Consider the following 72,089-nt stretch of genomic DNA (forward strand, 5'->3'; position numbering starts at 1 on the left):
AAACAAGAAAACAACTGTGTTCCGTGCTGTAGCATTGGCTGTAGCCTCGACGAGGCCGATCCTTTTATTTCTTGACACAGCGACGTTCAACTAAAGACACCAAACACGCTCGCTGACCTTGGCTTGCGCGGCCGCTAGACGGGAGTTTCGTTAACGCGGCAGGAGAGACCTCTTCCGGAAGAACTTGCAAACATAGCGTGCACAAACTCCAGCAATCAGCGTCCTTCCAAAAGCAAGTTGTCTGCAACGGTGTATGTTCGTGTCTGAGAACAGTCGCGCCCTCGCGCTCCAAACCGGTCGACCTTCTACGCCAAGCGGCGCCGTCACTGCGTCGTAGAATCGCGTTATCTCTTCTTTCCTTCGTAAACAATCGCTGAATTGACACGCACGAGATGCCAAAGTGAATCAGAAGCGGCGTCCGCGATCGGATGCGTGAAGATGTTTGCGCCAGACAAGGAGTGCATTGCTAAAGAAACAGCAAGCGCGCCAAATAGCACGTTGCCCCCGGACCTGCGACGAATTGCGGAAGAGGAGCTCGGAGAGACAGACACAGCGAGGGAAAAAGCAGTGGCTCATCTGAGGGAACTTCTGGCGGGTACGTTCGGGTGCTCTAAACGTTGATTTAATCATTTTGTATGTCACGTGCATTTTAGAATGATGGAGCGACCGACCATATGAGAAAATGCTTCATGAACCATAACCGCAGAGACACCTACATCTACTAGTAATGTATCAAGAATCATAACCACGGAAACATCTCGCTGTCAATAGACATTCGCCCCTGATGCTGGTGTCCACGAGGACTTAGAATGTCCGTTAGTGAGCCAGGGCGAGACTGACCAGGCAAGGTAATTCTGGCCTCCTTAGCATTTACACTTGAAGTAAGAGCAACTCGAATCTTTTAGAGGCACGGAGAAGTGTTCCTTCTCATTCATGCACGCTTGTGGTCTTACTTAAAACTTAGAACCAGTAGGGTTTTTCCACGTTGGATGATTACGACGCAGGTACGAGACACACAACACCCATATTGCGAGCCTGAAAAACGAAATTTGGGGACACCGACCACTCATGTTTGAGTCAAAATAATCTCTTTAATTACTGTGTACGTTAACTTGAAAATCAGACAGAGGGCCCGATGATGCTTTGATATCAAGTTCAGCAAGCGCATTTTTAGCAGATCTCCATATGTGTAACGATTTTCGTCAGATAGTATCCTGTATCGCACGCAAATGCAATTCGCTTTTATAAAGCGGATTCGTTTCCTTATGCCCGCCATTTTTGCAATTGTATAGCTCTAAGGCCAGTTCTACTGGCGTCGGTGTGAAAAAAGGTGGGAATTCCATGTTAAAATGGGCTAAGAATAGTGCCCGAAGAAGCCGTTCCATGAGCTCGTTTAAGGCATGTTCCTCGTTTATTCTTCATCGTCAAGGGGTTTTTGCATCGTATTTTCACTTTGCATTCTCTTTTCGCCGGTTTACACCACAGATCGCGAGACATGCGACACCCCCCACACTCTAACTCCGCAAAAACAACCCTTAGCGAGGGTCAATAAACGAAGAACATGCCTTCAATTACCTAAAAAAAAGTTTTTTTTCGGGCTTCTATATCAGCCCATTTTAACACGGAATTCCCATCTTTTCTTCCCACCGACACCAGTGGAACTGTCCTTGGAGCTGCACTACTCCAAAAACACCGCCACAAATGTTAACGAGTGATCGCTTACGCCAGTCGGCGCATCACAGATGTCGTACAACGCTACTATTCATCGGAGCTAAAGTGCCTAGCTCACATCTGGGCTATTCAGCACTTTCGACCCTACATTATGGTCATCCTTTCACAGCCGTTACAGACAATTCAGAGTTACTTTGGCTGCAGTCAAAGCGAGTCCTTACGCCCAATCTTGCTCGTTCGGCTTTACTACTTTAAGGGTATCAGTTGGATATCTTTCATAGAGATGGGAAATATTACAAAAACGCCAATATTCTCTCACGCACTTCGATAACACCAGCTGAGGAACTAAACAACGAAAACGTTTAGTTTTACACCTGTGTTTAATCTTGCTAAGTCTAAAATTTCAGGCCAAAAAAGTTCAAGACATTATGTCGCGACTAAGATGTCCCACTTGTCATACAGCAAAACGACGACTACGCCGCGCCTGTTGTGTTTGTCATTGGCTTTTCTGTGACCGCGGAACGCAAGGTTACAACCTGCCGTGCTCCACACTCTTAGAAATAAGTAGTCCTCCATAAAGTCCTATAGTATTTTATAAAGGGATGAACGCTCTTACAACCTATGTCCCTTTAGAAAGGGAAAAAATTTCGTCCCGAAAGCAGGGTAGCAAAGTTCCTCTGTCGCCCGCATCCCTATATGGCGGCCCCGAATCGAGCAAATCGAGTTCAATAAGGCTTAAAGGGACCATGAAATTACCTTTTTACTTTTTCCAGATAACTTTTACATTAAACCTTCAATGTTCACATAATGCCGAACAGGCATCCGTTTTCGTTTCGGTTTATTAAGTTCTACACAAAAATTAATGAAATATCGACTTTTTCTTTCTTTCCAACTGACCGCAAAACAAGCTGCCATAATTTTGACGGTCGTGACGCACTCTGGCACAGGAACCGGAACTTCTCTCGGCAGTAGGACAGTAGGAGAATGGGAGCGTTAGCGGCGGCGATTCGGGGGTGTGCCGGTATGTTTTACTGCGCTGATAGCGCTGAAGTCACCGACGTATTTTCTGAATCGGCGCCTCTCATCGCCGCGATAGCCATGGATACATCGCAGCTGAGCGAAATTCAATTAGATATGTTGCGGGCGTGGGTGACGCGGGCCCATTGCGACGCTGGTGGAAACGGGGAAGTTTGTGTGCGCTTGGATGCTCCGTGCGGTGCTCCTCGGCACCACACTCATCCACGAGCACACACACTTGGGGGCCTGCGGAGCCGCTCCGAGCTCTTCCCGCGTTCCGCCTTCCGCCGCACCCGCTGTCGCTCCCAACTTTCGCGTTGCGTCCACCCGCCGGTCCAGTCTCGCAATACACTGACTTGACTCGGCTCGAAACCATACTTGGATAGTAATTCAATTACAGTAATTGAATTACTGTAATTTAATTACTTTTCTTGGTAATTTGTAGTTAATTACTTTAGGCTAAAAGGAATTGTAATTGTAATTTAATTACTTTGTAGTCAGTAATTGCAAAATTTAAGGTACAATTACATTTACTTCTGCAAAACCCCGCGGCGCCGATGGAACCTCCCGTGAAAGCGTCAGCGCTCGCACAAGCGGGATAGCTCTCGGTGAAACACTCGCACAAAGACACGCACTCACACACACGCACAAGATAAATAGCGTTGTATTGTTTGTTGTTTTCTTGCTTACACTGCGGGCTGAGAGGCAATCCTCTTTGGAGCCTACCTCAACGGCACCGTGTTGCGCCGTCTGCTGTGCGAGCAGAAAACCCTACCGTAAACATGCCAAAATATGAAGAGATAATAAAATTGAGCTTCAGCTTTCAGTTGAGCTTAAAAATTTTAATTACTTATGCATTTTTTTTTCTTATTTTTTTACGTCTTTTTTTATTGCTGTCGCATATTTGTATCTTTATATTATTTCCAAGTTTATGACTTGTTGGTTTTACTTCGGATATTATTTGCATAAGCATTTTGGAGACTGACCTCGCACCTGTGAATATTGTCACCAATGATTCGGGAGCCCCGATTCGGTTCTTATATATTTGTGAGCCATTGTAGTTTCAACTCAGTGTAAATAAATTACAATACCATGATGTTTGTATGTGAATGAGGTCATATTAGCGTGTGTGGATTTTAGTTCTATAATAACATTTGTAAAATATTCGTATATGACTAATTGTCGCATTTTTATTTGCCGGGCTAACAAAAGTCTGTCAACCAAATTTTTTCTTCGGCGATCGATCTGGCTCTTTGCAGCATATGAACTATTTTATTGTTATTTATTAAAAATATGAGAACGTAGTGCTTCATTGACCCAAACTGTCAAGCTCTATCATGAATTTCACAAAAAAAGCAAAGTACAATACGTGGCATTTACGCTGCGATGCTTAAGCCTCCTCAAACATTGGGGCAAGGAATGAACAAATACGTTGCATTCTATACAACTCGTTTAAAAATATATGGCCCAAGTCGGGTCGCGCTCAGAAACAAGTAATTGTAGAGTGATTGCATTAATTTTTAGATTTAATTTGTAATTGTAATTAATTACTTTTCACGTAGTAGTAATTGTAATTGTAGTTGAACTACTTTTGAAGCCAAGTAATTGTAATAGTAATTAAATTACATTTTCAAAGTAATTTACCCATGTGTGCTCGAAACCAACCAGAGGTCCTCACTTTACCATTTCCTTTCATTGTCAAAAGAACAACAACAAAAAGGAGAAACCGCCCGAGTTGGGGACGAAACATTCCGCATTACCCTCCTCGAGAGGGGACCGCGGGAATATACCGCGGTTTCTAAATAGCGGGGTCCGCGAAACAGTACAAGCCGATGGCCCCAGCTCTCCCGTTCAACCCGCGGGGCAAGGGGCGACCTACAACCAGATGAGCTCACTCGCGAAAACTCCACAATAGAGAAAAATAGTCAAATTCTGTGACAACGTGCACGGTTCATCGAGTGGCAAGCGGTGAAACTGCAACTGTTTCTTTTTAACCACCGGACTGCAGAAACTGTAATTCGGGCACTTCGGTACACTGCAGCCTTTCGGCATAGCCATCGAGCGATCGATCACAAACAACGTAAACACTACTCGAGTACCCAGAAAACGAAAGTCTGCTCTACGGAGAAAGCACGACCAGGAGCAAACCCGTTCAGCAGACGACGCTCGGGGATTGACTGCACAAGCGCAGTAGGGTCTTTCTCTTGCTTGGTTTACCATACGATGGATGGCGCTTGGCGCTGAGCATTGTCAAACTCGGCAATTTCTGTCACATCTCTAATTACGCTACAAAATGTGGATCTGAATATCATTTAACAGAACTTTTAGGAAACATTCGCCGGCTATTTATTGTTTATGATCGCGGTGCTGGTGAGATAGGCTCTAACCCAATACGCCTCGCAAGTGGGCTCATTTTTGTCTCCTGCGCATGAGAAAGGAAGTAGCGGTGACGTCAGAACGCCGAGCCCTGATTGGCTGATCGCGCGCCCCTATCTGAGCGTCGTCTGCTCCTTTGCAACGTCGTCTGCTCGCAACGTCGTCTGCGTCTGTCTCACCTTTCCTGCGACTTTCGGAGCGAACTCGACTTCGTCTTTAAGAGAGGGCAGACGAAATAACTCGAGCGGTACGTTGTTTTTGTTTAACAACTAGCAGACGCGCATCAAGGACTCACTGGCGAGGTGTCCGGGGGCGCGGAAGTTTGTTTGCTTAGAACCGAGAGTGAGCGTGTTAGTGTCCGCAAGTTCCCTCCCAAAAACTTTTTCTCTCCATTCATGTGCGGCGAGACTCCTCACTCTTTAACGGCGTCGGCGGGTTAGCGCAGTTAACGTCGCCTGCTTTGCGTCTGCTAGTCAAAGCGATCGCTGCTTTACCTTTCCTGCGTCTGTCGAAGATTCACCGCTTTTTTACCGGCGAGAGTCACCGTTGCCTCGGGAAACAAGGAGATAACAAGAGGAAGAGATTGACCTCTGAACCTAAAATTGAGGTCAGCGATCAAAGTATAAGACGGGAAGGGTTCACAAGGGTCGCTCGGGCATATTCCATTCAGCACGCCAGCCGGTCGTGGGCAGACGGTCGCCGAGTAGCGGAGTGCCTCCTAGGCCTAACTGCCGAGCTCGCTTGGTCGTTGTCGGTGGAATCGTGGCCGTTGGAGCTTTTCCCGGGTGTTTGTGGATCCAGCGTTCTTGTTCGTTGTGGTCTGTTTCAAGCGCTTTTTACTTTTTTCTTGCTGCTTGAAGTCGGGACGCGTGAGAAGCGCACGTAGAAAAATAAACGTCCCTTGGTCGTCGTGACCGCGACGCTGTCGGCCATGCTGATTTGATTGTAAGAAGTGCGTAAGACAGCTCCGGAGCTTTCGTAGGATTTCGTCGTAACCTGCGCAAAACTTACGAAACTTTCGTTTAGTGAATACGAATTTGTTCTCAAGTTTTGTCTTACGCATATTTTTGGCGTAAGATCGTTTTGTGAACCTGGCCTCTGGCCTCTGCACTTTCGAAAGTCGCAGGAAAGGTAAGACAGACGCAGACGACGTTGCGAGCAGACGACGTTGCAAAGGAGCAGACGACGCTCAGATAGGGGGTCGCGAACAGCCAAACAGGGCTCGGCGTTCTGACGTCACCGCTACCCCCTGCGCAAGAAGAAGACGAACTTGCCCTCCGCGTAGGACACGTGGATTTGGCTGACATGCTGCGGTTCCGCGGAAGCACCGCTGCCTTTTCTTTTTTTTTTCTCTTCTTTTTCTTTTTAAACCTTTTACGACGTGCGGTGGATGAAATTCGATTTCAAAATCGTTTCATGGTCCCTTTAACCAGGACGATACGTCTATTATACGGAGCGAGAGGAGCAGCAGATAAAAGCGTAACACGAGCTTTCTGCTAACTGTATTCCCCCCCCCCCCCCCCCCCCCGCAGGTAAAAAAAAAAACGCGTTTCGAAAGCAGTTACTCAGTCTTCACATCGTCAGCACTGCGATGTTAAAAGGAGACAACAAATACCGAATCACTTAGCGCACTTTAGGGGTATGTTCCAAATCTTACTGGAGTAACCTGTCTCTCTATACGTCAGCGGGTAATACCACGTGACATCGCGAGTAAACGATTCGCGACTCAATTTTGGAACGGCCGGGGTTATCACCAGGATACAACGCGGATTGGCTTCGACTTGGGCTACGGCAAAACGAAAGCATAGCAGGCTCGATTGTGGAAAATAGCAGACGATATGTTTTGATTGTGGAGGAAGCACTCGAAAAGACGATGATATTAACCGCTGCAAAGTTTTTCTTTGATAGTGACGACGCGGCGGAGGAGTGGGAGGTCCTTGAGAGTTTTAAAACGAAGAAGAGGTAAGGAAACACTTCATGACAAACTTTTAAGCGGCATCTAGCGCGTTGATCGAAAAAGTATGCATGGCGTGCTTCATTGGCAACCTTGCAACGCCGATTTGAAGCTTACATTAGTTATTAAAATAAAAGCGAAACTATTCACTCTGTTAAGAGTGAATTACGTATTCACTTACATCTTATTCAATAAGCTACGTGGGACGTAAAATAAAGAAATGCCACATAAAAGAACATTTGGCCGTCATGCATATTTTAGTAATTAATGAGCAGAACGCAAGGGTGAAAGTGAGCTGGCGTATATTTAACATTTTTTTGTTTAAGACGTTCTCCTTTTCTTCGTTGTCGTCCTCTGTCATTACCGCAGTTTCGGGTTTTTCACTAAAATGTTTAGTAAATTATGTTTTGCGTGTGGGCTTTATTTATTTCTTTAGCTTTAATATAATGTACTATGAACCTCCACACTGGCTACGCTTTACGTCTAAAGGAAGACTTTGGGGAGAATCCGTTCCTTGAGTGATGTTTTGTTTTTTCTATATACACATACACAACCAACTTGTTTGTTCCGAATGAATTGTTTTTTGTGTTACCAGGCTTGCATTCTATGAATCGCTGGCCACCGGGGAAAAAAAAAGATTACAAATTGCACGTGTGCTATGAGTAGCTGGTTGATTATTGTCTTAGATGCAAACCAACGATACCTTATGTATATATTGAAGCAGATTAGACACGTGAAACGAATGCACTTGCACTTTAAAAGAGATCCTACATAATATTTTTTTTTATACTTTCAGGCGCAAAGTGGCCAAGATTTTAAGGTATGCGGAAGCTATTGTCCCCCGACAGCCTCCCGAGGACTTCAGAAGTAATTTTTGGCTCCGAAGGACTTCTGTTGAGCGCCCAGTGACATTGCTCGCCCTTCAGCTGCAAGTTCCTCGCTGACGGCCGGCCATAGACGTTACCAAGCAGACTTTGATACTCGTGTGCATGGAGCCTTGATACTCAGTGCTTCAGGTGATTTGGTAGGAACGGGTTATTTCTCGATCTTGAACAAAATAATGGATATCCCCAACTCGTTGTTTGTCTATGCGGAGTGCAAGTTCGTATGCTTCTTGCACAGGGGCTGCAATGATGTCAGAACGCCGAGCTCTTCTTGGCTGATTGAAAAAATAGTGGGTTGACCTCAAGGCATCTAGCGTTGAGATCTACACACTATTCTTTCATATCAAAGCCAATCAGAGCTCGGCGTCGTTCTGACGTCACCGCAACTCCTACGCAAGAAGCAGACGACTTGCTGTCCGCATAGCTATGCGGAGAGCAAGTCGTCTGAACAGGATGTTCTTACTTAAAATTTCTGAAATGTCTGGTTGACTACAAAAATTTTTGAAATGTCTGGTTGACTACAAAAATTTCTGAAATGTCTAGCTGTTCGGCGCCAGTTTAAGGGTCTCATCACTTTAAATTTCAAATCACAAAATACTGTATATGAGAACGAGCTCAAGGTGGTTCATTGTTATATAACATTTAGATGCTGGCTGTTTTTATATTTTACAGGTCTGTGCGAGACCGCTTTGGACTCTCCAAGTCCACGGTGTGCACGGTAGTGCACCGAGTTGGTCTGGCTGTTTTGACCCACAGCCCGATCTTCGTGTCGTGGCCGGCGGAGAAAAAGGCACTGCATATTATATCTGGCTTCGAGGCGAAGGCAGGCTTCCCTGGTGTCCTGGTAGCAATCGACGGAAGTCACATCGTTTGCATGGGGCTTCAGGGCAAAGTTGCGCAGTCGTACATCAACCGACATGGGTTGCCATTGGTGCTCCTTCAAGCTACATATCTGCGACCACGAGGTGAGGTTCCTTCACTGCAGCGCAGGAGATCCCGGTTCCGTGCACGACGCACGCATGTACAGGCGGTCCGAGCTACCGACGATCATGACCGCGGACAAGTTCCCCTTCGTTAGCCACCTGCTCGGAGATGGCGCGTACCCGCTGCGGCAATGCCTCCTTGTCCTCTACAAGAACAACGGCCGACTGACGGAGCAACGCAGAAAGTATAACACAAAGCACCCAACAACGCGAGCGGCTATAGAGCGGGCTTTTGGGATTCTCAAGGGGCGATTCCGACGTTTTAAACACATTGAAGCCTGCCGCCCAGAACGCATCGTCACGACGATTGTGGCAGCCTGCGTCATGCACAACGCGTCCATGGAGTGGCGGGACATCTACGACGGTCGCCTACACACCGAGGACGGCGGACCCGCAGGTGACGGAACGGACAGTGACTCCAGCGAGTCCGGTGGGTCCTCCTCGGACGAAGACGACGCACCCACCGCGAGTCGCGACAAGGCCAGGGGCAAAGCAAAGAGAGACTTTATCATGCACAGCCTGTGAAGCCCCGGTATGTTTACATAGTTCATGTTTGTTCACAAGAATAGGAGACCAACCTTTCTTTATTCTTTACATATTTAAAAATTTACTGTTAATAAACAATTAAAAACTAGTTGGAACTTTCACATTTCTTTGTGATCCCGTGGTAACGCGAACATGTTAATCATTGTGCACTCACACAAAGGAAATAACGTTGTAGGTGAACTCATCTTTACAGCTCTTTGCTTGCGTCAGTTAAATTCAAGATTACAAAGTTCCAAACATCATGGTTCTTCTTCCGCACTGGCTTTCTCTGCTTTCTTGAGTTCTAGAAAACCTTTAAAAACAACTAAAATCCTCGGGGGCCTTGACTTTCCTTTCTTCTAAAGTCATTTTTTTGGACAGCAATTCTTGTGCCTCCGAGAGCTTGGACTTTCTCTTGCATCCTCGGCTGCACTCCGCCTTCGGCTCTTCTCCGGTTTCCCTGACGCTCAGACCAGCTGAGGTGCTTGCAACAACCAGGAGCACCACCTCCGGCCTTTGCCCGAAGATTTCATCCATTTCCTCGATGAATGGCCAATCCTTCCTGCGAGATTAATACAGTCCTGAAAGTTTTCATCAAAATCTTTCTGAAGAAATATACAAATGGAGACTTAACATGCGTACCTGTCGTTGCCGCTCTTGGCGTTCTGGTCCTTTACACCTTTATACGCATTTTTCAATTTTTTTCCATTTATTGTAACACTGGTCCTCAGTGACTGGGTAGGGTAGCACATTTCATTAAGGGTCTCTGTCACCCTGAAATAAATCCCCACAAATATTTTAGCGTATTTAGTTTCTTGTGACCGGATTGTCGAAATGAACGCTCCCCGAAATAGTAGTCAAAATTGATATTCTGCTTTTTTATATTAAAAGCACGCACCAAACCGGCGAGTTCCCTATGAGTGGCAAACATTTTGACTTTTGTAAACATCTCTCATCTTCGGACATACTCGTGTGAAACGTTACGCGCTGTAGGAGTCTAGTCCCAGGAAGCAAAAACATTTTCTGTCTCTCCAGTAAAAATATAAATAAAATAAAAATGCGTGCTACAAGAAAAAAAAAAGGAAATTGCTACTACGGAGTTGTGGCACGAGCATGCATTTCCTTTATTTCACAACGATAATACAAAATACCTGGAAATGTATCGTTTTACCCTTTCCAGAACGTCCTGGAGACAGGATCACTTTTTCTTCCATCTTGGCACAGCGTTCAACTAAGGCCAGGACGGCTGGTCGTGTTCATCCCACGTACACCTCCTTGCTTGGCGTCAATGTTTTTGGAGGTGGCTCCACCGGCTCCACTTGGTCAGATTTCTTTTGAACTGGATATTGAGATCAAAACTCATTTCAGTTAAAAATCAAACCTTTGTTTTTGTCAGTTAGCGCGATCGCTGTAATTCTACTCCAGTTGTCTTATACATATACGTTACCCGCATCATAATTTGCATCGATTACGATTTCTGGAAATTTAGAATCTTCCACACAGTGTAGCGGTACGCAGTGAAATATGAAACTTAATTATCTTAGTTTTGACGCTCAAAAACAAAAATATGTCACAAAGAGAACTTTAAAACTGTACGGCATTTTTAAGGGTGGGAGGGGGGTGGCATGTTGACTGATCATTCACATAAAAATGTTCAAAGCCTTCACTGCTTACAAGCGCTATTATGCATACTCTGGAAAAAAAACAAAAAACCTTCATTTCTATAGTAAAGTAGTAAGCTGGGCGAGTTGGTAAACGTTGAACATGGTTAGAAATCGCGCACAGAGAGACAAGGACAAACGAGGAAGGAACACAAAACACAGACGCGCCTGTCTGTGTTCCACTCCTCGTTTGTCCTTGTCTCTTTGGGCACTTTTTAACCATGTTTATCATCTATTTCATCATCATTTCATCATTATCATCTACTGTGTTCGAGCAGTTTCAGCCCTTGAACGTAATATAATAGGAATAGCTATACACCTTTCCCATATTTACAAGTCCTCAGCCCAATAACCATACACCTCCTCAGCTGGCTGTTTCGGAGGCGGACCCTCTCACTCAGCTTCAACATGGGCTATGTATAGATTTAATACAAAATTATATTTTCCAATTCAGCTCTTCGTCGGAGCTCTGTACCATTACGCAATAATTATTTAAATGTACCGAAATTCCGTACCTCTTAAAACTTCAAATACACCTCGGGAGAAAGGTGCGTTAATTCCGGTGCTCGATTCCACCCGGAGAAAACAGACAGTGCAACTTTCTCAGTCTAGAAAATAAGAATGTAGGTCCACGGCGTTGTCTGTTGCCGCGTGACAGCAGCTTAAGCGATATATTTTTTTCTTCACTAACCGAGTTATACATCACCGAGGAAACGTATACCTTGTCATCGACATTGAACCCTATCCCCGGTAGAGACGTTCTTAGAATCCTGGCATATTCAAAGCACGGCAGGAAACATCAACGGATCCATAAGTAAACGGGCTTTGTCACATTACCGATGGAAAAAGGAAAACACCACCCTAGAGGAAGAAGAAGATGATCCAGAGCACTGCTTCTAAGCTTAACGGCCATGCCTGCATGCAGACACCCCTGAAAAAGAGCCCGAGTAGGCCTCGAAACGTCGGGTCCCTGTATTTTACGGCTAGGTTGGTCGTCTCTTTTTTATAACTAAATAATCTGGTCAGTGTCGAACGCCTTCAATCATTAAAGCATGAACAGCGAGTTCACTCCAACGTTGAGAGCGAGGATGCAGAGGAGTCCGAGTGACGCTTACGTTAATTGCTACTGAGAAATATGTGTATACCTCTTCGCGCAAGATGTACGCTGTGAATGTGTCGCACAGCTAATTCATGAGTTACGAAAGACATGTCGTAATAACCGCACAAAAACGACGGAGTCGAGTTCTCAGCCATTCTTGCAATCTGTCACCGCACGCAACAACGCAAACGACCTTTGACGGCTGTTAGCGCAGAAAGCAGACGACGAGCAGATCACGTGACGTATTTACTCGATTTGATCCGACGTTGGCCCCCGATCGAGGAGGGTAGCGCGAGTAATTACTCCGGAGTAAACAACCCGCTTCTGACACGCGAGTTCTGACGTCATCGAGTAAGCTCGAATAAGTTTTGAAACGCCACTGTACGAAACCTTTACTCTGGAGTCGGATCAAGTAAATTTAGAAACACAGCCTACGTCTTACCTTTGCCATTCCTCGAGTCACAATTCCTTCGTCAACCGCACATCACGGAAAAGCGGTAAACTATTCGCGAAACCACAAGCCTCTCTCAAAATATATGTTTACGCCAACATTGCGCATCGGGACCTTTGGGAACGCTTATTATACACACAGGTAGATACATTACGCATAATACTATAGAGCAGTGCATGGGCCCGGGCCAGCCCGAAGACCCGAGCCCGGCCCGGCCCGGCCCGGCCCTCAGGCCAGGATCGGGCCGAGTAGCACGCATTTTATCGGGCCGTGACGGCCCGGGAAAACAAGACATTTTGCGGGCCGTGGCGGCCCGTGACGTGGCTGGGTAGTCGTGTGCCGCAAATTCTAAATTGTTGATAACAAAAAGTGTGCTTATTAATCGTTTAAGGTTCAATGAAAACATACAAGCGAAATGCAAAATCACTACGGCGCCGTTAAAAAAAAAGAAAAGAAGATTTTTGCATTTGGAGTTAGCTGCCCGCAGTGCTGACGCACGTTATTGTTATTTTCAGAGTGGCCTCGGTCGTGTGAGTGGCCACCGACGTCCAGTTTATGCTTCAAAACAGATCATTAACAGTTAGAGTTAGCTGCCCACAGTGCTGACGCACATTACTATTATTCTCAGAGTGGCCTTGATCTTGTGAATGGCGACCGACGTCCAGTTTATGCTTCGAAACAGGTCATTGGCCGTTACAGTTAGCTGCCCACAGTGCTAACACACGTTATTGTTATTTTCAGAGGGGCCTCGGTCATGTGAATGACCACAGGCGTCCCCTTTGGACTTCGAAACAGAGCACTGGTACTGCGATTTCGCCCTTTGGTGCGCTAACACACGGTTTTGTTATTCCCAGGGGCCTCAGTCGTGTGAATGGCCACAGACGTCCCATTTCTGCTTTAAAGCGGAGCACTAGCAGTGATCTATTGTGTTGTTTTTCTTAGACAAAAAAGAGCTTATTTGCAATCAAAATTCTATTTGTTGCGTAGCGAAGATGTCTAGACAGCAGGAATGGCTAATATGGCATCTGATGTCTCTGCCGTAGATGGGCTGCGAATTTTTGTTTTCGTGAAGTTGAAATCTATACTGGTGATTCATGGCACAGTGCAATGTATAGACTAGCTTATACATTATCGCAACAAAAATAAAACGTTTGTCTGGTGGCTGTATATCGAAATGCTATACGGCAACGAGCAGAGAAGCATGACAACGTGAGACACGGGAGGTCAGTGGTGGACAAGAAGAACAATTCGATTTTGAAGCATATGAGTGCCCTTAAAATGAAGGTTTTGTGTTCCGAGATGTTCCCCACTTTCTCCATAATGGTGGCGTTAAGCTTCGTCAAAGGGCTCAACACCAGACAGGTCACTCTCGGATGGGGTGTCCTCTCCATCCAGCTGGATGACGATGGACTGGATGTGGGCACTTGTGGCACTGCCTCGTCAGAACGTTGCTTCAATGTCAATAACGTGCCTGACAGCATTATTCCAGTTGTTAGCTGTGACCTTGCCAACATCTTCGTTGAGGAGTGCCCCCACGTCGACGATCTTGAACGTCGTGTTTCGGGCAGCAACGCCGTTCTTGATCTGGGCCCATATTAGTTCAATGGGGTTGAACTCGCAGTGATGCGGTGGGAGCCTGGCCGCAGTGCATCGGGCCGTCTCGGCAGCGGTGTCCACACGATACTTCAAGTGCTGTGGCTTCACCAAGGCCACAATGTCGAGCAGCTGTTTCTTCAGCATCTTGGTGTCCCATGAAATATTTTTAGACATCAGCCACTGTCGGATCTCGTCTTTGCGGGAAGTCGTCGTCGGCACTGCTTCCAACCGCCGTGAATGGTAAGAAGCGTTGTCTATGACGATAACGCTTCCTGTCGGCAGTTTGTCGAGGAAACCGTCGAACCACTTCTCGAAGCGGGCGCCATCCATTTCCTCGTGATAATCGCCCGTCTTTTGTCCACGGAACACGTCCAGGCAACCGTCGACGAAGCGTTCATCGCTGCCGATGTGTGTGACAGTAAGACGCTGGCCCTTCCCCGATGGCTGCTTGAGGCCAGTCGAGAGACCACGCGTGAAGGCATCGTGAGACGAGGTCACAGTCCTGTCTACCCACACCCTCGAGACAGTGTGCCCTGCCGTCACCCACGTCTCGTCCAAGTAGAAGATCTTCCAACCATCTTGTCGGTGACGTGCGATCTCATGCAGATACTTTTGCTGCCAGGCGATGATGTCCTCTCGTTCAATCAACCGCGAGTTTCGTTTCTTCTTGTCATGCTCGAATCCGATGTCGTGGAGAAGGCGACGCACAGTCCAAGCCTTTAACGAGGCAAGTTCAGTGCTCGTGCAGAATTCGGCCGTTATCTTCTTGAACGTGGGGACCTCGTTCTGTCGAAAGAAACGGTGGACGCACGATCTCAGCGTGCACAACGTGAAGTCGCCGTACCTGACTTTGCGCCGCCTCCTGCCTTCACTTGTTGGGCGCATCCGAGAAGGTGTCACAACTTGTCCATTGGTTTCTTTCGCCTGCTTCCTAATCTCGAGGATGGTGCGTACACCAACGCCAAGCAGTTTGCTGACTTTGATGCAGGACTCCTTCACGGTGAGGCCAGGCTGGCCGGGCTTGGCGGGCGGTTCGTGTCGCACCTGAACGTACGCGTTCATTATCAGCTGCCGTGCAACTCGGTTGAGGACATTGTCGCTCTTATGTTTCCTGTAGAGGCGCCTTGGCGTAGACGAAGAGGCTGCACCAGACTCTCTTCACGAAGAAGAATCGGTGGAATGGCATTCCACTGTCTCCACGTAGGGGATTCATAACGAAACAAAAAAAACGACTTCGGATTTGTGAAAACGCTAATCGCAGGGACTTTCAATACCCAAAACGCAGTTTTTTTTGTTTTTTTTTTAACAAACGCAGCAAATGCACGGAATGTACCTAATTTGTGTAGGAAGGTTATCAAGCTAAAACCAGCAACCATATATGCATTACTTATAAAAGTTAGAATTGTCGTTGTTTTGAGCCTTCCTTTTACTTCAACCTTCCGGAGCGAGTAATGTAGAAGCCTATAATACATAATTTGCCTCGGCTAGGCGGCGCAAGCTGCCGCCCGGTACAAGGTCTGTCTGTAGCCAATATCTATCCATTGAAGCAGAAGGGGCGTTTTCAGCGAACTATTTTCTCGAATGCTGAGGTGTCTCAAGCGGGCGCATCACGCTTATGGGGAGGAGCTTCTACTAACTTGTTAACTTGTAACCGACTATAGTAGGAAAAGGTGCAGACGATGCCCAGAGAAGCATGTTGTTACTCGTAAAGATTGGAAGCACATGGAAAAGTTCACAAGATGTCCATGAGGTCAAAATATAGCCCCAAACTCGTCGAAGTGTCGCATACTCGCGGCACGCGTCTTGACTTGAGGGCAGAGTTTCTTGACAGAAACTAGAAGGTTTCCAGGAAAATAAGCCGACTTTACCACACCAGCTGTACCCAATATTTATAGAACAGACACAGTTTGTAATAATGTAAAAGAAAGACTTCAACTGATGTGCGACCGTGTACTATAATTTTTAGTTTCACTTTTTCCCCGGTGGGTATGCTTTCTCCATGAGCAGTAAATAGAACTGGGTAGTGAGGAAGCACTTCAATATCCGAGGAAAGGAAGGACGTGTTAAGGGCACTCACGGCTGCTCCAGCGTCAAAGAGCGCGTCCACAATTCCCACGTTTTCAACCAGTATAGGATGGCGGGAGAGGGACGTTAACTAGACTGTAAGTGATACAAGGGGCCTTTGAAGAGTTACATCCGGCCCTATCCCCGGGACTGGGAGTGCTGTTTCCCGATGCGGTAGGAAAAGCTGAGCATTCGGACTCAAAATGGCCATGACGGCCAGATCGGTGCCACGACCCAGAGGTATTACTCCGTGAACGAACAGATGCAGGCTGGGAGCGCATGTGCTGGTGAATTGTCGATGGCTGTACTGTAACGCCGGGAGGTACTGCTGGTTGCATGCGGTTGGTAGCACCAAGCCGGTCGTGGGTAGCACATTCAGCAGCGCTCAACTCCATTGCGTGTCCAAAAGCGGCTCATATTATGTCTGGCCTTCTGAGCCCTACCAGCTTCTGGACTTTAAGGTTGCCTATGATATCCACAAACGCAACTGTGCCGACACAATTCAATGTATCGGACCTAGCGTCCGGGAAGAATATGTAAAGGCCTGTTCACACATACAGCGGAGCGCTAAGTTAGCGCTACGTGAGCGCTAACTTAGCCGAGATTCATCGGCACTCGTGGACACCGGAGCAGACTACTCAGTCTTGAGTGGGAGGCTCTCTCGCCGCCTGCGAAAAGTGACAACGCCGTGGGAAAGCCCTCAAATACGAACCGCCGGTGGGCACCTCATCACACCAGTCGGGCGATGCACTGCTCGCGTCGAGATCCACGGTGAGACGTGTCCTGTGAAGTTCGTCGTTGTGCAAGAGTGTTCCAGGGACGTTATCCTCGAAATGGACTTCCTATGCGAGTATGGCGCCGTCATCGACCTCGGAGCAAACCGGTTGACGCTACGAAAACCTCTTTCACCACCGGAGGAACCCACAGCGACGTCGTCTGCGGTCCGAGTCCTCGCAAGCCACGTGAACTTACCACCGCGGTCGAGTGTTTTCGTACCCGTCGGGATCACCGAAGCTTTCTGCGGCGACGTTCTGCTCGAAGGAAGCCTCCAGTTGCTTCTTGGAAGAGGATAGGCGTCGCAAGGGGAGTAGCTAAACTTCAGGATGGGCGGACTGTGGCCCTTGTGACGAACTTCCGAAACGAAACGCAGCACCTTACGAAAGGTGCAGCCATGGGCCACGTCGAGGAACTCCGAAACCCCGCCGAAATCGCCGCGATTACTGACGAATCCTCGCCGCCTCAGCAAGACAGTACGTCACCAGCGCAGCTCGACATTGACCCTAATCTTTCCGGCCCGAAACGACGACAGCTCAGTGACCTCCTCACCGAATACCGCGACTGCTTTGCCACGTCGTCAAAAGTGCGCCAAACAACCGTTGCGAAGCACCGCATCGTTACCGTGGACGACGCGCGGCCTGTGCATCGGTCACCGTACAGAGTCTCCACTAAAGAAAGGGAGGTGATCCAGGGGCAAGTTCAAGAGATGCTGAACGACGACATAATCCAACCTTCAAGCAGTCCCTGGGCCTCTCCAGTCGTACTGGTTAAGAAGAAGGACGGAACGCTTAGGTTCTGCGTGGACTACCGGCAGCTGAACGCGGTGACGAAGAAAGACGTCTATCCACTCCCCCGCATCGACGACACGTTAGACCGGCTGCGCCACTCCCGATACTTTTCATCGATGGACCTGAAGAGCGGCTACTGGCAGATCGAAGTCGACGAACGGGACCGAGAGAAGACAGCTTTCGTCACGCCGGATGGGCTGTACGAGTTCAAGGTGATGCCCTTCGGACTGTGCACGGCGCCAGCAACTTTTCAGCGTGTCATGGACACCGCACTGGCAGGACTGAAGTGGCAGGGCTGTCTCGTCTACCTCGACGACGTCGTAGTGTTTTCCAGCGACTTCGACGAGCACCTGCGACGACTACGAGCTGTTCTCCAAGCCATACGGACCGCCGGACTCACCCTGAAGCCGTCAAAGTGTCGGTTCACCTATGACGAGCTGAAGTTCCTAGGTCACGTGGTCAGTAGCGAAGGCGTTCGCCCCGACTCAGAGAAGACTCGCGCCGTCGCAGCATTTCCAGCGCCGGCAGACAAGAAGGCCGTGCGAAGGTTTCTTGGACTATGTGCCTACTATCGGCGCTTCGTTCGGGATTTCGCAAGGATTTCCGCACCGCTCACAGATCTCACAAAGGACGCCGAGAAGTTCGAATGGGCCGAGGAGCAGCAGCAGGCATTCGACGAGCTGAAGCGATGACTGCAGACTCCTCCTGTTCTAAGACATTTCGATCAAGATGCGTAAACTGAAATTCACACACGCGCAAGTAGCGCTGGACTTGGCGTGGTACTGGTTCAAGTGCAAGACGGCACCGAGCGAGTTATCGCTTACGCAATTCGGACACTGTCCAAGGCGGAGAAAAATTACTCCACGACTGAGAAAGAATGCCTCGCGGTCGTCTGGGCAATCACGAAGTTTCGTCCGTACTTGTACGGGAGCCCGTTCCGTGTAGTCACGAACCACCACTCGCTCTGTTGGCTTGCAAACCTTAAGGACCCGTCAGGACGCCTCGCTCGATCGAGTCTCCGGCTACAAGAGTTCAACATGACTGTGGTCTACAAGTCAGGCCGCAAGCATAGCGACGCCGGCTGCCTGTCCAGGGCCCCCGTCGAAACACCTTCCGGCAGCAGCGACGACGATGATGACGAGTGCTTCCTAGGTGCAGTGAACACCGACGACATGGCACGACGTCAAAGAGACGATCCTGAGTTTCGCGCGCTAATCGAGCACAACGAAGGACGAGGTGTGCTTTACAAGGAGAACTTCGGAGACAATAGCACACCATGGCTGCTGGTAATCCCTACCGACATCAGAGCGGAGATCTTTCAAGCCTGCCACGACGACCCGACGTCCGGACACCTTGGTTACAGCCGTACGCTGGCCCGAATTCGTGAAAGGTATTACTGTCCTAAGCTGCTGAAGACCGTTCACTTCTACACACGGTCGTGCCACGAGTGCCAGCGACGCAAGAAACCGCCGATAAAGTCGGCAGGTCTCCTGCAGCCGATTGCTCCCCCGACCGCACAGTTCAAGCAGGTCGGAAATGATCTACTTGGTCTTTTCCCACCATCGACGCATGGAAACGAATGGATTATCGTCGCCACAGATTATCTCACACGGTACGCCAAAACGAAAGCTTTTCCTGCAGGGACTGCTGTAGAAGTCGCGAAGTTTTTTATCGAGCCCATCGTCCTCCGGCACGGCGCTCCCGAAGTTCTGATCTCAGACTGGGGATCATCGTTCATGGCCCAGCTGACGCAAGAAATCCTTCGTCTCAGCCACACCAGCCATCGGCGCACAACGGCGTACCAGCCGCAGACCAACGGGCTGACGGAGAGACTCAACAAGACCATCGCCGACATGATTTCCATGTACGTCGACGTAGAGCACAAGACATGGGACGAGGTGTTGCCGTACGTCACATTTGCCTACAACACGGCCGTGCAAGAGAAAACCGGGGTAACAGCTTTCCAACTGGTTCATGGTCGCAAAGTAACGACAATGCTGGACGCGATGTTACCCCCCGAACCGGCTCTCGACGGAAGCGACGACGCCCAGGTGGTTGCCCAATGGGCAGAAGAAGTCCGCCAGCTCGCCAGACACCGCATTCAAGCCCAACAACGTGTCGACACTGGCCGCTACAACCTTCGTCGTCGGGACGTCCACTTCCATCCCGGAGACAGGGTGTGGGCGTGGACACCGATCCGCCGCCGTGGTCTCAGCGAGAAACTCCTAAAGTGCTACTTCGGACCCAACAAAATCACCCGACGCCTCGGCGATCTGAACTTCGAAGTTCTACCCGACGGAACGCGCCCATCTGCAAGACGCCAGCCACGACCCGAGGTGGTGCACGTCGTCCGGCTCAAGCCATATTACGAACGATAGAACTCTGGACTTTCGTCAAAGAGTGATCTGTTAAGTGTGACTCGCGGGTCTGCTGTCTTTTTGCTGTGGATCTGTGTTTTCGTTTTGTGCTGCATCGGGACGATGCACTTTTTTAAAGGGGGGATAATGCCGCGAGCGCAGCTGATTAAGAAGGCAGCGCGCTTGTGGTCTAACGGTTATCGCGCGTGGTTTCCACGCAGAAAGCCAAGGTTCGATTCCTGGCAGCGGAGGCGTATTTTTGTTGACTCTGTAAAGCAATGTTCTGGTAAATTCGAGAACCATGTTGGGCTTGTTCGAGGTCAGAATGTTATATACGCCGAACCTTCTACGCCGATTATTCCAGAAGTCCACACGTGTACATAAGGCGCTCCGCGTGGCGATCTATAGTCAAACTCGCCCCAGCGTTCGACTCTGCTGTTACGCCGACTTCGACGCCCGCGACGCTCTGTTTTATCTTTTGCACCCTTTTATTTTTGGCACGAGTTCGCCACATTAAGCATTTATTTCTTCCTGTTTATTTATTGTTTTTTGGTCACCACCCGTGACAATATAGAAGACGCCCGACAAAAAGAGTGGCAGATCCCTATCTGACAGACACAGAACACGGAGAATCACGCGCCTTCAGAGAATGGACCGACCGCGGAGAAAACAAGCCGTCATACGGTCAGCGGTGACCAGAGCCACAAACAAGTTGCAAGTTTTACTGAATTCCTCTGAGGCAACCGCGGGGGAGCTCACAGAAAGCTTGAATATCCTCGAACTGAAGGGAACAGCATTGAAGACAGTTGACAGTGAGATTGAAGACGGGATTCATATTGATCACTTTGAGGGAGAAATGGAAAGCGTAGAGACTTATCAAGTGTCGATCTGCCGTTTAAGAACAAGAGCCACGCTCAAGCTGGATGCCCTGCGCACGAGTAACATCGGATCGAAATATGTGGAACAGTTACAGGATCGGGACCAAGGCCATCTAAGGTCAAGAACGATAGCAATCAAACTTCAGAAATTAGAGATCCGAAAGTACGAAGGAGCCCTTCATAACTGAAACCCTTTCTCGGATTAATTTGAAGGGTCTCTAGACAACAATCCCTACGTTTCTTCAACTGATAAATTTTGATATTTGACGACCTATCTTTTCGGAAAGGCGGAAGACAGCCTACGGGGATTTTCTATTACTTAGAGCAACTATAACATTGCTGTGGATTTTTGGAAAAACAGGTTCGGCGAGACCCAGCTTCGGCCAGACCCAACTTACTTTTAAGTAAGTTTTTTATGTGGTCTGAAACAGATGGGCTCAAAGTAAAAACAACAAAAACCAAAGCAATTTTATTTAGGTCAACAAATAAACCTGTTTTTATAAATAATAGAATCAATCTTGATTCGTCCTCAATTGAACTTGTAAACCAGCATAAAACCTTGGGTGTAATTGTTTCAGAGCACATTACGTGGGATAACCATAGAAATTATATTCTTGTAAAACTTTCACGGGTGGTTGGTATCATGGCTCGCTGCTGTAATATTTAGCCACCCAACATTAAGCTAAATATTTATCGTGCATTATTTCAGTCCCGCTTAAACTATTGCCATCTTGTGTGGACCACTACGACCAAAACAAACCTTAATAACATATTATTGCTCCAAAAGAAAACTTTACATTATATTGGAGAAGTTTCTTATTATGACCACACAGAACCATTATTTTCCAGATTTTGCATACTTCATATAGGATCCATGTACTAGTACCGTTTGCTTTATACAGTCCGTTCTTCCCCAACTCTTGTAACATTTTTGTATGCAATTTCAGATCTTAGAGGCATGAATGTGTTGTTACCACGCGTCACACGGTTTTATGGGTCCTCCCTCGGACTCATACAAATTATTACTTTCAGTCTTTATAATATACCGCTTTTGTTAAACAAGTGTATCAATAACAACATAAATGTAAATCCAATAAGTAAGAGAGCCCTTCGTTTGTAATTTTCTAGCATTGTATAATTTTAATGTGTTATCCATTTATTGCTGCTGCCAATTCAAAGGAATCCTATACCTAGTCAAGCTGTTTTTTAACAGCTCTTTGTATGGGCTTTCCCATCAGAGTTTCTGGAAATGAAACTTGATTTGATTTTGATTCTATAATTGACAACCACATAACGCGACTCTTCAATTAAAAAGAAAAAAGTCATTACGTCGAGCGACGTCACTGCTCTGAGACGGCTGTATGATGATATCACGATAAATGTCCGCAGCTTGGAAGCACTTGGCGTAAATGCGGAAAAGTGGAGTGTGCTGCTACATGCTGCCGTGAAGAAGTGACTTCTTGAAGACCTTGTCCTCGGCTACTGCCAGCAAAGAGCCACCGACATCGCGGATAGCATAGGTAGTCTGCAACCTTTTTTTTAATTTTCTGAAGCTCGAGGTAGAGAGCCGAGAGCGCGTGCTGAAAATAAAGCATAATCAATCCAATTTATCGAAAGCCCAATAGGAGGACTCATAATACCAGGGCCGCTAAACTCGTCAAGCACAACTTTGTGCCCGAAGTTTGCGGAACGCGCTAATTGGACTCTCGCGACGCTGACGTCGCGCCGAGCGAGGTGTCAACCATTCGAACGCTCATTTCTTTGAGAGAGGCACAATGTAGCAAAGTTCATCGAGGCGCGCGTGCGGCGCGTGAGGGGCGCGAGAGCCCGCTGATTGAACGGCTTCGCCGATGACGTAGCGCCCATTTGTCCCTATATCCCTATGCCAAGCTAAAATCAATGCTTTGCAGATTGTCCCTAGGCCACCTGCTGACGCTCAAAATCCCTCCGAGGTTTGTGTAAAAAAGGAACCTCGTTTGTCGAAGTTGTCGCTGACGTCAAAGTGACGTTTCCGAACTTTGCGAGAGCTGTGGTTGGAGCTCGAGATATTCGCTTCGAATCGAGACGAAGTTAAACTTTGTCAACATGGCGGTGCCATACGCTGCGGCCGAGCATATCTTCCGCCACAGTCGGCGTCACTACCGAGACCACCGGGGACGCCTTTCAACTCCCCGACGACGACTTTCGGCGACAGTACCGGCTATCGAAAGCCGTTGTGCGTTGACTCTGCAACGAGCTTCGTTCGGCGCCCGCACTTCGAGGCGGCGGACAATCGCGTCTACCATGACCGTGGAACAACTTCTCTGCGCGCTCCGGTTCTTCGGAACCGGTAGCTTTCAAGGCATGGTGGCGACTGACGAACACCTGTCAGTCTCCCACATGACTGTGAGCCGGGCTGTCAGAGTTTCTGCAACTGCCATCGTTTTTTTTTTTTTTTTTTTTTTTTTTTTTTTAATATCCGAAGAGGCACTAATAAGCTGGTATACAATTCAGAATGCTGGGAAACAAACGAACCGGGGTAATGTTTGGGTAGGGTCGAGTCTCCCGGTAGCCGGCATAATTATTTCCCCGAAATTCTACTGGCAGTCGTTACTCATTGGCGGTCAAATCAGTTCATCGAACGACGTGTCATCGACAGATCGTTTCATCGGCACGCGATGTAATCCCATGAAAGAGATTTTCTTCTGGTATAGATACATGCTCATTAAACATTTTCACACCTTTATACCTGTACTTGGGGTGTCCCCATAACTAACACCCTAATAAGTGTAGCGATGGACCTTATAAAAGAAATGTAAACCTCACACCTTTAAAATGTGTGATTATTTTAAACACGTTTCTTAAAACGTGTAATAATGCACCATACCTTTTCATAAATATGTGAAACTGCAATACCCCTTCTCGTCAGGCACGTAACCAGGGCCCCGCCCGCCCCCCCCCCCCCCCCCCCCTGAAATCTTCCATTTTGCTGGAGCCTCCTCTCCCCCCTCCCCCTCATAGAGCACTTTGTCATAGGCGCCCCCCCCCCCCCCCCCCCCCCCCCTTAAACAAAATTCTGGCTACGTGCCTGCTTCTCGTCAAGGTGTAATTGCCACAGTACATTTCTTTTTTGGGGTGCACACAGTGGCCCGGGGCCCAATAATATGACTGAACAAATAAATTACACAAACGAGTCGCCGAAACAGCACGTTGCTTCTTGGCGAATGTCGAGGCAATTTCAGCCGAAAACCGTCTTCAATATTGGCCGGATGTACGGTTTTGCGCCTCGTCCCGACATCCGGCAGGTATGGGTGTACCGATGCAAATAAACGATTTATGTTTAATAGCAATGGCACCACTGATCTCTTAGTAGGCTGGATCACGGATAGAGGCCTGTATTGCTGGGGTCGAGCGGCACCACCGGCAGTCATCGCTTGACACGGTCTTATGTACGGTATAGAAGAAACGGGAAAACTCAATTTTATTACGTTAGTATGTCGTTCTCTACCATGAAACTTCTATCGTGTTTCCGAAAATAACAGTTAATATTGTGGGCAAGAATATTAAACGGGTTAGAATACCAATCTTGTTTAACTAAATGTTTTGTCGTTGAGGGTCGAGGTTGACTTTGTTGGCCGTTAACTGTGATGTGTTTAATGAGACAAGGGTTACCGAGAGTTATTGTAGAGTCATCCGTGACTTCGGAGTCACCAAAGCTCAGCAAACGATAAGTTAGAAGGCCGTTACTGGGGACATTCGCATCGTTTTAACCGCTTGTACATAGTACTTCATGGTGAAAGCTTTTTCTTTGAACTGCTGTGAGGGCTTCCGTGACAAACTGAAACTTGGAGCGTGCCGTTCAGTCGCTCAACATGCCAATTATTTAGCAGCCGAAGCAAGCGACGTCGGTAAAGTCAAGGGTGCTCCGGCCGATTTTTTTTGATCGATGTTCAAACGCTTGACGAATGTCTATTTGATCTCCAAGAACCCGACATAATCATCCCAGCCCGTCATAAAATGCTCGCCTTCGAGCACCGCGTACAAGCTTCCAATTTTTGCGTGTTTCTCCCTTAGACTTGCGTTTATTGCCTCATGGTGTAATAGGCCAAAACAACAAGTACGAAAGTGAAGGGAGAACTAGACAGGACGCGGCGTATTGCCTGTCGTCAAGCAATGGCCGCCGGTTAGGCCAGTGACGGGCTCCCGATTCGCGATCCAGACTTGCACTGTGAGAGTTCTAATGCATTACACCCCCGGAGTGCTGCATGGAGAACAGGCCCCGAACGAACTTGCCGAATGCACCGAGTGCAGACTGATGCTGTCGCCATAGATGTTGTAGAAATTACCGACCTCAAACCGAAACTAGCGCCTTTTTGTTCGACGTCATGGGTGGGAATGCCAGAGTGCAGTCGCTGCCATCGTTTGTCTATAAACGTTAGTTGCTGCAACGTGGAACTTACATTTGCGATGTCTTCCAATTAAGCAAGTCGGCTGTGAGAGATATCTACAGACGGCGTAAGTTTCCGAAACCAGCTGACTACAAAACAGCATACACTTGAGAAAATTCATGGCACTGTGCGCGCAAGAGCTTGCTTCGTTTTAAGCATGTATTATGAGTGAACCACTGAAAGGATACGGCTTAAATCTAGTTCTTTGGACCATCTAGAAATACGTTTCGTAAGACTTTTTATTTCCCTGGTGAGGGCTTTGAGAACGAGAGCTTTCTCAAAACAAAATATGACGGGCCAAGATAGCTGCCGTTCAAATATGACTTTGCTTGAGTCTCGGGCGACGTCTCCATGTTTAGCTTTCCCGGACGCTGAGTCACAGGTTTCTGCTGTGGGAGCTTTGTCGAAAAATGTTCCACTTTTCACCCATACACAAATGATCATATAGATCTCGCGGCCTCTGTGGTTGTCCTGGGCCTTTCACTACACACTGGTGGGTTTCAGCGTCTGTACGGCAACAAAACGACTTAAATTTTGTAAATAAAACACGGGCCGTCGATAGCTTCCTTCGTGAAATATCAGATGCTTACAATTCAAGCTCGCGTCTGAGTTTGTGGCCCGCGGGACGCGATTTCGAGCAGAAAACCAACTTTTTCTTTCAGTTCCGCTGTGCGAATGCCGCATCGTAGCAGACGAAGTATCGTCGTCTGCTCTCGCTCCTTGCCTGGGCGAGGCACGGGATTGTCGGCACTAGAGAGCTCAAAGACAACGTACAGCGAGCGTCGTGAACGCTCGCCTCCCCGCGCTGTCTCGTGCTCTCGTGGGATCGCGGGGGATTTTTCGCCAAAAGTTGGGAAGTAGAGCGCACGCAGGGAGGAGGAAACTTTGCGGCGTTCTTTTGGTCACTCCCCCCGCTACGTCAAAAAGCGGAGAATGTTTTGCTCCACGAGTTTAGCTACCCAGGTGCGCAAAGCATGCATCACTTCATCGGCAGCAGCTTTAGCTGCATGGACGAACGCTGAGGATGCCGAATTTTTTATTTTTTTTTTGTGACGCACGTGAGCACTTTTTTGATCAATGCAAGGTGCGTTACATCAGTGAGAAAAAAGAAATACCGAGGAGAGACGGCCGATATTTCATATGCTGCAAAAGATATCATTGAGCAAGAGATGGTCGCAACGTCAGACTTCTCCGCGGCGCCAACTGCCAAGGGAGACACATGATTTGCCTCTGTGATCCAGACCTTAAACCCACGAAGGACAGTCTTTATCAGCATCACAGTAAGGCCGTTCAGGAGTGTCAGTAACGAGTGCGGTGTCTAACAGCGTCGAAACTGTCCTTCTTTTTTTAAACACCGGAATAAGCGCCGCCTATTGCGGTGCTTAATGGACAGAGGAAGCCGGTGGACGTTCGTGACGACCACGCTTGTCAACGAGTTGCCTCGTAAGGTTTTAGGAAAAGAGCCTTTGAGCATCACACTCTTCGGCGATACTGCCCCTTTGTAATGCGAGGGAACTCCGCAAGGTAGAGGTATGGCTGCAAAGCCAATACGATCGGATACGGTTAGGAATCGAGGCTCTGGGATTTCCTGCCCTTTGACATTCTGCGTTCACTGTAATCCTTTGCAGGACAGCTCAAACGTGCACGTTGCAACTCGCCCATGTTTCATGCTCAGAGTTCAAGAGAGAGATTGACATTGATATATTGATGAGAGTGTATAATTACTACAAGGCTGTCACTGGGTTCATTAAGTGACTTGACTGAAATTTGACAGCAGTAGAAACAATATTTAGTTGGACACTGCAAGGGCCAGTACGACAATTACCCGAAGTGGGCTGGCGCCAAGCAACTGTTATGCAGGTAATGACTTGACCTCAAAGCTACCAGCTTTCTCAGCAGCTACGGGCGTTCTGGGAAGTTGAAAATATTGGCGTCCATGAAAGAGAGCAACCCGATGTAAGCACGGACGAATTCCTTCAATGGTTTCTTTCCACAATTAATAAACTTGATAACTATTATGAAACTTGCTTTCCTTGGAAGGAGAACGCCAACGACTTGGGCACCAATAAGGAGATAGCCCGGTGACGGCTGGAAGGACTGACCAAGCGCCTCCTTAAAAACAGGAAACAGTTGATTCAGTACGATAGGGTCAAACGGGAGTACCTTGAGAATAACGTTGCCGAGAAAGTGGAAGAGGAACATGGATGGTCCATGGTACTTAATGCCACTCAAGGATGTTATTGAAGGCGAAAAGGAAACTACTAAAGTGCGAATGGTCTTCGATGCCTCGACCAGTGGTCCCGGACAGTTGTCACTAAACAATACACACTTCATAAGGAGCCAAATCGGAATTCAGACATACTATACCTTGTGCTTACGTTTTGTGCGTACCAGATTGCAACTACGACAGATATTAAGAAGGCGTTCCTCCGGAGCAGGTTGGCTGGACAAGGCAGGAACGCTCTACGGTTCTTTTGGAAGCAGGTCATCCGTCTGCTTGCGGAGATGACCCGCTACCTATTGAAGTAATGAATCGAGTGCATTTGTTTTAACCTCAAGCCCCTTCCTTTTGGCGGCTACCATGCGGCATCATTTTGAAAGTGTGAAGGGCCGGTTTCCAGAGACTGCAAGCAAAATGGGAGACCAATTTTATGCAGACGACTTTGTGGCAGGAACACAGACCGTCGAGGAAACCCAGGTTGTGTGTGATGCAGCGGCTACGATACCAAGTAAAGCGAGAATGCATCTTCGGAAATAGACAACTAATATCTGCGAGTTACGTCAAATAGCAGAAGAAAACGCCAATGCACCCTGACACCCATTTCAAACCAACGAACGCGAGGAAAATGTTGGGTGTGCTCTGGAACCCAGAAACCGACACTTTGCCCTTTGAAGTGTTCAGATTGATCTTGCTCATTCTGTCAGCAAAATGGTTTAGAAGTCCAACACTTCTAGCCACGTCGCGCATTTATTATCCCTTTGAGCTTATTCCGCCATTTGCATTCAAAGCCGATATACTGTTCCAAAGAATTTGGAAACGCTGTCAAGAGCGGGATGACCCGCTACCCGAAGTAATTGAGCAAGAATGGGAAGGGAAGGCTGGTCCGGAAATTTCTCTTTACTAGGACAACTTCGCATTATCCAGGCGGTGTCCCTTTATGAAGGTACGACCTTCCGTGTCTTTGCAGATGCCAGCAAGGTAGCCTACGGCGCTGCTATTTACGCCAGGGCCCAATATAGCAGTAGAAATTTGGACGTCAGACTCGTTATCTCGAAGTCACGAGTGGCCATAATCAAAGATGTATCGTTGCCAATATTGGAGCAACTAGCATCCCTTAGAGGGGCTCGCCGCATGAATAACCTGAGAAGGAAACTATCGTCAAATGGAGACATATCGTTTAGGTCAGACTCCACGGTGACCCCCTATTGGATCAGATGTGTAGCAAGTAGGTGGAGGCCATTCGTTTCAAATAGAGTCGCAGAAATTCAACCTCTATCCTCGCCGAGCCAGTGGCATCACTGCCCAGGTGAATCAAATCCGGCTGACCTGCTCACGCGAGGAATACTGGCGCAACACCTAGTTCAGCATACGCTTTGGTGCACGTTACAGTGAGAGAAACGTTTCCATTGAATTAAAACGAAAGAAACACACAAGAGGACGAAACAGACGACACAGCTTTCGACTTGCAACTACAGATTTACTGGGGCGGCTCGCCGCTCAGAGCTCGACTTGGGGAGGCGATGGGGAAAGAGGGGAGGGGGATGAGGAGAGGTGTAAGAAACACAGGGAGACCGTTGCGGGGGCGAACACAGCGGGCGGTCGGGAGTCTGGTCCACGGCGTGGTCTGGTCCGTGTCGCCTCTCTCGTAGATGACACCTCGCGTCGCTTCGTGCCGTCGGGGGCGCGGCGGAGAGCGGGGGGAGGGAGGGGGGGGGGGGGGGGTCATCGGAATTCCCCGGGGAAGGCGCAAGACGGACCGGAGCACCAGAGGGTCAGGCGATAACAGAAGGCGTTCGCCTGACCCTCTGGTGCTCCGGTCCGTCTTGCGCCTTCCCCGGGGAATTCCGATGACCCCCCCCCCCCCCTCCCTCCCCCCGCTCTCCGCCGCGCCCCCGACGGCACGAAGCGACGCGAGGTGTCATCTACGAGAGAGGCGACACGGACCAGACCACGCCGTGGACCAGACTCCCGACCGCCCGCTGTGTTCGCCCCCGCAACGGTCTCCCTGTGTTTCTTACACCTCCCCTCATCCCCCTCCCCCCTTTCCCCATCGCCTCCCCAAGTCGAGCTCTGAGCGGCGAGCCGCCCCAGTAAATCTGTAGTTGCAAGTCGAAAGCTGTGTCGTCTGTTTCGTCCTCTTGTGTGTTTCTTTCGTTTTAATTCAATGTAGATTACCAACACGCTCAAGTCTATAATAAATAAACGTTACCACAATTGCGAAACCGATTCTGGATACTACGAGCACGCGAAACGGTCAAGAAGTCCATTATTCGGTGTTTAATTTTCAAGCGGATCTCTATAAAAGCAACAAGCGAAGCGCATGGGCCCTTATCTAACGATCGAGTCGCTCCACCGGGGGGCATTGATTTCTCAGGCTCATTGTTTCACCGCTCGTCCACGTGAGCAGAAAAGCCAGGGCAGGCAAGTTGGAATTGACTTTCAGTTTAACATCGCCAGATCGTTTGGCGACGTTCCGGCGATTCAAGGCTAGAAGAGGTATCTGCGAAACCATCTACTCGGACAACGGGCGCACGTTTAAACAAACTTGAAAGGATTTGAAATTGATATGGAGGCTCAACGCCGAGGAAGACGTATTATATCACTTCCGACACAACAGGATAGGTTGGAAGTTCTTAGCAGAAGGAGCCCAATGGTGGAGCGGCTCCTGGGAAAGGTTAATAACACATGTCGAAACAGCGTTGCTGAAGACGTTGAAGCAAAGCTGTCTGAGGTATGATGAACTGCTGACCGTGCTCATAGAAGTGGATGCGCTAACTAACGACCGACCTCTAACAAAAGTGACCTCATCCGCCGATGAGGAGGTTGTAACACCTGTGCACTTTCTAATCAGCAAAAATGGTACGTCTTTGCCTTCTACAACCGTTGAATTTGAACGGTACACTCAACAAAAAACATCCATGCGGTAGAAAATAGGTGAAGCTCTGCTAGACGTATTCTGGTCCAGATGGCGGGAGGAGTATATTTTGGAGCTGCAATCTGCGCACACGGTAGGCTCATCTGACTCAAGCGGCATCCAAGTGGGAGATATAGTGCTTCTCAGGAACAACCATCGCCCAAGAACATTCTGGGATCTGGCTGCCTTTGACGAGACCTTCCCTGGTCGAGATGAGAAAGTGCGTGCCTGCACTATTCGACTCCGAAGGAAAGTGAAGATAAGAAGCCCCATGAAGTTTCTTTACTATCTAAAATTCAAACAACACAGTCGGTTTGACTTTGTTGGGTGGGAGGATGTTGGAGAATGTAACTGGACGTCCAAGAAGTGGGCAACGATGTCGAGGGCGGGAAAACCTTGCCATGTTTTCATTCTGATACAGCCGGTACCATCAAGTCGATCGCGTCGTGCTTTATTCAGATCCCAGACTGCACAGTTCTGAAGAATCCTCCGCTCGCACCAGCACTCGCGCAAAGAAAACTTTTTCGGAAATCAGGCGCCCGCGCCCGCACCGGTCTTTTCCGGCACTCAAAGCCAAATTTCGAGCTGAAGTGTACGTCCGCCATGTTGGTTGCGGCGAGAAACCAGCGATCGTCAGTGCTACGAGCATGTATATGCCCAAGAAGAGCATAAAACAGCACTAACCCTTAGTTCGCACGTGCAGGTGGGGATCGATGACGGTGAGTAGCAAAGCCACTATTGTTAACGACAATGCTATGAAATTGACAAACACTAGAGGAATCTTGAGGCAACAAAAATGGCAGTGCACGGTGTGTGGTGAGAGGTTTGAACAATTTCGCATATCGTCTACACACCACCCCTCCTAGAGCACCTTAGCGTGGGGCACGAGTTTTAGCTCCATGATTGCAATGGACCTTTTGTAGAAACATCGGTTCAAGAGTAAATGGTTCCAGTACCCTCTCTCTCTTCCTTCTGGCCGAGCAGAGAGGGAAGATGGTTTCGTTGTGTCGACTTCGGGGCGGAAGATTACCCACGATGGGGAAAAAGGCGAGTTTGGGGGAGCCATATCTAGGTCACAGCGCCTCAATGGGTGAACGGGATGTAGCTGACGCTTTGGGTGTGGAACGGGTAGGAGAGGCCTAGCGCGCGCGTTGTTTTCTCACTACTTAGCCTCGAACCCAGTCGCGTGTCTAGGTGGCAGCACATATTCACCAAGAGGTCCATTGTCTATAGTGGGACTCGGGCTTAAAAATACACTTCAAAGGCGTGCAAGGAAACTGAACGAATATGAAGAGGAGGTGCTTCGTAAGGCACAGTTTTAAGATCCAAACAACGAGTTCTATCGGAACAGCAATAAAGAGATCGTCGAGCAAATCCTGTGTATGGAGGAGTCCCTTTTTCGGAAAAGGTAGAAACATGTGTAAAATATAATTTACACCTGCTTTGAAACATATAAAACCAAAGAGGTAGATATTCCACTTTGAAGAGGTAGTTGCAAATTCTTCACTCAGTTAATCATCCGGTAAAGCGGAAGCGTTTTGCAAGCCCCGCGACGAACGCCAACTGTGACTGGCAGTGCCTGGGGCGCAAAGAACTACGAAGAAAAACAGAACCCCACTCTTTGTACACTCTCAGAAAAAAAGGTGTATTATTACACCCCTTGTCCCATATAATACACCACAAAACTTCAATTCGACGTACAGCGCCCCATGCATAATCGAACAGGCGGCCCCAAAGTTTACGAGGGGCTTGATAGCTAGTGTGGTACAACTTATTAAGATAGCTGATGTACGTATTATTGACTATAAAAAAAGATTACCGAAGTTTTCTTGACCGTACTGCAAAAGCTCCGTGTTTTCTTTCTTTGGTCTTTGATACGCACTTTAGCAATTTAATAAGTTATATCGCACCGTTCTCAAGCCCCTCGTAAAATTTGGGGCCGTCTGTTCGACTGTAGGGCGCTGTACGTCGAAATGAAGTTTTGGGGTGTAATATATGGAACAAAAGGGTGTAAGGTGATATCTTTTTTTTTAGAGTGTGTAGATAAAGTGCGCGGAGTAAAAATAGTGCGCTCACGCATATTACGTAGGGACCCACGGAGTATATTTCAAATGTTTCGAGCTGTCTCGTTTTGTCCCGAGGATTGAGACATTTAAGATATTGTTATTATCAATAAATATCTTGTATTTCTACTAACTCCAGTCTAATCAATTTTACTGACGGAAATGTCAAGACTGCAAAGCTTTTCATAACGTTTATTGACCCGCAAAGAAAAAAAACAACGCCGCATTGATTTGCAGGTTTGAAGCCGTTTCATTTCAACCTTCCTTCCCTAAATCAATAAAACACTTTATGCGCTCAGTATTTTACTGTCTTTTTTTACGAATTTCTAACACATACAGCTATATACTACGTCTGTATTGTCGCTTTGGACACAGAATGAAAAGCAACTCACAACAATACCCCCCCCCCCCCCCTGTATTATTCTCACTTTCAATTCAATTGTGTATAACCTCGTGATTACAATAAAAAAAGATACATTCGTACAGTTACTGGCAGCTTCAAAAACGCAGGGCTTTACTTGTCTTGCTTCGCTATTTTTTCTCCGACGTTTTTATGCGCTGATATCAGAACCTTGTGGGCAATAATAAAACGCTCCCCAGGACTTTCCACAACCTTGCTAAGCTGTAATTGGAAAGGTGTAAACATCGTTAAGATGGAAACTTTTCGTCCAAGTAACCGTTAGAGCACTAGAGTGGAGAAAATTATACAGTGTGTATTCTTCTGAGCTGAACAAATTTGTTTAAAACGAACAAAAACAATAAAAAAAGTCGCGAAAGCCACGCTAATGCGGTTTGTGCAGGTGTCTTATACGGCCTGGAAGACATAATACAGGCGGGAAATCGTCACGATAAGTCGGGTAATTTATTAACATTTGTAATTAACTTTCGATTTGTGAATATAGGCACGTGGATCCAAATCCAAACTTTCTAGGCATCATCCAAGATCCTCGAAATCGGTAACATTTTCGAAGACTTTAAGCGCATGGGAAGATCAGTAGTGATCTAAAGTTGTCACTCGCGCAAAATGTACAAGGCTGGGGCTATGACAAGAGCCGGAAAAATTACACGAGCGCGTTATTGCACCGCTAGCCAAGCTCCTGCTGCACGAATTTTGTATCACTCAGTCGTGCTTTCCACGTCCTTCAAGTCTCCAAGTACTGATTTAAATATTGGGTTTGGATTACGCTCAGCAAGTTTCTAATTAGGACCGCAATTGTATTTTCAATAATTAGGACGCTCATAACATATTTTGGTTAATCATTAAACTATTCGTTATGATCAGCTCCCTATACTACGTCCCCCCCGGTCGTATAGCCCATCTCCACAAACAGATTAGTGTAGCTTTCACGGATCTTTTTAAACAAATCTGTTAAGCTTAAAACAAAACTGCCTCTATAAATGTTTCTTATTTATCATTCCAGCGGAAGAGCCTGAACTCCGTCCGAGAACAGATGAAAACTTTCTGCTGCGCTTTATTCGGGTACGCAAGTACGACGTAGAGGCCGCACTGAACACCATCAAAAACTACTACAGGAATCGTGCAGCCTGTCCTTCGATCTACGATGATTTCCTGCCGTCAAAGGTCTCCCCTGTTGCAAGAAGCCTGTTTATGGTGTTGCCAGAAAGAGATGTTCACGGACGCCTCGTACTGCTTGCAAAAGCAGGTAAATGTGATGTATTGACTTGTCAGCCTGAAAAGCTCTGAGGTTGGATTTAGTTTTTTCGATGTAAGTAGAGTTTAAAATGTTAATTTGCTTGCGGTGTCTTTCTTGGTCGATGTGATATGGTGACACATAGGGACAACGGTTATATATACTGTCGCAATAATGGCGTCAGTTTAATTATTTTTTGTTGGCCATAATTTCATGCTGCGCCTTGTTGTGGCGTGATCCTACGCCATTAGTTTGGTCACGAAGGCATTCGTGAAGCAAATAATGATGAAATGATGTAGGAGCAAGGCGTTCAGAAGTTCTTATGTATGCCTCCTATTGCAGACAACACGTGACTAACTTTGGTATTTCCGTCTCAATATAATCATGATTGAATACGTATCGAGATAAGAATAGAAACTTTATAAAACATTAAGGTTCTTAATCTTACAAAATAAGTAAGTACACATAGTTGAGATAACTTCATCACTGATGATACTAATATTATTCAGTGTCACAATTCTCGATGGACTGCATGTATGGAAAAGTTGAGGTCACTTAAATCGATGACGCCTTTGTGACGGGGTTGGTTCCCCAAACGGCGAGGGGACTTGCTAGTAAGGGACATGGAGCCCGGACGGTTAGCCTGCCGATAATGATTTTATATTTATTACTAGGTAACTGATATCAATTAGAGTTAGTGCCTCGGTGCCAATTGCGTTGCAGTATCCAATAGGGCCATCTAGAAAAGGCTGTCAAGTACAGAAAAGAAAAAGCGTGACTCGGACCGCGCTAGAAAAGACACATCTTGCTGAATTATAGGTAACCATCCGAACATCACAAAGGCTTGATATATCTGACCCTGTTGATAGGCGCAAAACTAGTAACTTTGCGGATTGAAACCTTCGGAGATTTCCAAGCGTGGCACATAAAGCATTTCTTTCTAAAAAACGCTCCGCCCGAAACTGTGACCAAACAATGGGTATTTATTTATTTATTTATTTAGTTATTTCAGTACCCGCAAGGCCCAGGGGCATTACAGAGGGGAGTGCGTAAGTGAAACTTCTGAAATGATAGAGAGCAATTCCGAATTTGCCGCCAAGCCCGGCAGATGCCCGTGATAACCCGCCAACCCGCATAGGTGGTGGCGCCACCTATGCGATGCAGTGCAAAGCAGACGGCCCCCATCTGCGTCTCTTCGTGGTCGGAGCCTCCTCGTAGAAATTTCTCGTTTGTTTCTTTTATCTTTTGATCCAGATAAGCTCATGTTCTTAAACTTTGGCATCTTGCTTGGACCGCTAGGGTTACATTCTGGCGGAGTTTGAGTGTTCTGCGATGCGTAGTTTTTTTACGTGGGCCGAAAAGTAGGGTTTACTATTCTAGATCGGATCCTGTAGATGTGAGATGATAAATAGTAAATATAAAACGGGCACCGCGATTCTTTAGGGCTTCAAGACTAGTCACGACAGTTGAGAGACCCGGTTTCCAGATTGCTGCGGCATAGTCTAATTTGGAACGGACGAGGGTTTGATACATTTAATCGCACTGCTAAAGTGGCCGCTTTGTAAGGAGCCTGGAATCTAAACATAAACATGTGCTGATACTAGGCACCCTCATATTCTTTTTTCGAATGATTTTGCCTCGTCACCGTTTTATTGTCGCAGTGTCAAATTAGGATTACCAGATTACGTTCTAGGCCTCATGCGGAAAGATGTAAGTTTTGAAACGGACTATGAACGGGGGTTATTTTCCTTGCTTAGGATCGTGGATGCCCAGCACGCTGCCCTACCGGGAGTTTCAACAGACAACGCTCATGTGCTTCGAGCGCATGGCAGACGATCCTTCAGCACAAACGGCCGGAATTGTCTTTCTTGTTGACTACCAAGATTTCACCCCGGAAAAAGTGTTCTACTACAGTATTGGCTTGATAAGACGGGCCATCGAGTTTCTCCAAGTGAGTGGAAGTTTTCGAAAGGGGGTGCGTGTGTGGCGTCTCCTACGGGTCATGCTAAACGTTAACGCATTCCGTAAATATCTCCCAATGAATCTCCCTTTATTTCTTTTTCTTTTTTTGCCGCCTACTTGTTCAAGTGTTAGTACTTGGTTCACACTCTATTTTATAGCACAAACCAAATGCTGGCTAGTTGGGCTGGTCGGTTTTGCGTCATGGTGTAATACGCCAAAACAACATGGACGAAAACGAAGGGAAAACTGGACCGCGTCCGCGTTTTGTCCAGTTCTCCCTTCGTTTTCGTCCCATGTTGTTCTGCCGTATTACACCACGATACAAACAAGGCGTACGCGCACCGCACACCTGCAAGTTCAGACTCGCCTTGGCCTCCGCGCGCGCATTGGCTTCGGCCCCGTGACGTGGCCTCCCTTTCGCCTTTGTTCTTCACCACTCTCCTCCTCTCTATGCGGCGCGCTTTGTCCACAGCTGGTTTGTCCACAGCTGGACAAACAACACAAACGTGGGCCGTCAAAAAAAAAAAAAATCTGCTCAGGGACAATCAGCTTGATATTTTGTGCGAGCCTTGTTTATGCGCAAGAGCGTGTTTTCGACCCAAGTTGTGTTCTGGTTCTCAACATTCGCTTGGTGTACTGATTGGCCTCCCAGGTGCCCTCTGGAAAAGTAGAGGGCAGGCAAGCGCTTTTAGAGGGTGATTCGGAGTATCTAGCTTGTTGGTGCAACTCTCTTATGTACTGGGAGCGACCGAAAGGACCTGCACACTTGTTACGTCGGGCAAATTTTGAATTCCAAACGTACATACATGACACTGGACATGCGTATGTCATTTATTTGAGAGCGATACTCACAGGTGGTCAAGCATAAAAAGATATAGAGCGAAAATGGCGCCCTTCGATTCCTAAGTACTATAACAGCCTGTTCGTCGCCTACACTCTGGTTTGCAAGTTCGCTCCCAGATGGTGTGCTGAAAGCGGAAGCGCTGAGAACGCCGCACCAGTGGTTAGCGACGAAGAGGACAATCGCGATAAATAATTACTTTAAGAAAATATATGAACGATTATGCCGTTTCATTTTGTATTTATAAACAAGCGAACTTAAACTCTTCAATAAAAATAGACTTTAAAGCAGACCCAGGTTTGTTTTATCTTATCGTATCTCATTCGTCCGCGCATTGATACGCGTCCGACAGGGATGTGCGAACGAATAGCAGACAACAGAATGAAACAAACATTGGTCTACTTCTGATTTTATTCTTATTCACCAAAATAGCATCGGTCTTTTTTTATTTCTTTTAGGGGCGAAGCTGTTTAGGGTCTAGCCTTGTCCGGCGCCCGTGCTAACATCGATTGCCATCCAATATTTCTTCTAAAAAAATATTTGCGCAGTCGACAGGATTCGAACCTGTGCGGGGAGACCCTAATGTATTTCTAGTCCATCGCCTTAACTACTCGGCCACGACTGTGGGACGAGTAGGGGGCTCTGAGATGTGGTAGTAACTCAAGAGCTGGGGATGTCATGGAGGAAACGTTGCATGTAGCCGCTCAACATCTATACAGAATAGGGCGCTGCGGTCAAATGCGCATATAATCGCGTTAAACTTTGCATGCTCAACGTTTATAGACGAGAGGGAGCTGTGGTCAAATGCTCAAATGCGTGAACAAAATCAGTATCATCAGTACCACCAGAGCTTCGCCCCAATCAACATCATTCACTACGTGGAGATGCGGTCATTTCTTTTTTTTTTTTTTTTTATAAACGCGAAATAAAATTGCATATTTGTTTATAGATTTTGTTAAAGTTATTATTTACCGCAATTATTCTGCTCGTCGCCAACCTCTTACCATTACTATGGCGTTCTCGGCGCCTTTGCGTTCCGCACACCACGTGAGAGCGAGCTCGCAAACCAGAGCGCAAACAACGAACAGGCTTGTATTGAACAAGAAAAAATGCACGGCCGCCGTTTTTGTTCTATTCCTTTTTTAATATTTCACCACCTCTGAGTTGTGCTTTATAAAAGTAGGCAAAAACCTCTTTCAGAAGCGCCGTTTGCGTACCCAATGTCACGTACGTACGTTGTGAACTCTAAATTTGCAAGGCGTGCCAAACCTGCAGGTCCTTGCGGCCGCTGTGCAGTGTGCACGTCCTTACTGCGAGGCGTCGTACCTTACATGACCGTCCTTCCTCTACGCAGGACTGCCTGCCAGCCCGAATGAAAGCATTTCATGCCGTGAGGCAATCGTACGCATTCAATATACTCTTTGGGCTTGTGAGACCTTTCATGAAGAAGAAGCTCGCGGACAGGGTGAGTATCAACATGGGTGTCTGGATTTGTTGCACACGGAGGAGGAGGTCAGACGTCGTTCTCTCGTTCAATCATGGCTGTATTGTTCATCATTGACATGTGCTCCATCAACGGAAATGTTAATGGATGTGCTGCATATATTTGTGGCTGCTGAATTTGATAACCGTTAGCCTCAGCGAACGCGGACGGGCGGTTTTAATCTCGTACATATAATTGCCGCGGCCATAAAAACCAGCACATTTGGCTCGCCTGGCACAATTCGAATTTCGAGTGTACATGTATGAGAGTGGGCACGCGAACGTAGTTTCGCAAAACCGTTTTATGTCTATTTGTTTTAGAACTCAGCTCAAAACCGGTAAAATAAAAAAAAATAGCAAAAACGCGACGCAAAAACGTTGAGAACGTTGTAGTAGCCGGGGTTGGCGATGTGAATGATTATTTAAATAAATAATAAATATTGATCTACAAAAAATATATGTATATATATATATGTATATGAACCATGATGGGCAGTTTCAGTTAATATTGATAAACAAGCAAACCTTTATGTTATAGAAAAAAAAATAATTCTCAAGCATACGAATGTTTGTTTCACTTCGTCACTTGCTATCTGTTCGCCCATCCCTAGTGGGCGCGAAAAAAGCGGCCTCGAGTCATGAGGCAGTCTACTTTGTCTTCAGATTCACCTTCACGGACATAACTTCGAGAATCTGCACAAGGAGATACCTCCCAGCATTCTTCCCGAGGAATATGGAGGCGATGTTCCTTCCCTGGACTTCGACGCATTCTGGACAGAAATGGAGGCACAAGAGTCATCTTTCGTTCAAAATAACAGCTATGGCTACAGCAAAAAAGAACAAACAGCTGTGTTCGATCAAAAGGATGAAGTAGAAATAACAGCGCTGTAGTTATAGCCCCATACAAGCTGAGAATGCGCCAGAAGTTCCTCCCACACCATGATTAGCACCAGCCAGTGTTCCATCGCAATAAGCAAGGAGTCCGCTGCCAAGGCGCACGTCGCGCTAACCTCTGTTCGGTTCGGAGAATACTGCTCACCAGAAAGGAGGGTAAGAGAGACTGGACACAGAAGATCACGCCTGTATCCAAAACGTCACAGCAATTGAGTGACCCCTCTTCACGGGCCTTGAGCCGTGCTAACACCTTTCTCTTCCACATGCGCCCACTTCGTAAAACTCGTCATGGCTACCGCCTTTCCTGGATGGTCCGCAAAGTGATTCGATGCCGCGGTTGGCATGTGGTGTTGTTTATTTTAAGCATTCCTAACTTGTATCCAACTACAGTCGCACTGTGTCTAATATTATAGAGGTATTGTGGATACAATCTCAGTCAACTGATATGTCAAATAAAATAATGCATATTATTTTGCTCACGAAATATGATTTTAAGTAATATTCCTTAAACCACTTCTAGATTCTTAACAAAAGAATTTGGGACTAATATACTGCAATTTCGGTGTTGGACGGGCACATTACAGGCCTTTAGAATTAACTTATAAGAATCGTCGAATTAGCTCCCGATATTGCGCTTATCGGCGTGCGCTGTTCGCCGACACTTTAAAGGAGTTCGGTCTGAAGGCCTTTAACGTGCCCGTTTGACAGCGCTATTAAATAACTGTTCTGCGTTATCTAAAATGAAAGTATCTTTGAGGTGTTTCACAACGTTAATATGTATCGCATTGTTTATAGTGTTCTGCTCAGTTGGAGGGCTCGTCCCGTGTGAACACTGCACTATGGAATCATATGTGCCGTTGCGTGTGACAAGATGAGATGTAATTTTAGATCCCGTAGATCGATCGTATGTCGTCTGTAGTTAATAAACTAACACAGGGATGAGGGTAATAAGAAAAGGTATCCGCACTCCGGTTATCTTAAACTTGTGTTGGCGACACTGTCTTATCGGCGCTTTTTGTGCGGGGTCGATGTCTTCCCTGTTGCGCAGGTTGAAACCTGCTACATCAGTTCAGTTGCGACTGCGGTGCGAGAAACAATGGCTGTCCTGCTTGTAATTTGCACAGGCCACCATTGTTGCTGGGGGGGGGGGGGGGGGGGGGGGTTTGTGTGTCCGGCGCCAATATTTATTGGAGGCTTTGCGCACAGCATGCAGGAAGCGTTTTGTCACCAAATAGTGTTTTAAGGAATACACACGCGTAAGGAAGGACGCGCAAGTGTCAGCCATAAAGAAGGATCCGGACGCCTCTCCGCGTCCAGGACTGATGACTAGAGGCCGGATCTGTAGTCAAATGCCTTATTTCTTCCTTCGGTCCCTACCGTGCCCTTTTTATTAATGAGCACGAATCATGAGTTGAAAAGCGTTTTAACCGCTCATTCACACTGGAAGCGGATCCGCGTTCGCAAAGCGGTTGCGAACGCGGTTGTATAAAGATTCACTACATTTGCACGCGCAATTGATGTCGTCGAGTGCGCGTGCAATTGTACTGGATCTTTATGCAACCGCGTTCGCAACCGCTTTGCGAACGCGGATCCGCATCAGTGTGAATGAGCCGATTTAGCCTAAATCACCGGTTCCCGCCTATAAATGCCTATTTTTGACTTTTTTTTTTATTCGCTACCCCGAAATAATTTGTTCTGTTTAGTTTCAATTTCCAACGAACTATTTTTCATCTTGCTGCGATGCGTGGCAACAGGCTGCTCCAATCTCTGTCCCGAGATCCACCCCAAACATTGTTTGTTTTTTTTTTTCCTTCACGCCTGTACGCCAAGGCACAAACGGCGCCTTCCTTTTAGTAGAAGGCTCTTCCCACACTTCCTCACGTATCGTCCTTCTTTCTATTTCTTGCCGCGCCTTTGCTTTCTCCCCCTCTCGTCTCGCCCGAGAGAAGCGGATTTGTTGTCTTAACATGTCTGGACAGTGTGGAGCCCGGGAGCTGCCTGCCCAAGCAGCACGGATTTTGGCCAAGCAATGGCCAATGTCTGGCGATGGTCTTTTGGCCAGTGGCCAGAGACTGGCCATGCAATGGCCAATGCTTTGCCGATGGCTGATGGCCTGTGGCCATTGGCCAATGGCCAGATAAAGGCCAGTCACCGACCAGTCTCTGGCCACTGTCTGGCCACTTGGCCAAGGACCATTTCCAGCCATTGGCCGATGACTGGCCAACTCTGTGCTGCTTGGGTGGAGGCTGGAAGTCTGGACCTGGATGCTGCTGTACTCCGTTTCACCCTAAATGGACCTTAGTGGATGCTGGGAGCGTCTTAGCCAGTCCAGTACTGGGAGGGTGGCATGTGACGTGGAACAACACCTCCTGGAAAAATAGGCCGTAGCGTTCTTCTCGCGACGTCGCAAAGGCCATCGGGGGCGCGCGTGGAAGCAAAAGGCAACACGCGTGCAGCGACCGTCGTAACGCGCTTTTAGTCACATACGCACGTCTTATTAGCTAAAATGAAAGCTGCACATTGCAACGGGTCTAAGAAACACTTTATTACTCGGGAAAAACATTACACCGCTAAATAATTGATGAGAAATGGCACGAGGTATGCGCACAAGACGTCTATAGAAAAATGTGATTGTTTGAAGTAGAAAATATTAAGTCACGCAATTATTGCTGTAGGAATGCATATTTTATACAGAAATATTTCGACGAAATGACAAGACACGCAGTGATTGGACACAGCAATGCAGATCAGTTAAAGAACCGGTAGACGTAGCCAACGCGGACACGGCTCGACAAATGTCACTTACGATCATGTAAGCGACGTTATCGCGTGCAGTCATTGAATTAAAATTAATGTAATTTCGATCAAATGACAATATGGGGCCGACAAATCAGCTTGTGACGGTGATATAATCACTCAAAACAGCGAGCTGATTGAATCCCGTATTATTTAATCAAAATATATTAACTGTTCCCTGTGGCAGGGGTACTCGACTTACTATTTAGATTCAACTAATTTACTTCTCCCTGTGGGCTGGTGCGGCCTAAGAAGAAAATATAACGTATTTTGTATACAATAATACTATTACCTTAATACAGTTAAGATTCTAGTATAAACGCGGTAGAGGCAACAAAATAACATTACTATGAATAAACACATCAGCACAAACAATGCACTTTCAATATTCACACAAACTTGTTATTTACCTTCCAGTAAAAACTAGAATATTACCACGCATATTTACAAATGTCGACGCAATAGCAAACGGATAACGACGAAAAACAAAATTCCATTATATGACGAGATTAAAAAAAAATCGACTGCAGCACTTTACTTGCGTCTTACATGACCAAGAAAGCCCGTTGCTGTGTCGTCTCCGTGACGTCAGAGTGAGGAAAGCGATCTTGTTTCCGTGAGATTAGGATCGCAGGAATTAAACTGTACGCACGGTATTCAAAGACCAATCAGAAAGAATTCTCGAAGTTGGTATCAGCCATTACCGGACCGCTCGTAAAGCGACTCAGAAAAAAAAAAAAAAAAAAAAAAGATCTCCGTGACGTCCCAGAGAGGGACCATTGAAAGGAGGCACAGAACCTTCTTGACGCTAATGGCAATTTAGTTAATAAATTAACTGTATTCGGTTACAAGACAAAACGCACAGTGTCTTTCTATCGGATTACCGATCTCCAGTTCGGGCTTGTTGCCTCCCGTCATGTTTTGGTTGGCCGTGTACAGTTGAAACTCAGGCTAGAGGCGAGGCGACTGAAATACCCCTTATCTTGCCCGACATAATCGGCAAACCAACTCTAGAGAGATGAATAGCGTGCAGTATCTCACGATGCCCCCCGTAAACAGCACACGCCCAATTTGGTCACGAGTCGTAGTTCGCCCAACAGCCCTGCGCCCTGTTACCTAAGCGGCAGATAGTCTCGCAAGAGTGCGCTGTGGCAGCGGAGCCTATGGCGGCTGTGTGCTCTGATGCTAAACTAAAACCTGAACAAGCCTGCACAATGAGCAGGTTTTTTCACCATTGTAAAACACATATATTGTCAGTCTCCGTATATTTAAAGGTATTAGGAAGATATCGCTTAAAGCCATCCCCGCTCAGGACGGCGCGCTAAGCTTTTCAACATATTGTAATGTTGTTTTTTCACAGATTACATGCGAAATGAAGTGCTAGCTGCAGTGGCTGAACACGAAAAAACAGCACGACATCTAGCCAACGCGAAACGCAACGTGCCCTCAACGTCTAGACAGTCATTTTTGAGAGAAAATCGCATGGATGCAAAGAAGAATGCATTCTACGCAGTTTTGTGCTTAGCCTCAGTCGCCTGCCTCTAATATTTTTGGACGAAAGTAGAAAACCCAGTTTTCAAACAATTCTTACAAAACTACTCCAGTCATACCGTACTGTCGGAGTCAACTCTGCGCAAGAACTACATGTGGCCCATGTACGAGGCAACCCATATGAAAATCAGAGATTAACTTGGGGACTCGTGCATTTGGGTCTCCGCAGACGAAACGACGGATGTGACTGGACGCTTTGTTTCGCAACTCGTAGCTGGGAAGTTGTAGCAGGCGAGAGAACAACGCCTTTTCTTGTGTGCTCCAAGACGCTAGAGAGAAGAAATGGGGAGACCGGTGGCGTACTTTGTAAACGCGTCTTTGAAGGTGCTATACCGTACTGGATTGGAAGACAGCAGGGTTTGCTACTTTACACGAATTCGGCAGCTTATATCCACAAAGTTGCCGTCCTCCTGATTGACCGCATTTGCGAAAAGCTAAGAAAACACTTCAAGCATGTAAACGATCTCGTTGCTGCTGTGAAGCTCTGTTCCTTAAGTCACCGTCTCGTGTTTGTGCATTTAAGGAACAGCTACCAGGGGTGCCTCTTCCAGCAGAATCCATCATGACGCGAAGGGGAACGTGGCTTAAAACTTTAGAGTAATGCAGATCTAGCGTTGCTGGTGTGAAGATGGTCATTAACGGGTTTCCAGCAGACGATAGCGTCTCAGTCAGAAAGGCTCGAGACGTCCTGCGCGATGACACTCTCAAAGGTGACCTGGCGTATTTGTGCCCCAATTTCATGTTTCTGGTGGACACGATCAAGAGCGTCGAAAGTGCTGGCGAAACTCTGGCTCGGAACATCGGGCTTATTTCGAACGTTCAAGAACCAGTCAACGCCGTGCCCAGAGGACCCGCTGCTGTACAAGTTCGTTTAAAGCTTCAGTCCGTCTTGAGCAAAAGTAGTTGTTTTTCTGTACTCAAAAATCTCGAAGGTTCTCACCGGGGAACACTCCAGAGTGCCAGAGGGTGTGGAAGCATTCAATATTCCTATGCACAAGTACGCCCCAATCTCATCCCTTGACGTGGAACGCTCTTTTTCAGCGTAAAAACTGGTTCTAAGCGAGAAGAGGCAGAAGTTTGAACCCAAGAATCTTGAGATGGTGCTTGTTCGCTATTGTTTTCATAATTTCTTCCATTGTGTCTAGTTGGACTACATACAGCATGGGACAGCTTAGTACCGGAGTGGGCTTGAGTCAACTTTTGTTTCGAATGTTGAACAAATTAAATTGTAATTTTCATTGTACCATTTTATTCTGTATTTCTTTGAATTGGGGGGGGAGGGGGGCAGAGGCCCTAAAGGCTTTCAAAAGCTTCCTGTGAATAAAAACTGATAGTGTCTATAAACGCCTATTACGAAGCTTTTAGTGCCTTTTATAGGCGCCTAAAAGTGGCTTTTGTAGTGCATAAACTTCCGGCATTTAGTAATGGCAACGCTTACCCTGCACGCGAACTGGTCCTGTTCGTTATATGAAGGTCAATGGATGATGTGGCATGTCATTTTTAAATCAGCCAAGGCACCCCCTATGCATTAATCTACGAGGGACTTGTGTTTCCAACTTTCTCTTTTATTAAAATAAGATTTTCAATTGAAGTGGGGATCGTGTTTGAATCACCCTCTGACACTGGATATTACACTAGGGACACTTAACGGCGACGTAATACAACAATTATAAACGTTCAATGGGTGAATATAAACTGGACCCATCTTTTCGTCTTGTTTCTGCCGAGAACAGCGGAAAAAAAAAAAAAACTTTCATTTGCTCACGGTTTTTTTTTTTTTATTTTATTTTATTTTTTTTTTTTTTAGGGGCATGCACCGAAGGTTGGCAATAGGTCTCTCACCAGGTTCGACCGCAGCCATCGCTAGAATCCGAAATATCCAATCAAGCAGCGCCAAAAGGGCATCGCCACAGAACTCGTCGCCTTTGTTCGTTTGCAATTAGTGGGTTAACCAATCACGCAATATCGTGGCGATGGTGCTGCAATTAGCTTAGCAACTGCTAGAAAGCGAACAGAGACGACGAGTGCCGTAACGCTGCGCGTTTTTGACTACGAGAAATAATACCTAATTTATGCCTAGAGACTGCCTACTGAAATGACGGTTTCAAAGCAGTATATGTTCATGTGTGAAACTTAGTGGCCTTCCAATGTCACTCGTCAGTGTGATCAGTCGCATGGTAGCGCAAGCAGTGGTGACTTCCTTTCACCACGTACGGAGGAGTCGAGGGACGATGTCGCAGTCGTGTCCACCAACACCTTGAAGACAATATGTCTGGTGTCCCCGTGGTAGAACGTCTACCGTTACTCTTCTCTGAAAAGCACGATGCCAAGCAGGCACTTCCGAGGCCATGGGACGATGTCACGCTTCTACCATGTTGGCTGCATGCGCGATCACAAGCTACTGTCGCCCTTTTAATTGCAATGTTTTTTTTCTTTACGGCGAAACTGTATGAGACCCGCAGTTCGGGTATTTTCATGCCCGTCGACAGAAAATCTACACGTGCGCGCCTTATCACCGTTCCCGCACGCCTTATCATTTATCATGTGGTTTCGACTCTTGTTTCAATAAGAAAAGCACAAAACAAGTGGCGAAACACGTGAGAGATTATAAGGCGAGCGAACGATGATAAGCACGTAGCGCTCCCTGCATCCGTTTCTCCGTAAAAATTGCGGTTGCATAACCTGCCGCGGCAACGGCAGAGCACGAAGAGTGGAGCGACGTCACTAGCCCCGCTAATGTATGCTTTAGAAAGGGCAATTTCGCCCAGCAACTTGACGTCCCAACACAAGCAACACGGGCCGCCCGCGTTTACACGCAGCAACCGAATTGCATCGACTTGTTATCACCATCATTAAAGGGACCATGAAATGATTTTAAAATCGAGTTTCATCCACCGCACGTCGTAAAAGGTGTGAAAAGAAACACAAAAACACAAAAATAGGGAGCCAAAAAAAATTATTTGCTATAGAACTTTTAAAAGAAAACTGGACTCTTTTGCGCCTTCCTTCCTTCGCCTGTTCACTACGATGCATCCGCGGAAATGGAGCACGTAAGCCAAATCCAGGTCGCCTATTGGGTAAGAGCCTACCTCACCAGCACCGCGATCGTAGCAATATATAGCCGGCGAATAATTCCTAAAAGTTTTGTTAAATAATATTCAGATCCACATTTTGTAGCATAATTAGAGATGTGTGGCGAAAATTGCCAAATTTGATAATGCTGAGAGCCAAGCGCCATCTATCGTGTGGTAAACGAAGCAACTACTGCGCGTGCGCAGTAGGGCAGGGCCGACAGTTACTTGGGTGACGGCGACCGACGAACATTTATTTTCTTTGTTTTCCTTCCTCTCAAAACTCTGACTGACTGAACGTTTATTTTTCTACGTGTTCTTCCCGCGCGTGCCGACTTCAAGCAGCAAGGAAACAGTACTTAAAACAGACCACGACGAACAAGAACGCTGGATCCACCGACTCCGACGAAGCGTATAGGCCTAGCAGGCATTCCGACTCGGCGCTGCGTTGCTTCGTCGCAAGACCGTCTGCCTACGACCGGCTGGCGTGCTAAATGGAATATGCCCGCGCGACCCTTGTGGACCCTTCCCGTATTATAGTTTGATCACTAACCTCAATTCTAGATTAAGAGGTGAGGTCAATCTCTTCCCCTTGTTTTCCGAGGCAGTGTTGACGAACACTCGTCGAAAAGGGACTCTCGTCGATTCTATCTTCTTGTTTCGTGTGATATAGAGCTGAAATAAACGCCGTATGGATTACCTTCGTAACACGGTATGTACACTTTATTGGTATGCCATTTTTATTCTGACAGACTGCACGTCACTGTCGAGCTATAACAGTTCGTGGGAGGTATACGTACAACCCCGGTCCAACCTTTCTTTGCCGAGTGTCGCGTCAGTATCGAGTTGCAATCGTAAAATAACGGTCCCGAAGCGCTTACAAACAGCGCGAATACAGCACTTCCATCAAGCGCGCGCGTCCGCTCCGAGTGTAAACAGGTATTTACGTGGCTCTTGCTGACACTCGTAGTTCAAACGTATCTTATTTAACGTCGGCTCGCTCCTGCATCTCCGAGGCCGCGAAAAACGCCATCTACGTCGCTTTGCAAACGACTGACACGGGCCGGCCCTTCTGCCAACAATGACAGGGTGGTTGACTTCTGGAGTCTTCACCGGAAGACTCGCTGCACTTCCCAACAGGCATACCGGCGTATGGGACTAGTCCCATGCTGTCGCTGTAGCGCAACATATCTCATTGAATTTCGCTCAGCTGCGATGCGGCGATGAGAGGCGCCGATTCAGGAAATACGTCGGTGACATCAGCGCAGTAAAACCTACCGGCGCACCCCAACTCGTTGCCGCTAACACTCCCATTCTCCTACTGCCGAGAGAACTTCCGGTTCCGGAAACGGTCTACGTCACGGCTTGTTTTGCGGTCAGTTGGAGAGAATGAAAAAGTCGATATTTCAATAATTTTTTGTGTAGAAGTTAATAAACCGAGACGAAAACGGATGCCTGTTCGGCATTCAGTGAACATTGACGGTTTAATGTAAAAGTTATCTGGAAAAAGTAAAAAGGTCATTTCATGGTCCCTTCAAGGTTTATATTTCTTGCATTATTTACACGCACAGTTACATGCTTAAGGCATGTTTTTATATCTTTAAATTGCGTTCAGAATACTAACTTACCTTTCTGAAACAGTTTATTTACAAAAAAAAAAAACGCTCTATTTCAAAACAGTACCAAGTTTTAGTTGTCTTCGTCACCACCACAGGGGTGTCCCGTGGAAATATCGCATCCCTGGTTTGCTGCTGCCGCTTCAAAGGCCTCCGAGTTGCTCGTCCGTTTCAAGTCGGACCCGACCTCAGCAATTCGTGTCGATCTTGGGCAAGCGAAAGAACAACCCGCCAGCAACCCCGGAATTGCGGGAAAAGTTGCCCCGTCTCAAGCGGGCCTAATAATGCGAATCACGTAGCGCTCCCGCATGCGTTTCTCGGTGTAGAATGGACATGCATAAGCTGCCGCGACAACGGCAGCTGTTCGAAGTATTTCATATATAAAATTGTTTTGGTATAGCGCATTTACATTTCTTTGGTCAATCATTTGGTATAAACTTTCTTACTGTTACAAACACGAACTACCGCTTACGTTTTAAGCGACTTCCGGTCGCACCGTCTTTGCAAACCTGTTGAGCTTGCTCTTTTCACCATTGCTAGAAAGCATAATGCTACACGGACAACAAAGTTGGAGATTTACTAAGGGGCTTCGGCTATACAATATTACATCTTGAAGGAGGCAGGTTGGTTTACAAGAATACTCGAAACATCTTAACAGATATCGCACTTCTTCGTTGTTTTGGCATTCACCTGGAGAATTGGTGATTAAACGCTTCATCTTCATTTCTAGCAGCGGTGTTAAGGTGGCCTTTGTTTATTATGTTTATACAACGGAAGTCCTGTGGCACGTGAAAGACTGGAGCAGCACCTGGTGGCATGTGCCAAAAAAGGGTTTTTAGCGCAGTGGGCAATCTTTGCAGGTGATACCACAGCTTTGGCTTTCCATACACCTTCACATCATGGATTGGACGCTTAATTTTTTTCCAGACTGTTTTCATTTTTATTGATGATAAGTTTTATAGACGATATTAATGAAAACATTAAAAGCCTGAAATTCTGACATATTTAGCAGGTGTACGTGGTTCTCGTCATTGCCATAGCGTTTCTAGAAAGTATAAAACAAACCAATAGGTTATGATCAATTCGCAATAAAGTGCTTAGACCTTTTTGTATTGGAGTTGTGGAGATTTTTTGCTTTGGCCTCCACGTGCATGATGCCGAAGCCCAAATTCCCCGACGGTGTGGACACTTGTTGACTCCATTATAGTCTCCAGTGCCAAAGCGGACATCATCTCCGCTAGTCTGAGACCCTTTGAACCACGGCACATAAACAGCGCCGAGGACGGTATGCCCCGCTCGCCTACCGGCGAAGCGAACATCTGTTCAGGTCCACATTACTGTACCGATTCGAGATTTATCGCCAAAGAGGCGCCGCGGCGCTCGCCCGTGTCCGTTGCTTTTATTTGGGCCTGAGATCCTTGATTAGAGCGAGAGCGGGCGAGAGACAAAGGTGTCGGTCCGGACAGTCTTGTCTTGACAGCTTTCACCGGGAGTCTTCATGGGTCTTGACAGTCTTCACTAGGTTTCTTCATGGACGGTTTTGACATGGGAGTCTTCGCTGAGAGTCTTCGCTGGGAGTCTTCAAGGGGAGTCTTGACTTGACGGTATCTGGTTGGAGTCATTGTTTGGGGGAGTTCTCATCAAGGAGTCGACAAGCTTCTGCAGTATCCGGAGGGAGATAGGACGTGGGGCGACTTCATGCGAGTTTATAAACTGTTTTATTGACCTTGCTGCGTTGTGTGACTTTCTTGGGAACGACTGGAGCCATGGGCGTACCAACCGGGGGGGGGGGGACAAGGGGGGCGCTTGTTCTTCCAGTTCTCAGAGTGGGGGAGGGGGCAATGCACGTGTTTTGCCCCCCCCCCCCCCCCCCCCCCGCTGAAACAGGCCGTTACTGGGCAGGACAAATACTGCAGGCGGCGCCCAAGGGATACCAATGGCACCGCCTCCCGTCCTTTGGGGGGGGGGGGGGGGGGGGGAGGGCGTGTCTGGTGTGCTCCTTAACTCAAAAACAAGTTGGTACGTTAGTGACTGGAGCGTGGCTTGATCGAATCGAGCGTAGTATAAGGTGGAAAGATCCCACATTTATTTGCCGCCCAACTTGGGGCCCGATCAATCAGTCGTTGCTGTAGATCGCCCCAGGGGAGTCGCACACATCGCAAATTGGCGTTCTTTTGAGGGGCGAGGGTCAGACCAGACATGTACAAATTACTCAAAAAAGATAGTTAAGTTACTGAGTATCGACGCCAAAAGTAATTGGAGTAGAGTAGAAATTACGAATTTGTAATAGTAATTAAGTAAACTACTAACTACTGTAAAAAGTAGCGAGTTACTTTGAAGTTACTTTCGAAGTTACTTTTCTATATTTTTGTGGTGGCAAAATGAACAGCAGTTTTGATGCGTGAAAAACCCTGCGAGCCTAAATAAATGCAGTCATTTTATGGCTTGCGTTTTCACGAAAATAGTTTATCCGCTCGCAAAAGAAATTGACTTTCAAAGTTCTTGATAAAAGAGTGCTCCCCTTTCCCTCCTAAAGACGTCCCCAGCCAAGCAAAAAAGGTGTTCCACCGACGCGCTGGATGGAACGGCAGCGTTGAATTTGAGAAACAGGCTGTGCGGGATCGGGTAAGCATGTGAGGCTTGCCTTGGCCTAGCGGGTCTTTTATAACAAACTCTCCTCCTTTTTTTTTTTCTTCGGCAAGTCGAGCTTGTTATGACTGGCCCCTCTTTATTCCCACGACGTTCGGGGAGTACGCTGAGCGCGTACGTGCACCTGACCGTCAAGGGTTGAAGTCTCGCGCCGCGACGATGAGATCATCCGAACGACTGCGCGTCTCGTTGCAGTGCTAGTGCTACGACACAGCAAAAAAAAAAACGAAAAAAAAAACCGATTGCTTTAGTTTAACAGAAGATGAAACGAAGTATACTTCATCGCTGACGCTGGGTCCAACAGGGCGGATGCTGCCCTCCCAAGGGTGACTCGCAATCCTCACCGGCGACTACGGTATCCTGACGAGCCTGACACGCCTGACAAGCAAATCGTTTTAAACAAATAGGAGGTCTCCCTGGCGTGGAAGGTGGGTAGGACGCGAAGGATTACGTGAACAAGCATCGTCGCTCGTAGAATTGCAGCTGGAAGCGAGAACGTGTTCCCATGAACGGATTATTCGTGTCTGCGTTTGTCCGCGGGAGAGTCCGGCTTTGAAAAAGAGTATGCGCTGACGACGAGGCGACCATGGGAGCAGGCGCCCAGCTGCGAGGTCATTCCAGTGGGGCCTACCCAGGAAGCAGGAACCCCCAAACCGCTTGAGTCAGAACTCACTAAAGGCAGACAACATGAAAACAACAACCCTCGGAGTGTCCCTGTCTTTCACGGCTGCGGCTGGAGACGCGGCGCCTGCGTGCATTACCGGATTAGGTCAATACCCGACCAAGGCTTGTTAAGCATCACCTCCTGCGTTCATGCGCACCGGCGTTATGTTTTGGCTGCTCGTCGGCACCTTGGCCCAAAGACGCCTGTGATGAAGTTTCTACGTCTGTGTTAACGGAATGTGAGGGGGCCCCTTGTTCGGGAATGCATGCTTCATCTGCCGGCGTCTTATTTATTTCTGCGCTCAAACTTTCGTGATGAGCAAAATTAGCTCTACATTTCGAAAGTAGTTAGTAGTTTGAGTAGAAGTTACCTGAAAACAGTAGTTAAATAAAACTACTAATTACCCAAATAAAGTTGTAATTGAAAGTTACCAAGTCACTAGGAAAAGTAGTTAAACTACAGTAGTTTGAGTAGAGTAGTTAAACTACGTCCAAGTCTGGGTCAGACGTTGTCGGGATGCCCCGTCGGGTTAGGGCACTGGCCCACAACAGCTAGCGAAGGCGAGGGGTTCGCCACAACCTACGGTGCAAGGCGGCGGAGAGCGGGTGAGCTGGTGAGATCTGGTTTCACGACAATTGGGCAAAGCGCCAAGTGTTGAAAATGCAGCGTCCTCGTCCGTACCTCGGCCGCGCTCGAACATACCGACAGAAACATATTCAGCTTAGTCCAAAGGAAAGTCGGTACACGATTTTCTGGAGGACTTAGATGCCTACGCAACCGCTTTGGGGCATCGGACGAAACGACCCTTTTGCAAATCGTACCGATTGCATACACAGGCAATGCCGCGTGTTGAAGACGGATGCAACGGCCGTTCCAATCAGTGGCAGACTTCCGGGCGTGGTTCAGAGAGGAGTTTCTCCGTTCGAACTGTACGAGATGCGAATCAAAGACGAATTAGCCAGCCGCACTTAGTACCCGGAGGAGGGACTCATGGAGTACGTTCGCGCGCTCCAGGAGCTGCACACGAAGGCTGAAACTTCCGCCGCGACGAACGCTGAGAAGGTGGCTAGGCCGATACGCTGCAGGGTCACCTAAGATTTGCTGCATACCTCCGCTGGCGCGAGTTCGCCGATTTGGAAGCGCTTGCCAGGGAAGCCCCGTACAGTCCAAGCGGGCATGCTCGCTGAGCTGCAATATCGCTCCCCATCTGACGCCTGAGGAGTCATTAGAGCCCGGTTGCGCTTGCACGGGACGAACCGCAGGCACTCATGCCGATTCCCCGCACACCGTACTTGGCCGTCCCGGAGCGTGGGAACGGTGGAACTGACTGTAGGTGGTGGAACCGTCCCGCCTCGGGCCTTGGACCCTTTTGCCTACGAGCAGAGGCGTAGGGTAGCCAGCTGAATTTCGGCCTGGGTGAAACCTCGTAGGGGCGGCGACACGGTGAACCACCGTGAGGACGCGACTCGTTACGACGAGCGGGGTACTGGCAACAATGCACGGCGGGGCGTTGAACCGTGTGAGATTACTGACGGAACTGCACGTAACGAACGGGGACAAGTCAGGTGCTACAGGTGTAATCAACTTGGGCACATCAGATGACAATGCACGTACGCAGAAGCCGATTCCCGGGGTCCCAAGGAAAGAGGCGAGGCCTGCACCACTAATCGGGTTACCCAAGCTAAGGTTTCCGGCCGCTGCCGCAGTCCTGGGTCAGCTCGTTAACGGGACCGAAATCGTGGTCAGCGACCCACTCGTGTTTGCCCTGTAGGCTTGTCGGGCTCAGGATCTAAAACTTGAGGTCTGACGTTGATGATGATGGTTGGAGTTTAATGGCGCAAGAGCGACTTTGGCTATATTGCACCAAGCAAGGTATTCTAAAAAGCCTAGCAGTTAAATCTCAATTTAGTTATCTAGCAATAACACGTGCAAAAAAAAAAAAAAACAGTTGCATGTAGGAAGCTTAAAAAAGCGAGCAAGTTGTACCAGAGGTCTATCGCGACGCAAAAAGTAAGGATGAAATGGAAGGCTTTCAACCATTTATTTTGGAATCCAGAGAATTGTAATACCTCCAATATTATTTTTAGCCCAGGTGAACTGCTGATAAAGCGCCATAATTTGATTCTGAAAGGTACTCTGAAGACTGGCCCTTGCTGCCGGACGCTTTACTGTTCCCATACTCCGTCGCAAGCACCCTTCCCGTGGGATGTAGAAAACTAATTCCACTCAGCGGAAATCCCGGAATCCTTGCAAGTAAACAAAGCCGGTCAGACATTTTGATGAGTAAAAACGAGGTAACTATCACCCTAGTTTAGAAAATTAAACAATAAGAATGTCCTACGACATTCATTAGCTTCCGCACGAACCGCAGTATGACTTGCCTGTGTCGATTGACCTGTTTCATCCATCTGCTTAGCACCGTACTCCGACCACAAACAAACTTCTTTCTTGGTAGATTCCCGATTGCAATAATGAGCAGTAAGATCATTTTAAACAATACACCTCGTTTTTCTGATTTTATTACATTCGGTCCGATCCTTTCAAAGCTGTTTCACCTTACGATGGGCCGCAGCGGACGCTACGCGGCAATGTAGCCAGTTCAATCGACTGTTAGTATCACGTGACCTTCGACAGGGGCGCAGGGAGGCGCGTGCGAGGGGAATGTGATACGTGCACAGCGCAAGATAGGCTGGGATTGTTCATAGCATCTATTGCAGACCGTGGTAAGGTGAAACGGAGTATATAGAATGTCCCAAGTCACCAGGCATGATCTAAAATGGACCGTAAAAATCGACGCATGTACGTAGAAATCTAAACTTTTCGTCAAAGATGTATTTCACAGGTCGGTTTTTTCTTGTAAAATTACTAAGTGTAGCTCCCTTTCTGTTAAAAAAATAGGGCCAAGAAACTTGCCAGGGTCAACGGCGGGCGGCGAGGCAGACGACCAAGTCGAGTGGCGGGACGCGTTTGGCGCTCGTTTTGATAGGTGGCGTTATCTCCTTATCGAGACTAAGGTCTCTATATCGAGACTGCTCACGACCACCGTGGTTCAATAAATGAACTTAATATTTTTGTAATGTACGTTTGGTTAAAAAGTAAATGCGGCCAATGATAGCAAAACTTGAAGTAAAAATGAAAGCCGTTTACAACTCCCTGTTACGCCAAATTTGAGCGCAGCTCTTGAGGAGGAGGAGGGAAGGGTACTGGGGGGATCAGTTGACCTCGGAAGGGGGGGGGGGGGTCACGTGACCTGGGAGATCACTTGACCTCGGGGGACGGGGTCACGTGACCTGGGGGGGTTACGTGACGATGACGTCATCAGTGATGATGACGATGACGATGCGGATGCCGATTACGTCATTGGCATCCGCATCGCCATCGTCATCATGACTGATGACGTCATCAGTGACATCGTCATCGTCATCATCACTGATGACGTCATCGTCACGTGACCCCCCGGGTCACGTGACCCCCCCCCCTAGGTCCTCCCGAAGGAACCCGAGGTCCTCCCGAAGGAGCCCGAGGTCCTCCCGAGGTCCTCCCGAAGGAACCCGAGGTCCTTCCGAGGTCCTCCCGAAGAAACCCGAGGTCCTTCCGAGGTCCTCCCGAAGAAACCCGAGGTGCTTCCGAGGTTTTCCCGAAGGAACCCGAGGTCCTGGGGGGGTCACGTGACGATAACGTCATCAGTGATGATGACGATGACGATGCGGATGCCGATAAAGTCATTGGCATCCGCATCGCCATCGTCATCGTCACTGATGACGTCATCAGTGACGTCACTGATGACGTCATCGGCATCCGCATCGTCATCGTCATCGTCACTGATGACGTCATTGTCACGTGACCGCCCCCCCCCCCCCGAGGTCCTCCCGAAGGAACCCGAGGTCCTCCCGAGGTCCTCCCGAAGGAGCCCGAGGTCTTCCCGAGGCCCTCCCGAAGGAACCCGAGGTCCTCCCGAAGGACCTCGGGTTCCTTCGGGAGGACCTCGGGAGGACCTCAGGTTCCTTCGGGAAAATTTACCCATAATGCACCGCGCAATTACGCCGACGGCGACGCCGACGCCGACGGCGACGGCGACGCCAACGCCGCTCAAGCCGGAAACGGGCGCCTAATAAGAGCTGCGCGCTAAAAAACTAAAAGAAAACGCGGTAGCATAACGACGGTGCCAAAGGCGCTCTTGCTGCCGACGGATTTCGTCGGCGTGTCGTCTGCTTTCTTTCGCTGGTCGGTTACATCCTCGGCGCTCCTCCGACGCTGCTCCCTAGTGAAAGAAAGCAGACGACACGCACATGGAATCCGTCGGCTGCCAGAGCGCCTTTGGCACCGTCGTTATGCAACCGCGTTTTCTTTTGTTTTTTGTTATTTCAAGTGTTGCTATCATTGTCCCCATTGGAACGATTGGAACAAAGAGGTAGCGCCATGCAAGAGCGGAGGGGGCGGGGGGGAGGGGGGGGGGGGGGATCGCGGAGGGCCACGCCAGAGCGGAGGGGGGGGGGGGGGGGGGGGGGTGTCGCGGCGGCCTACCGCCCCGGGTGCCACTGACCCTAGTGACGCCACTGTTGGCAGAACCTTCAGCGGGAATCACAATCCTGACCAGAAAATGCCTTGAGTGTGCGGAAAGATTGTCAGCTCTAATATCAGGTGGCGTCTTGTGTGGTGAAGAGACGCTAAGAAACAATGACAGGTTGCGAAGCGGGAGTTCAACTACACTGTTTTTGTTTTCTCGATTTAAACAAAAATCACTTCAATTAAATTTTTAGAATTGAAAGTCAACAAAATCTTATAAAACCATTACGTTTCGCATTTTTACTTGGAACACCTCAAGGTAGATAGGCAGCTGTTTAGGCAGCAAAACCGACTTTTTCTACAATTTTGAATTCTGTTTGTCTGTGAAGAATTTTGTTGTACAGCTCAAACATTTTTCACTTGAAACACATCAGGGCTTCCAACAAAATGAAAAAAGTTTAATTGCCAGGCGCAAAGCAATTATTGAATAAAGAAAAGAAGAAAATGCTAATTTTTGTGCATTTTGCTAAATTTAAGAAAATATAGTTTATTAATAAAATTTGCATAATCATCAAACTATTGCAAGCTAACAGCCGTTTGAATTTCACAAAAGAAATTGTGACGAGTTTTGGAGTAAGTCTTATTGTTACTAAATTATTGATTGATATCTAGTTTAGTGTTATGCCCAATTTAGAAATAAAAAAAAAGTAATTTCAGCGAAAATTGTTCAGCGAAAGATTAAGGACGTTGGGGTAAAAAGCCACGAATAATCTTTTAAAAATCGGAAATGGTCGAGCGACTCGTCTGGGGCGTTTGAGATAGAATGACCCTGCTTCCTTCTGACCCGGAGAAAGAGACTACTTTTTATCAACTTCTGGGACGAAGCTAACCCACACTGGAGACAAGGGTGAACCTAGGGTAAAGGTCGCAAATAGGTCACTTTATATCAATAGGCCAAAAAGATCTAGATGATGTTTTGAGTGTGGAACGGGTGGGAAAGGCCTTGCGAACACCTTGCTTCCTAGCCACTCAATCTCGAACCCAGCCGCGCGTCCAGGTGAGAGGTTTTCCGCTTATGGTGAAAACGTTCAACTGATGATGACATCTAATGAGTCAAAACATCTATTAAGTCACGTGACAGAAGAGTCGAAGCATTCCACGCGTCAAAGCATCCAGCCGAATCGAAACATTCATAAAGTCAAAACGTCCACCCGGAGGCTTGAAATCCGGGGATCTCGAAAAGTTGGAAAAAACATATGTATATTATTTTCGTTGAGTTGAGTCACTCTTGTACACATATAACTATCATATCGTTTTTATCCTTTTCCTTTAAGGTTGTAGGCGTGGATGTATGCATGGTGTTATGAATTGTATGCATGATTTTATTTTTGTACTTAAGTGCCTTATAAAAAGGTTTCGGTCGTTTTGGGGCACAAATAACCAAATGCATAAATAACTTATAACATAACGCTTGGACTTTGCGCAATTTGCCAAGTATTTTCACAGCTTCTGGCTCTCGAACACAGTCGCAGAAGACATCTTGGGCCAGATTGAGAACGATGGACAACGCACCACCCACATGATGGGCGGGGGGCATAACAGACTTCACAGCCGGCTGACGAGTCATCATCGAGACTTGGCTGAATTCATACAGTTACTGCAAGTTATCCAGGATTCTTCGCAAGATAGGGTCCAGGCACTGTTCTTGGATTTCCTCGCGGTCACGTCTGCACCGGCGGTTCAAGCGACCAGATGTAACAAGCAGCTGCAGGAAGAGATGGCTATGTTTTCGTTCGACTTGGTGACTGCAGTTCCGACATTTCAAGACGCGATCAACTACTTTGACAGGATTTCAAAGATTGGAGGCCTTCCATAAAACAAACTGACTATATTCGATTTCATCTCAAGAAAAAAGGACGTTTTACGCATTGTTCATACGCCGGGCGCAGTAGTTCTTACAGAATATGGTTGTCGGAGGAAGAAGCGATGCTTTTGGCGTTTGAAATGTATACGTCTTGATTAGATAAAATATATATAACCTAAAATGAACCTACATATATCTTAATTCTTCACATAAAGGGGAAAATCAGTAATGCTCCGCGAGGAGCCGAACTCTTTTTATATACTGTTCGTGACGTGAAAACGGGTATAAGTACGTGAGATAGCTTGACTGAAAATTAGTAGTTTTTATTGATGCACGCTTGTGCACACAACAAGCCGCTTTGAATGCCTCGGCCAATACTGGCGTTTTACTCAACAACCTTTCGTAAAATATCATCGTCGCATCTCGGAGTGAAAGTCGGGACACAGACTACGTTAACTACATGTCCTGCAGTGCAGTGGAAGCGCTGTGGAAGCCATCATTTCGCAAGTGCAACTAATGGAATGCCTCTTTCTAGCTTTACATCGCTCTCCGAGCGTGAGCATATACGGAGATAGGGGCGATCACATGGTGTGACGTTGACAGGTCTACCGAGCGTGCAGTTTATTCTGCACCCCCAGCGTCTGGCCGAAGAGAGTGCAGTGGGATGAACCACGACTGGGCATATGCGCCTAAAGACGTAATAGCAGCCCCTTATTGGTCCCCAGATATGGCCTACAACATAAAATGTTTTCGGCTTTCCGCGCGCCTGTTTCTCCAGCATCTGCCTATCATTGGGCCAATACTTTGGCTCCTCGAGCTTACGCTACTGCTGCAAAACTCCGTACCATTTGCTCGGCTTTAGCTGCAAGATTATTAGAGGCACGGGGAGCCCGCTCCCGAACTTGATGATTTTCGCTGCTCTTTCATGTTAACTCCACTTGCGGCGTCTTATCTCGTGCTATCAGGGACACTACTCAGAACACATCGCCCGTTTTGCTGTCCTTCCGCATGTGACATGTACTATGCTCAAACCGGTGAATGAAAATATACACATTTCATTTTTTTTATTCCCAATTAGGCGTTCAGTTCAAATAAATCCTTGAAATTCCTTCCCGCATATATGAAAAGCCATGTGTATTTTTTTAGACCTTTTTCGAACATATTACCATTCGCATGCCTGCATGCTTAAGAATATTGTTTGTACGTAGTAAGCTTCATTATATCATTTTCGAGCATGCAGTCCGGTCACCGCATTATGGAGCCGTCCCCTCTGCGCATGCCTCTTCCCCCTGAGTTGAATAGAGAGCGGAACACTAGAACCGGTTTTCACGAGCTTTCATAAGATACGACAATGACAAGGTGTACAGCGTCACTAACCAGGGTACTGTACACTAAGGGATGACAAAACAGAAAGTAGACATATTCCACTTATTCTCCGCGTTCGGCTTCTACCGGATGATTCAAGGAGATAACAAGCTCTTTAAATCGACCGGGAAATTCGGTTTCTTAACCTATCGCGCTACGACTTTGTGCAGCGTTGCCCACAGATGGTGCATTTTTTTTTTGTAAAATTTGCTAAAGGCGAACTTACCTGAGGAAAAAGTAAAGAAAGAAAAAGGCTTAGCTCCTATGGAAACGCAGCGGCGCCACCGGTCTTCAAAAAACACGGCGCCATTTCGCACGGGAGACAAGAGATGGCGCAAGCGGTCGCGACGCCAACTGCCGCCAACGAACGAGCAGACGACGCCGAGAGGTGGCGTATCGAGCAGACAAGGAACTGTAGTTCCTTGTTGTTACCGCGCCTGTTTTTGTTTCTGCGACCGTCGCCGCCCGCGGAACGCGCGCCGCTTTTGAGTCGAAAAGATTGTCTGCTAAAGACGCTGGCTCTCGGCGCCGTATGCTCGTTCGTTGGCGGCGTTCGTTGCGCCATCTCTTGTGTCCCGTGCGAAACGGCGCCGTGTTGTTTGAAAACCGGTGGCGTCGCTGCGTTTCCATAGGAGCTAAGCCCTTTTTCTTTCTTTACTTTTTCCTCAGGTAAGTTCGCTCTTAACAATTTTTACACAAACAAAATGCACCATCTGTGGGCAACGCTGCACAAAGTCGTAGCGCGATAAATTAGGAAACCGAATTTTCCGGTCGATTTAAAGAGCCTGCCGTCTCCTTGAATCACCCGGTATTTTCAGAAAATGCGAAAACATTCTTCATCTCTTCATCATTTATACAGTTTAGCGAAGAAGACATAGCCTTTGCTTACCATATTTTTAAAAGTCGACTATGCAAAAGAACAACCGTTCCAGGTAAAATTGATATAACAACCCATAAACAAACTTTAAATATCTGAATCGGTACCTGAATAACGTTATGGCGTTTAGCGAGTCGGAACAATCATCCGAGTCAGACCATACAACGTGTCAAAACGTCCAACGAGTGAGAACATCCATAGGAGTGAAAACATCCAACGCGTCAAAACGTCCAACGACACAGAACATCCATCCCAGTCAGAACATCCAACGCATCAAAACATCCATCGAGACAAACTCCAGTTGTGAATGTTAAGACTTGTTAGACGTTTTGACGCGTTGAATTTTCTGACTCTGACGGATGTTTTGATTCGTTGATCGTTTGAACGTGTGCCAGTTTCGGATTCAGGTATATAAAGCTTGATTGTGTGGTGTTATATCTGTTTATTTGAAAGTCTTGTTGTTTTGCGCAACCGACTTTTCAAAATCTGGTAAGCAAGGCCATATGTTCCTCAATCAACATAAATAAATGACAAAGAGACGAACAATGTTTTCACATTTTAAGGAATTAGAAGACAAGCACAGAGAACGAGTGGAAAATTTCTACTTTGCGCTTTGTCTTTTTTTTTTTTTTTCTAGTGCACCGTACACTGGTCGTTGATGCTGTACACCCTGCAACTGTCGTATCGTATCAGAGCTAGTGAAAACCGCTTCTAGTGTTCCGCTCTGTATTCAACCCAGGAGGAACAGGCATGCGCGGGGGGGACGGCTCCATGATGCGGTGAGCGGATTGCATGCTTGAAAACGATATAATGAAACTTACTGCGTATAAAATATTCTTTAGCATGCAGCTATGCAACTGGTATCTTAAAAGAATTTTTAAAAAGAACATATGGTTTTATATACACAGGGAAAAGGATTTCTGCAAATTATTTGAGCTGAACGCCTAATTAAGAATAGAAAATTGAAATGTGTATTTTGGACTTCACCGGTTCGAGCATAGTACATGTCAAACGCGGAGGACCAGCAAAGCGGGCGATGGGCTCTGAGCAGTGTCTGTGATAGCACTAGATAAGACGCCACAAGTGGAGTAAACATGGGGAGCGGTGAAAATCTTCTGAAGTTAAAGACGAGCAATTGGTCCGGAATCGTGTAGTAGTATAGCCAACGTTACTAAAACACTCAGTTGGGAAACTCGCCGTCGAAACTTGGGCCGCTGGCGTCCACCGAGACCGAGCTAAATGCGACAACAGCGCCACTCTTTATCGTTTGTCTGTACTGTGGTCACCTTGAGCTTTTTGAAAGCCTGTTTTTGCGTAAAAACAAACGGAAAAGATTCTTTTTGTATGAAATTTATTGGAGTTTAGTACCAAATGATGGGCGCGTGATGTTTTTATCATCTTTAGTTCGCAAGGTTTTGCGGAACAATTAATATTGTTTTCATACAACCATGCCTCAGCGGGCCTTTCAGGTAGCACGTCCTGACCTAGGTGCATTTTAACGTCAGTAGCTGAACGCGGCGCGTCCGCCGGGGAGACGGGGATGGCACACCTGTAACCTCTGTATCTGTTCTTAAGCCAAAATAGAAGTCACGTGCAGTTCTTCGAGAAGCCGCTGCGGGAGAAATGGTGGCGTTGTGTTCGTCATTAGCTCGGTGCTCGGAGACAGATTGGGGCCACTTTTTCAAAGCTGTCTCTATGGGAGTTTCCCAACTGAGTGTTTTAGTAACGTTGAGTATAGCGTAAGCTGGGAAAAGCAGAGTAATGGCTCAACGAGAGGTAGACGCTGGAGAAACAGGCACACGGAAGGCCCAGAATATTTTATGCTCCAGGCCTTATTTGGAGACCGATGAAGGGCTGCTATTGCCTGTTTAGGTGCCTATGCACAGTCGTGGTTCATCAAACTGTGTTCCCTTCGCGCCGAAGCTGACAGTGCAGAATAAACTGCACACTCGTCAGACCTGTCGGCGTAACACCACGTGATCGCCCCTATCTCCGTATATGCTTACGCGGGGAGAACGATGTCAAACTAGAAGAAGCATGCCATTGGTTGCACTTGCGAAAAGATGGCTTCCACAGCGCTTCCACCGCACTGCAGGCCAAAGGGTTAACGAAGTATAGTTTGTACCCCGACTTCTACTATGAGATGTGACGCTATGATATCTTACAACAGTATCGCCCGAGGCATTCGAAACGGCTTATTGCGTGTGCAAGCACTATATCAATAAAATTTACTAATTTTCAGGTCGAGTCACTTCTTTCTATAGGACCCTAATTATTGAAATCCTGTCAACGCAGTTGACCACGACTTGAACTGTCGCAACTGCCGCATCAAAGTAGCACAAAAACATAGCCATCTCCACGTGCAGCCGCTTGTTACGTCTGGTTCCTTGAACTGCCGGTGCAGACGCCACCACGAGGGGATCCAAGCCCTTAGCGAAACGTCGTTCAAAATCAGTACACTCGAAGTGTACTGGAGTATACTAAAAGTATACTTTCGGTGCGGTCTTTGTACTGATTGTATACTTTAAGTGTACTTAAAGTATACTTCCAGTAAAAATGGCGGTGGACTGAAAGTATACTCGTCCGTACAAAACTAGTACATGTAGTAGAATCGTAGTGCCCGCGGTAAAAAGTAGTTCAAAATCAGTATACCGAAAGTGCACTTGAGTATACTAAAGGTCTACTTTCAGTGCTTGCAGTCGGTGTACTCAAATTATAATAACGGGTATATATATATATATATATATAGTGCGATTTTTAACATCAACACTTTAAAAACGTGATAGATAGGCCGATGCCGTTTTCACAGAACATTTGTAGAGCTCGGAGGAATTTAGTTGAGTAAATAAACTTAACAGTACGTTGTCTAACTTTTTTTTAACTTACAGTGTAATTGACCATGTTGAATTTTCAATTTTAAATGGGCTATGAATAAACTCTAGCCCAACTGAAACAATTTGCGAAAAGGTGACGAGTTTTGGGTTATTCATAGCTAAAACCCTGCCTTTCGTCGCCTGATTAAAAACAGCGCACTGGACAGAGCGCAGGATGCTATTCTTACGTATTCCCTTCAGTCGAACCGTTGGAAGTATGATGCTGGAGCATCCACCAAAGGCACGCTTTCAAAAGAGTACAACTTCGTTCATGCTGAATGCGACAGCACTTTATGAGGGTTGTAACTTCACTAGAAAATTAAATAATGCATAGAACTCCAGTATGAGAAGTTCTCGCTAACACAAACAAACATGCCATCACCGATATGCCATGTCAAAACTGCTAATTTCACTCTCCACTTTGCCCGCCCCTGCCGCGCGTGGTTCTTGAATCGAGGGAAAAAGTGCGAAATTAGATATATAAATATCTTAAAGCCCCTTGCTGTTTCGTGAATAGTTTTGATTGTGTTAGGCTCCAATAACGACTGCCTCTAAAACAGCAATAATAAAAAAAGTAAATTTACGGATTTTAATTACTTAAAAAGATGTTGCCACGGTTATTCACCCATGTAATGTCCGCCGAGTCGCACGACACGCATGAAGAGTGCATCAACATGACATGAGCCCCCAATTTTCCTGAAACCAGTTGATTAAAAAATATCACCGGGTATAGCTGACGTAATGTGACAAAGGGATGCTTCATTTCTCATTTCACTGCAGACCACGTGGTCCAAAAGTTCCCCGGGGAAACGACCGGCACTGTCAGAGCATACTTACGTCGCAAATACAACATGGACTTACGCCGAAAAAAAAGCACAAATAGAAAAATTAGCTACATTGTACGCCACGGAAAGTAGCGTTATCTAATAAGGTACGTTGTTGGGCTAGTTGGTTCATCTTAGTAAAACATATAAAATAGCGCAACAGAAACAAGGACAAGAAGTAAACAGTTTACTTCTTGTCCTTGTTTCTGTTGCGCTATTTTATATGTTTTACTAAGCGTTATCTAACTTGTCAATAATTATTTTAGCTAGTCATTTCTACTATATTTATCAATTGAACAGTCTACTTTTATTGCAAAGATGGCTTTTATTTTCCCTGAGCTGTATTTGTTACCTTTATTGAAGAATAAGAATTTACTCTAAAAAAACTGTTAGCACTATTCGGAAGCTGGGCGATCGAGGGCAATCGCACCAAGTGTTTAATGCTGCTGATGAAAAAACATGCACATGACTTTGTTTTCAAAGTGTACCGCCACTTGCGTGCTGCCTCATAGGCTAGTAGACAAATTACGTTTGCAGGATAATCCGGTGTTTTTGTAATGCAGGTCTCAACGTAACTATACGCTGTTTCAGATATCTGCATCCACAACAATCAAAAGGACAGGAGGCAAAAGAAACCCCGGCTAATAATGGGGACATAAGATCCTCCACCTTGCACGGTCGCATGCAGCGCAAATCAACTTCCGAACCGCGTAAGCGGAGTGATGATATGAATGAAAGCTCGCTCTGAAATTGGCTGGAGAAATCGGCGCCGTTATGTAACAACCTCAAGCTTTCACCGAAAGTGTTTCATGGTGTAGATTTATCTTGCAAAACTCTGACATCTCAATTCACGTGAAAAGAGATTGACAATTGCAACAACGAACAACACCGTCGATCGAGATTTCCACACTGCAAAAAATCGACGTAAATGTAACGTGTCTTTCCCTCGTCAAAAAAGACGGGCACGCTCATTGTTTCAAAACACGAGGCTGCCCTCATTATTTATGTGCCGCGAGAGCCGATCCTTCCAGAAAAGCCGAAATACCAGCGGTGCAAGCATGCGCTGATGAATCAAAATAGCCTTGGCGACAAGGGAGAAATTGCTTGATATAGTTTCGGTTTTACACTGAAAAAGAAAACCGAAAGTTTAGATAAAACCTAAGATAGACTAAACGTTTTGTTAATTTTTACGAATATAATAAAGTGATATTATTATTATTAATATATTGATTTGCTTAGTTTTGTCTTCAAAAAAAAAAAAGAACAAAAAGAAGAGACTTTTGAAAACTGCGCAAGACCATCGCTCTTGCAATCAGCTTCCGCGGCTTCCGTTCGGCCCGTTGGGCCACCGTTGGAGTTCCGGAGAGTTCGAGCATCGCTTCCTTTTTACGTTTTAGCCGTTTTTGCGGATATTTTAGAGAGCTTACTGACAAATACCGTGTTCAATAATAGCAAGCGATTACTGAGAGGTGTGAGACACAGCGTCGCAAGTGGCGGACAGTCATGGCCGACTGGTGCAAGCGAAGGTGAGTAAGTTCCTTTTGTTTCTGCGAAGTGCGCCGCTGTTTCAAACTTTGTCTTGTACCGTGTGCTTGCTAAGCTATGCTTGACTCTCACTATGCTCTACCCGGTTTTATTTCGTTATTTGAAAAGAGCGTATCTTCAGAATTTATGGCTCTCTCCGCAGAGTGAGAAAGATTCGTGTGCGGCGGAACCGAGGGCCAGCCGAGGGCCTGTCCTGGGCGCCGTCCCTACGACGGTCGCCCGACGACGCTTTTGCGGAGCGTTCAAGTACACGCTGACGGCAGTTCAAGCAATCACAGGTCATGCTAGTTCTGAGGTGTGGTTCCAACAGTCTCTGGTCAACGATTTGTTTCATAAAGCGGGAGCGTGAAAAATGTTACAAGAGCGAGCAGCATGATTTCTTGCCCGTGCTGATGCCTGTGCCGTAGAGACGGACGATCTCTTTGCGTATGCCGAAGCGGCACGCTTTCCAAATTTGCGATTTTGTGTTGTGAATAAAGTGAGTTTGGATGTCACGTTTTTTAGTGGCGGTGAAAGCCGCTACAAAAGGCAGAGCAGTTAGAAAAAGCAAGAGCATGAAAAAAAATGTTAAAAGGACTTGAATATTCGATGGAGTTGAAAGACTACCAACGTACCAACTCGCCCAGTTATTCTTCGTCAAAGAATAATAGCCAATACTAATAAATTAAATAAATGCCAACTTTTAATTGGTTAGAAATTTATAATTGATGCAGTACAGCCCTACCCTGCTCTAGTGCTTTTATGATATCAGATAATGTGTAAATGTGTGTAAAGTTCATAGCAACCATTTATGTGTAAAGTTCATAGCAACCATTTATGTGTAAAGTTCATAGCAACCATTTATGTCCGGCCCATTATATTGAATCTTTTCTCTAAAAGCTCGAAGTTATATAAAAAAAGTATTTATCGTAAATTAAGCCGCACCACTGAATGTGTAATAGCGTATGACTTGTATGTGTGTTCACAGCAAAAGAAAAGGAGGCATTAAGAAAATGCCAATCATTTTGTTTGCTCTGTGTTAGAGCTTCTTTCAGGTATCAGGTTTTCAGAAACGATATTGTCCGATTTTCCTCACCCTTTTGTCAGGATGAAGTTGTTACTATCTTGCCTTCCTCACATAGTGGTCCTTTGAGCGAATTATGTGATGTTATATCATAGATTGGCATAGGGTAATTTTCTCTTCTCTTTTTACGCAGGATGTAATGACATACCATCATCAAAAACGAGAGTGTACAGTGAGGCAGGCTCGGAAACTTGAATAAAGTGATAAGTAGGATTTCAATTTCTGTCTTATCAGTTACGCGAAGAACACTGATCATAATCTTTGTATGCTACACATACATACTTTCAGTTGAAAAATGCAGTGCACCTCTTCTTTATGGCTTTTCTCACACAGCTTCAGAAGACGCCGGTACGTCATTCTCACGAGGAATAGAGCTGCCAAAGATTTCCTCGCTAATTTCCTGACTCATTTTTAAGAGTGCATCTCCCGATGGTGGCGCCTCTGCATTATCATCATCAATTGAGTTGTCAACGGCGTTTCTTAACATTTCACGAGAATGGAGCTGTATGAGATGAAATTTCACAGGTTGGGAATACAGCCGTTCAAAAAAACACCTTTGAAAAGTCAGCTTTTTAAATGCAGGCGCCGATTTTTCTGGTCAATTTGAGACCGTTCTTTCCATTCAGAACGCCCGACATACACGGCGTCCCAGATAACTTGCACCATACTTAAAAAGCACCGGAGGGCTCTGCAGGAGTGAAATCAACTGTCGTTAGCAAGTGTCTTGAGAAAGTGCACAGATTTTTTTAATGCGCCTGGTTATGTAAATAACTAAGATTAATGAGCGAACCTTTCAAATATTCTTTTAAGGGCCAAGATATCAATTGTAAAGTTGCAGGGCGCATTGAGAAACGCCCAATTAAAGTGTTTGAAACATAATACGTTTTCGTGCTTTTTTCCGGCCTTCAAAGAACGCACATTCACGGCGCGCTCGCACGCCGTGATTGGGGAAGCGAGTTGTCACGCGGTATTTTTTTGTATTTCGCGGGCGTTTTTTTTTGAAGGCTAGAGAAAAGGAGCATGCAAAGTGCACCTTGTTGAAAATGGTTTAATTGGGTGTTTCTTAATGCGCTCTGCAACTTTCCTTTTCACACCTCAGCTTTTAAACGAAGATTTCAAAAGTTAGCTTGTTACTCTTAATTAAATAACTAGGCGCACTAAAACAATTTCGTGCACTTTCGCAAGAGACTTTCTAACAGTCTACAGTTGGTTTCACTCCCGCAGAACGCTCCGTTTTTTGTTTTGTTTTTAAAGTTTGGGCAAGTTATTTGGGACACTCCGCATATATGTACTGGTAGTGTACATTTAGTACACTAAAAGCATACATGTAGTGTACTAAATGCGCACTTATAGTATGCTAAAAGTACACTCGATGTGCACTTATGGTATACTACATATGTACTTGGGCTGTACTGAAACTATACTATTTTGTTTCATAAAAGTGTGAAACTAGTACGATTTCAGTAGATACCCCAAGTTCACTATTAGTATACTTTCAGTATACTGATTTTGAACGACTTTTCGCTAAGGGAGAGCAGATCCTGGATCCTGTTTTGCGAGGAATGCTGGATAACTTGCAGGGACTGTATGAATTCAGCCAAGTCTGGATGATGACTCATCTGCCGGCTGTGAAGTCCGTTATGCCACCCTTCTCTAACGTTCGTGGTGCGTGGTCCATCGTACTCAAACTAGCCCCAGCTATCTTTGACAACTGTGTTCGAAAGCCAGAACACGTCAAAATACTTGGCAAATTGCTCCAGCGGAGCAGCGTCCAGTGAAGATACATGTGGCCGAGCAGCGATCATGTCCCTGGCGAACGCTCTCAAGTAAAAAGGGTGTCAAAAGGTGTATTCTTACACCCTTTTGTCCCATATAATACACCCCCAAACTTCAATTCGACATACAGCGCCCTACAGTCGAACAGACGTCCTGAAATTTTACGAGGGGCTTGATAGCCGTGTGGTACAACTTATTAAAATAGAATAGCTAATGTACGTTTTACTGAACACGAAAACAATAATCCGGGTTTTCTTGGCCGTACTGTAAAAACTCGGTGTTTTCTTTATGTGGTCTTTGATACGTACTTTAGCTATTTAAAATGTTGTACCACACGGCTATGAAGCCGCTCGTAAGGTTTCGGGCCTTCGGTTCGACTGCAGGGCACTGTACGTCGAATTGAAATTCTGGGGTGTATTATATGGGACAAAGGGTGTAAGAATACACCTTTTGACACCCTTTTTTCTTGAGAGTGAAGGTAAATTGCATTATTCCCACAACTGTCATCGCTAAGTACAAGCGTTATCTTACAAGTTATTTACATATTTAGATTTTCGTCCATCAAAACGACCCAAGTCTTCGTATGAGGTAATTAAGTAGAAACAAGCCATGCTCTCAATAAATACAAAAAACGTCATGCTCACAGTAAGTACAAAAAAGTCATGCTCACAATTTATAACACCATGCATACATCCACGCAAACAACCTTATGCAGAAAGGTTAAAAATAATATGAGAGCTATAAGTACAAGAGTGACTCAAGTTAACAAAAAATATATTGTATACAAATCTTCAAACTTTTCCAGGTTCCAGGCTTGCAAGCCTCCGGATGGATGTTCTGACTCAATGGACGTTTTGACTCTATGGATGTTCTCACTCGGATGGATGTTGTGACTCGATGGACGTTTTGATTTTATGGATGTTCTGACTCGGATGGATGTTCTGACTCGATGGACGTTTTGACTCTATGGGCGTTTTGTTTTTATGGATGTTTCGAATCGGATGGATGTTCTGACTCGGTGGACGTTTTGACTCTATGGACGTTTTGTTTTTATGGATGTTTCGTCTCGGATGGATGTTTTGACGCGTTGGATGTTTCGACACTTGTGTCACGTGATCTAATGGATGTTTTGGCTCGTCGGTTGTTATGACCCGTTGGATGTTTTCACCATAAGCGAGGTGGAAAAGGTGGATTGAAGAGGTATTCAGCGCGGCGGACGACATCTTTACATAAAAACGAGGCAAGTTGTCTGATGAGATTTTGGAGCCAGATGTTGCTTAAAGGGCAACTCCGCTTCATTTTTGATATTTAGAAAACTATGTAGCCCTCTTCAGTATCATATAGAAAGACCCCATGTCAAATATTACGATTGAATTCCGTTTATATATTTAATAAACTGGCCAGCAAACCTTCAAGCGAGCCAAGTCGCCGAAATCGGCAAAATCTAGCGTGCGGCGCGAGGCACAACCGTCAGCGCAGTCAATGCCACGGAGTTGGAGCAGCCGACATTGAGCCACTACGTCAGAGGCATGTCAACGTCATTCTCACATTTTGTTTGTTTCTACTTCTGAGAGCGAAATTGAACGATGACGTCATGACTTTCTCCTCCCGGTGTTAGCTGAACGGCGTTCACGTGATCACCGTAACGCGGATCCGCTAGTTTGCGCTGGCCTGCGCTCTTATCGGTCTGTTTCTCCGCTCCCCTTCTCTTTCGTCTTCTCCCCTTCCTCCTCTCCTCCGGGCCATCACCATCCACGCCAAGTGAAGCGAACTGCCCGCCTGCCCGCGGCTGCCGCGGCGCGTATCCTGTTTCTCGCTCCTTCCCGAACGTCACAAGACCACGTGGTTCGACGTGACGTGCCATGACTCTGACGACCCGAGGCCAATGTTGCCTGACGCAACCGAAGTTTCGGTTTCGGTATCAGCTGATGTTTAAATTAGGATTACACAAATAATATTCCACATTTCGCGAATGCGAACACGCAGAGCTGTTTAGCTGTGCTTTGTGAATTGGAATCATAAGTAAGCCTAAATTTTTCGAAATTGAGCCGAGTTGCCCTTTAAAGTCACAAAAGTGTGACTGGCGGCAATAATAACCGCTTTCATAGCACTTTTGTTTTGTGGCTTGCCCTAGGAGAGTAAGGTTAAAAGTAACGCCGCGAATGTACCGAATTACCCTTCTTATGTAACGGTCAGAATATACCTTTATGAAAGTGTAATTGTAGCTGTAATCACTTACAATTTAGCAATGGGAAATTGTAAATGTAATTTCTTACTTTTTTCAGTGACGTGTACAAGTGAACGTGTGCAACTAAAAGTACAATCGTACTTTTACTTCCAGTCTATTTAGTGAAACTACGTTTACAGCACAAAAATTCGATTAAACTATACATTAGGTTTTATACATATGCATTTAAACACACAAATCGCAATGGAATTTTTTCTTTTGCTTATAATTTCCTTGCGCCTGCGTTGAGTCTGTCTCGTTCGCGCTATCTTTGTGAATTCACTGGCCTGATATAAAATGATAGCTTTGCTGCCGAGCTTTTTAAGGAGCTGATAGCCTCCATGTTGGCATTGACCTACTTACGGGTTTATGGGTCCGATGCCATTTTTTCACAAGAACCGATTGCATGGATAAAAAGAAGTCTGCAGCCAAATAACAAGATGAAAACACTGAAGTGTTTATTATTAAATTAATAAAACCCGGGCGACTTTCACCCCCGTCAAAATGCTGCGAAATCTTGGTACTGATCCAGTAATTTTTTTTCCGTTTCCCATTGGAACATATAAAATATATGATACGCGGTTTCGTTTACCTTTTATAAAAATATGTAACCTTAACATCCGCCCGGTTTTGGATTTTTCTTTTAAATTAAAAGCTTGTTTAAAAATTGCAGAAACAGCAAATTTAGAACTTTAATGTTTTTTTTTTTCTTGGGCGGGAATACGCACATACCACAAAGCTTCCTGTGTTGCACGCATCCATGTATGCGTTCCTTCAGAACTTTCAAAAGTTGAGATTTAATGAGTGTATAAATACAAAGTAGAGCATGTTACTTTTTTTTTTTTTGCTTTCAGTGATTGATTTATTTAAGCAAGGTAAGGTGTGGCCAGTGCCGAGCATCTAACTATCGCTTCCCAGCCAATAAGATTGCGACATTAGCCGTGAAGAATTCCGAAGAACCAATCACGAAGCATGAAGCGCGAACATCATAAGTCAGGCTGTTTTTATTCATTCATGTATTTATCCATTTTACACGCAACTCATACGTTGTGATTTCATTTCATTTCATTTCATTTGTTGACCTCAAATCGCCCGAAGGCATTACATGAGGGGGGAGGAGACAAGGTGACTATATTCTAATACAAAATACACGCGAATGAGAGAAAGACAAAACATCAGCACGTACTTAAAAAAAGAAAGCATACAGTATGCTTCAACTAACCAAGCAGACGACAGTCAGTGGTAACACAAGCGCATATACCGATAGAGGTAAAACACGCACAGT

The 72,089-nt window shown here is 46.6% G+C and overlaps 1 protein-coding gene across 1 annotated transcript; it reads left to right on the forward strand.

Moving 5' to 3' along the window:
• The first annotated feature begins 438 nt into the window (after positions 1-438).
• On the forward strand, positions 439-39,534 carry LOC115312127 (alpha-tocopherol transfer protein-like). The gene is made up of 5 exons (XM_029971046.4): positions 439-595; positions 34,128-34,370; positions 36,116-36,309; positions 38,516-38,626; positions 39,307-39,534. Exons 1-5 carry the CDS (start codon positions 439-441, stop codon positions 39,532-39,534), a joined length of 933 nt encoding a protein of 310 aa, XP_029826906.3.
• Positions 39,535-72,089: the final 32,555 nt, after the last annotated feature.

The sequence above is a fragment of the Ixodes scapularis genome, unplaced genomic scaffold, assembly GCF_016920785.2.
Source record: "Ixodes scapularis isolate PalLabHiFi unplaced genomic scaffold, ASM1692078v2 PGA_scaffold0__279_contigs__length_252992795, whole genome shotgun sequence".
NCBI classification, from domain to species: domain Eukaryota; kingdom Metazoa; phylum Arthropoda; class Arachnida; order Ixodida; family Ixodidae; genus Ixodes; species Ixodes scapularis.

Coding starts and splice junctions, on each gene's coding strand:
- LOC115312127 (XM_029971046.4), top strand. CDS start 439: ATGTTTGCGCCAGACAAGGAGTGCATTGCTAAAGAAACAGCAAGCGCG. Junction 34,371..36,115: donor CGTACTGCTTGCAAAAGCAG/GTAAATGTGATG, acceptor TTCCTTGCTTAG/GATCGTGGATGCCCAGCACG. Junction 38,627..39,306: donor AGAAGAAGCTCGCGGACAGG/GTGAGTATCAAC, acceptor CTTTGTCTTCAG/ATTCACCTTCACGGACATAA.